A 72089-nucleotide genomic window follows, 5' to 3' on the forward strand; every position below is an offset into this window, starting at 1 on the left:
AGCTCTTGTGATTCGAATCCTATCGTAAGATGTAGACCCACGTCTCATATAGCCTCTGTGAGGAACGGAACGCTAAAGTATAAATCATTCAATTAACAGAAACTAATTGTACGGTAATTAACATTACTTGCGGTATTACAGATAGAAAGTACTAGTAATAGTGTAGTAGTACTAATAGTAGCAGTAGAAGTAAAACTAGTAATATCATAGCACTAGCCGTCTCCTACCTGGTCTAGTGGCTAGCATGTATACCTTTCCTGAATGAGGTCCCGGTTGGGAGAGACTTGAAATTTAAACCCATTACAATAGCTTGGACTCCAGGTTCACTTCTCATATAGCTTCGGTGCTGAAAGGAACACTAAATCCCAATGCAACCAACCTTAGCACTAGCCTTCTCCCACCTGGTCTAGTGGCTAGCATGTATACCTTTCCTGAATGAGGTCCCGGTTGGGAGAGACTTGAAATTTAAACCCATTACAATAGCTTGGACTCCAGGTTCACTTCTCATATAGCTTCGGTGCTGAAAGGAACACTAAATCTCAATGCAACTAACCTTACCACTAGCTTTAACACTAGTAGTATTGGTATTACTAACTAATAAAACCTACTGCTACTTTCTTATGACTGTCTGACTTGTTCTAGAGATAGAATTAGGTAAAACTCTTTGTTTCCCGTAACGTTTTGAATTTTCAGGCGCACATTGAGATATCGAAGCTTAACCGTGAATGACAATTTATTCCTTCCTAAGCATTAAGTTTATGACTTTATTTTTTTTATATAAAGTAACATTGATGACAAAAACTCTCAAAACTAATTACAATTTGTCAAAAAGCAACGCAATGGCTAACCTTTTCCATTCTGTGAATTTGTCAAATCATTTTCGATTGCAGGAAATTATTATTATTGCTGAAGTCTCTCTCTCTCTTTTCACTCGTACAGTGGTGGTTGCTGCCACCAAGCTAAACGAATTACATTTTGACAGGAAAATATATAGCCACGTTGTCGACACAAAACCACTCTCCACTCATTTGGCATGTACACAAGGGTCGTAGATATTATACGTCCTCAGTGGTGCCATATCAGGGTTGAAATATTGCTAAATATATATGTATGGAATTCTTTGTAAATTTGTATTGAAGCAAAAGAAAAGTATATTCCTAATGTACTGCTCATAGAAGTGTGATGTGACATGAGAATGAATTTATTTGACATGTCGTGTGGTTAAAACTACACATTCCTTTTCAGTATGAAGATTATGTAGATTACATACATTCTGTATAACTGAAGATGTGATCCGAATACCAGGGCCAATCAAACATTATCCTCACTTTTCGTTCTATTATTTATCTATCCAAAGGTAAGGGTTTAATTGTCTAGGACTTTTCTACATAGTCACCTCCCTTGCTAATGGATTTGGTTTCGTTTTGTTTCCAAGACACTGCTGCACCTTCTTCCTGCATGTCTAGGTCCTTGAGCAGAACTATGATTGATATTCAAATAAGATGCTACCTGATCGATGTTAGCTCGTCTCTTCGCCAGAGCCATCCCTCAAATTTGATTAAGCTTATCGTCCATGGAGGATGATTGACGGGCGTTCTATTCCCTCTGCGTGTGTCACACTAGTTACTAAAAATTCATTAGGTGAAATCTTTTCACAACAAGTAATAAAATTGTTCTATTTCTAGGTTTATAAAGAACGTAGCAAATTAACAGGTCACATCAAGTGAATTTTTCTTTTGTCTCAATTCATAGACTAAAATTAAACGGATAATCGTGAGTTTGTTAGTAGTTAACGTTTCTCAGTTTCAGAAGGTAAGTGGTTAGATCCTGGCTGCCTTGCCGTTGAGTAGCTTTTTACCTTCGTAGAGTTTCTCTGTCCTGGTTTTCGCCCGTAATGATTTTGTGCTCGTGCTGCTTCACTAAAACCATGTCAGAATCTAAAGGTGACGAACTCTTTAGCTTTATCTGAATTGATAAAACAACAAAACTAAACAAGATGAAAACTATCTAACATATTATTTGAGATTAGGAAATAATAATTTTCATTGCTCCTGTCTGTTACAAGTAGTTTACCTCGTGTTTATATGGCATTCTTAGCTGCTTTGTTAATTGAGGAATTTGATGTAATAAGGGCGTAAGCGAGTTTACGCCCTTTTGCATCAAGCGCATTTGTGGCTTTTGCCATGCTTGTTTAGCCTCCTGGTAACATTTCAATTCAATATCGGAATAAAATTCATATTACATTGTTTTATGTAAGAATAAGAAACACTACTTAAATTTTCAACATCGTTTTTCTCCAACTGCATGTTGCAGACTTACATCGTTATTGCATCAAACTTCTTAATTGCTTCTAAATGTGAGCATTATTTGCGATTTGCTTCCAAATATGTCAAATGATAAGTTAAAGGAAATATACCTGTGTTATGTCAAAGGAAATATAAAAACTTGTGTGGAGTATAAATTGATATACCTTTTTGTTTGCTCTTTACTTTTCTGTTTGTGTTGCTTTATTTTCCGTGCGTGTAGTTTTCTTATTGTGATGATTGTTTGCACTGCTCATGAATTATAAATTTTCTGTTGGTGTTATATGTAATTTTAATTCATGTAAGATTTGTTCACATTTTGACATAACAATTTCCTAATTTGCTCCTATTCATGCACAATTGTGACCGAAATGAGTGATTTTGTACCAAATCGTTCACACTGGCAAGTTGCTCCCGCAATATAATTTTAAACTAACTTCGTGCCTCTGTTAACAGTAAATGAAGTGCCGTTCACCCTCTAAATGTTCTCCGCAATGAGTTCTTGATTTAGTCTCCATTAAATGAACTAAGATAAACAATGCAATACAAATGAATATTTTTGTAGTAAATCACAGCGTAGGTTTGTTTAATATTCCATGGCTCCCGTCCTTTACAACTGATTAGTTTGCCAATTCCTCAATACCCTCTGGATTCTCAGTTTGGAATCAACATTTTCAAAGAAGTCTTCAGCTTTCAATTTATTTTACGTTACTGCTTCAAACTGATTTGATAGTTAATACAGTTGAACCCGGATAACTTGAATTTTTTCACATTCCTTTGAACTCTTCATAACACTCAATGTTAAAATAGCCTCTGTAAGTCGAATGTTTAAAAATTAGAACCTTGATAAGTCGAATTTTAAGGGTTTCATAATCATGGTTAAAAGTTTGGTAACTCGAACTTTCGTATCTGCGAACCTCTACGAGTCGAAGTTTACCTACGTGGAATTTCTCTTGATGTGACCTCGATAACTCGAAGCCACAGCTGTATGCTTTTACGTAATTGTCATCGTTGGTAATATGTACTGTAATAGTGTTTTACTAAATCTAGTATTTTCCTTTTACTAATCTCTTATTTAATTAAAGGAACTTTTATAACCTCGAGTTATAGAAATTGAATGAATAATATTTCGAGTTATAGAGGTTCCTTACATAGCCACTTTTTATGAGAAACGCGGAACCTTTAATCTTTAATTTTTTTTGTGGCCAGCTTGATAACTCTTATCTCCATCACTCAAAAAATCCGACAACTCGATTTTTTTTATCTAATTCTTTCAGCTTCGAGTTATCGATGTTCCACTGTATTTGGAATTTAGCATCCGTATTGAACACCGAGACTTAGATAAGACGGGACCTACTCTTCAAGTGGTATCCAAACCAGTACATGAGATTTTTGCGCCCTCACTAGGAATCTAAGGCGCAAGCACACGCATAGAAAAATACACGCAGACCACTTAGCCACGAAAGAGACACTGAAACAAAAGCCTACCGATCAAGAATATAAATTTTAACAAGTAAGTTTCGTTACACGTTCTGAGATTTTAGTAGATTTCTACGCTATAAGAATCCAATGTAGAAACAGGAAATGCACTTCTATTTTCAATACAGAATAAGAACGAAGAAAAGACGTACTCTTGAAACGTTAAAATCATGTCAAAAAGACGTTTCTTCACAATCTTTTGCCATCATTGATCTATGAGTTTACGAAATTGTGAAATCAAAAAAGACATTTGAAAAAAAACTACACTAATTATTAATCACTATCAGAGATCGTACATGTAAACTAATTTCAGCATACTGGTAGATTTGGTCAGTTACACTATCAATATGAAATAGTTCTATTCTAAAATGTAAAGAGAATTATTATTAGAGTTGTTTTCGAGTATATTGAATTTTTATTTTCAGTTTACAGTATACGAGTATTATGATAGGAGAACAATAGAAAGAAATGCAGAGATCTTATTAAACGCTTGCAGGGACATGGTTTTAGAAGTAAATGCAGAGAAAACTAAATACATGGAAGTGCGTCGGGATCGTAATACGGCAAATTGTGGATGCGTTAAAATATTAAATAATACTTTTGATAAAGTGGATACTTTCAAATATTTAGGATCAATATTAACAGATGAAAATCATATTCACGAAGAAATTAAATGTTCACTAAAAGCAGGGAATTCGTGTTACTATTCGGTTCAAAATCTCTTGTCGTCGCGAATTCTGTCGAGGAAACTGAAGCTTAAAATATATAAAACGATAGTCATGCCTGTTGTTCTGTATGGTTGCGAAACATGGTCGCTTACTCTGAGGGAAGAACATAAACTGAAAGTATTTGAGAACAAGATCCTGAGACGAATATTCGGACCCAAGAGGAACGGAAATGGGGAATGGCGGAAACTTCACAACGAGGAACTACATAATTTGTACAGTTTACCCAACACTGTTAGGGTCGTCAAGTCTAGGAGGCTTAAGTGGGTGGGTCATGTAGCTAGAATGGAAGAAAGTAGAAACGCTTTCAAAGTCTTGACTGGAAGACCAATCGGAAAACGACCATTAGGAAGACCCAGGCGCAGATGGGAGGACAATATTAAGATGGATCTCGCAGAGATAGGAATACAAAGTAGAAACTGGATCCAATTGGCTAAGGATAGAAGTCAGTGGAGAGCTTTTGTGAACGCGGCATTCAACCTCCGGGTTCCATAGGCCATAGAGTTAGTTAGTTAATTAGTATACGAGTATTAGCTTTACTTTTGGAGAAGCTGAAAATCAAATAAATAAATAAATAAATAATAAAATTCCGTGTAGAATCTCAAGAAAGTCTTAAAATTTGGCATCTGGTATACATCTATTCCCACGGACTAACGGAAAAATAGACGACTGACGAACCGACAGATAGACATACAAAGTAACTTTTTCCACTATGTAAGGACAATTAAACATGTTGATCGTTTGAAATATTGCATTTGATTCTGTTCACTGTAATCTCTCCTGCTTTCGTTCAGAAGAAACAAGACAGAAATTTGCAATATTCTGATTGTTACGTAACAAGTCTTGCTAGTTACATCAGAGACGATGAAAAGATCGTTCCAGACGGAGTGCTTTTCTGCTTTTCAGGACAAAGCAAGTTTGTAGTCACTTTTTTATGTATGTACTTGTGAGATGTTTACATTTGCTTTACCATTAGTAATGTGATTGTTGTAAAAGCGAGGAATAGTTCTTTCCTTATTATTCCCACTATTCTTTACCAGTCCACTATATTTCATAGAAGTCAAAGTATTTTTACGAATATTTCAAGGAACACATTTTTCTTGTTAGGAAGATGAATAATTCACTCCCTTATTATTGACTGACTTTAACTTCAATCAGAAAGCCTCATGAAATGTACAGGTACACACCCCTATTATATGAAAATGTATAATTTATACGGAAGCTACCGAGGAACATATTTCTTAGATCACGAGGAGAGTGGAGGTTAAATTTACGTCCATGTCTTAAGCAGCGGACAGTGGGAGCACGTGAAGTCCGTGATTCGATTCCCGACCAAGTAAGCTTGTGGTGGACAACGCCTCGTGTCCGTGCATTTTCTGGGAATACTTCCGTTTCCTCTCAGCAAACTCCTCCTCCTAGGATTTTGACAATAGAAAACACGGTTACCAATTAATACGTAAAAAATTACGAACAAAATCGCAGCAGATATTTTCGAAGAAAAAAATCAAGTGAATAAAACAAGTATATTAGCCTTTCCGACCTTTTCTTACACGGGGACGTCCCACAAGTTGTCGCTAAAATCTGATTGCCACATAGCATATCTGATAGAGCATCATGAGAAATGAAAATGAGCAAAGTTATATCATTGAATGAGCTATGGATCAGAAGGATAGGAGCTACGGGGTTTCAAAATTTGAATATCCAAAAAATTATATCATGGAATTATGTACGTTTAGAGTAAATATCTTGAAAATCGTTAAGCAATCAAAACGAAAGTTGCACCGTATAATGAGAACAAAATACCGTAACGAAAACCACAAACAATATTGCCATAAGTGAAGCAGTGTTGCCAACTCAGCATAAATGTGTTTTATTTGAAATGGCACCATATAAAATGCACCATTATAACTATAACAGTGAAGTGCGCTGAAAACGTTCAGTGGAGAAGTCTGACATGTGGCGACAGATGGCAATAAAGGAATACATTAGAAAAGAGTGAGGGTTTTGCATTATACTTTGAATAGCCACGGTGAATGCATTTGCATTTGCATAGCCACGGTAAATAAGCAGACAACTCGCGAAAACAAAATGATACACGCGAAGAAAGAAACACGTGTTTTCTAATTCTGTAAACTGGTTCTCCAGATAATCTTATCAATATTTGGAAGATTATTTTCTTGGTTTATGTCTGTCGTGTTAAGTGTCATATTCTTTTACTTCCTCTCCTCCTTACTATATGATTATGTTTGTATATTATAATATTACTATATTCACATTGGAAATATAATTATTTTATTACTGCCTCATTTCGTTTTTAGTCGGCCCGGATAGCTGTGTGGTCTAGAAGGCTAGACAACCGACATTAGGAATCGCGTGTTCCAATGCCGCCTCGGACATGTTTTTGTTGTACTTTTCACCTTTCATTTCATTGTTATCTTTCTCTCTCATAGTGGTTCTGATTCCACTTTATGCTATGGGTCCTGTCCTATATAGCTTCGGAGATGACACGAGATATAAAAATGGCATCACTCAATTTCGTTTTTCAAATGCATCAATATTTTATGATACTGCTGACATTTTGCTCTGTTATAGTATCGGTGTTATGCATTTGAACTAAATTCATAGTATGAGACCCAGAGTCCTTTATTACCATCTGTTGCCACATATCAGACTTCTCCATTGTACATCTTCAGCATACGTAGCTCCAACAGTGTGCAACACTGTACCACTATACTTCTCTGTTATGTTTAGTGATAATAATGTATTTTAAATCTGTGTACACAATTGTATATGGTGCTATTTCAAACAAAATGTTTTATGCTGAGTTGGCAATACTGTGGTTTTACGATAGGGCATTTTGTTCTCATTATATTGTGCAACTTTTGTCTTGATTGCTTTAACGGTTTTCAAGATATTTACTTTAAACATACATAATTCCATGATGTAATTTTTTGGATATTGAAATTTTAAAGCCCCGCAGCTGCTATCCTTCTGGTCCATAGCACCTTAAATTTTGCTCGTTTTCATTTCTCATGATGCTCTATCAGATGTGCTATGTGGCAATCAGATTTGAGCGACAACTTGTAGGACCTTCCCGTGTTAGAAAACTAGACTGTAGTATATATTACAGATATTATACTTAAGCTATTAACAAAATATGTATTTTTGAAAGATGACTACACCCTAAATACTGGTTTAACCCTTTGGGGATCCTATGGTACAATTTGTACCATATGCACTTTTCATGGTACATTGCGTTATTTCTCTTCTATGTGAGCTTTTTCGTCCGGTTTTTTTTGTTTTCCAAGTCCAGAGGCCTTGTAGAAGACATTACGTATGGTTTCAGACCGTCCTGCGTCCAGACATAGGAGGTGATGACGTCATAAGTCAAAAATTTATTTTCTCATTTTCTAAGCCTATGTTCAATATTTTTTGGCGGGCTTATTTTTCTACGTAGAAGATTGAAATTTTGCACAAACATTCAGTCCACCGAGTAGTATTTACCAGATTTTTTGTTCTGATGTCAGTGCCAAAACAGGGGGGAACCAGAGGGGAAAAGGGGTAAAAATAGGGATTTTTTACCCCCAAAATCCCGTTTCTCGTCATTTTCCCGCCTCACATACAAGATAGGACCACGTGAGTCATACCGTCTGAAAGGCCGTTCTATTCTGAAGAGAATGATGGTCGAATTATTATTCTAGGGTAATTAGGGACGTCTCAGGGATTTTTTGAAAAATTTACTTCTATATAGGGAAATAATGGGCATTGTCAGTATATATATTTTTGGCGGGCTTATTTTTGAACGTAGAAGATTGAAATTTTGCACAAACATTCAGTCCACCGAGTACTATTTACCAGATTTTTTGTTCCGATGTCAGTGCTAAAACAGGGGGGAACCAGAGGGGAAAAGGGGTAAAAATAGGGATTTTTTACCCCAAAAATCCCGTTTTTCGTCATTTTCCCGCCAAAAAAACGCGATAAGACCACGTGAGTCATACCGTCTGAAAGGCCGTTCCATTCTGAAGAGAACGACGGTCGAATTATTATTCTAGGGTAATTAGGACCGTCTCAGTGAATTTTTATCCAAATATACTTCTGTATAGGGTAAAAGTGGGGCAAAGTAGGAAAATTTTCTCTGGCAGGCCTATTTTTTCACGTAGAAGATTGAAATTTTGCACAAACATTCAGTCCACCGAGTAGTATTTACCAGAAGTTTTTTTTCGGATTTCTGCGTAAAAAGAGGGGGGGTCCAGAGGGGCAAAAGTTGAAAAAAGGGAAATTTTGCCCACAAAATCCCTTTTGTCAGGAATTTCCCGCCTTAGATACACGATGGAGACATATGAATGGTACCGCCTGAAAGACAGTTCTATTCTGAAGAGAATGATTGGCGGATTATAGTCCTAGGGTAATTAGGGATGTCTCAGGATTTTTTTTCCCTGAGATCATAGTGTTTTATGGTACTTTGGGGCACTGTGGGAATTTTTGATAAAAATTCTCCCGCCCTTACTATTCAAGATAGAAACTTGAAATTTGGCCCACACATTCAGTATACTAAGTACTATTTCTCAGATTTTTTTTAGATGGCTACGATCACACAGGGGGGGTCCAGGGGGGGGCAAATTTCGAGAAAAAAATTTTTCCCTCCGAAATTTTCACTTTGACATTTTTTTCCCGCTTCTGGTATATGGTATGAGCACGCAAGTGGTATCATTTGAAAGCCAGCTCTATTCTGAAGAGAATGAGGTATGAACCATGATCCTAGAATAAATAGTGACGATACAGTAGCTGCTTGACTGAAAGTCTAAAAAATAGCCCAAAAAGCCAGGATCCCCAAAGGGTTAAACAAGACCCACTTCGATTATTGAACTGCCCTTTCTGAATTTTATTAAACAGAAATAAATTCCCTTGTGTGATGGCCCACTGGTGGGTAATGTATTAAAAAAAAAAAAACGCTATAGTTGCTTCCGAATCATCCGAAAAATACAATCCGAATACACACACACACACACCAATAAACTATTCTTTCTAAAATTTCTTGAATATGTGAATTATTCTGTGCTACTGTAAATGTTGATCGCAGCGATGGAAGAATTTTTCCGCATTGTTATATGCGTCTAGTTTTGTAAGCGGTAATTTTATATAACATTATTCTAATATAATTCTTTCTCTTTCGATTTGTAACCAATTTGATTTACCGAAACTCCTTTTTATATATTTACACTCTCTGTCTGTATATCCCTGCGTCTGGGAGGCAAAACACGGCATCAATCGAGTTGGTTAACCCCTTTCTGCATTTTTTTTTTTCCTTTTAGCGAAAAAAAAAATCAGTTTTGGAAATCCTCATATGGGAACTTGAAAACTGAATTAAAAATTGAATTTTAGATTTTTCACTTAATTCCGATGAGAAATAAGTAAGTGCCATATATGACACACTTACAACTCACAAGGAACATGCCAGATGACACCAAAATCTCTTATTTAGACACGTCAATATCTCCCACAGCAGGCAAAACAGTCATTTGCTGCCTTTGATAAATCACACAAAAACTAAAGTGAAAAAAAGGGTATGTGCCATATATGGCAATGGCATGCGGTAAGGGGTTAATGGAGGTGATATTCAAACCGGAAGTGGTAAAACCAATAAACGATTTCCTATTTTAACGTTGATTACTATATAGCAAATACGGTAATAGGTAGTGAGAAGAGGTTACCTTTAATCGATTAAGTGGCCCCAAGAATACATTTCATCTCCATTTCTAACTCTCAATGAAAACTGAAAGCGATAGAAATCTGCAACAGTTGATATAAAGTTCAAAATATAGGTATCACCTTCTCTTCTAACACTGAATTTAAATTGGAAATGGGGTAAATTAACCGGAGTGGTGAATTATAACGTTGACCGGTATATTTATTTATTTATTTGCCATCAACACAACAGGCATAAGCCCAATTATAGTGTTGGTGTATTACATAATACATTTACAATAGTTTTCTTAAACATAGAGTTCATATTGCAGATGTCAATTTCTTTGTGTTTGATACATATTTTGTTGTAAGTAGAACACATTCTCCAAATTGGTGATTTCAATAATACGTTGGTCCTTGCTTTTTTGCAATAAAACAGACCAGAGTTATTAGCACGAGTTTTAAGTGTCGGGACATGAAAATTTAATGTTGATATGAGATCCGTACAATTAAATTCGTTATGTACTATTTTATGGAGAAAAATCAAATCTGTCACATTTCGCCTTTGCTCAAGTGTAGGGATACAGAAGTTGTCTATTAATGTTAGATAATTTTCATAATATGGATAGATTCCAGTTGTCTTGTACATCAAGTATTTGATAAATTTAGATTGGACCTTTTCCACTTGGTGTCTGTATTGCTGTTGTGATGGGTTCCAAATCACAGCAGCATATTCCAGTTTTGATAGGACATAGGCATAATACATTTTTGTTAGTGTAGTACTATTGTTAAATTCCTTTCCAGTTCTAATTATGAACCCTAACATCTTGAGAGATTCGTTAACTATGTTCTCTACATGGTTATTAAATGTCAGTTTCGTATCAAATATAACTCCAAGATCTTTGACTGAATTTAATCTATTTAGTAAGATCTGATTCATTGAGTAATCAAACTCTGTTTGACTTTTGTTTCTGATAAACGATAAAATGTTACATTTGTTTATGTTTACATTAAGTTTGTTAAGAGAACACCAATGTCACGTTGTAAATCGAGACAGTCATGGATGGTCTTTATCCTGCTGTATATTTTGAGGTCATTAGCAAAAAGCAATTTGTTACTTAATAATATATGATCAGGGAGATCGTTAATGAATAAAAGGAATAATAACAGACCTAGATTAGAGCCCTGGGGAATTCCAGAATATGCAATATAATCAGCAAACATCGAGAAGCTATTTTCTGCAATCAATTAAGCGTCATGAGAATACTGTACACTCCATCTCCACTCTAATCTCTTTTCTAAAACAGGAAGAAATTGAAACATACTACAGCTTCCGATTTTCAATATTAATCGGGACAATACCACAATATACAAACTTATCTTCTCGGAGCAAGGTGGCTCATTGTTAGAGCGATTACCTTTGGTGTGTGAGGTCCCTGGTTCGATCCCCCGCTAAGTAAGTTTGTGGTTGAGAATATTGTGTCAGAGAGTTTTCTCGAGATACTCCCGTTTCCTCCCACATTTCATTCCACCAATTCTTCCATCATCATTCACTTGTCTCAATCATCGTCTCCCTTAGCCTAAAGGACATAATCGTGGGATGTTAAACTGAAAGATTTCAATTTTCATTTTACTTCATTGACGAGGCGCATCCAGAAAGTAAGTTTCCCACGCGTCCCATAGCTAGGAAACTGTATGTTGCGCGAAGCGACTACGTGTACGTGAGAGACTAAGGTCCTAGCATGGCACATACACTAGCGGAATTTCCCTAGTGCTCTCAGTAGCGTCGTGGCAGTGGTTGAAGATGGACATTCCTATTCCAGTTCCCGCCGCGTTTGAAGTGCGAGCAGTGATAAAGTTTTTAAATGCAAAGGGCATAGCATCGATTGAAATCCATTGTCAGCTGTATCGTTGCAAAAATGTCAATGCTGACCCTGTGCGTCTTGATTTGTGCTCTAGAGTCAGTTGCTTCAACACAAAACTTCTTGATCAACAGACCTCTGTGACAGTAGTGTGCAATAAGGAGCGGAAAATATACAGGAACTGCTTGCTCATGCCGTTAGGCCCATGGACCTGGCACAGCTAACGATGGATTTCGATTGGTGCTATGCCCTGTGCATTCAAAAACTTTATCGCTGCTCGCACTTCACACGCGGCGGGAGCTGGAATAGGAACGTCCATCTTCAACCACTGCCACGACGCTACTGAGAGGACTAGGGAAATTCCGCTAGTGCATGTGCCATGCTAGGACCTTACTCTCTCACGTAAACGTAGTCGCTTCGCGCAACATACAGTTTCCTAGCTATGGGACGCGTGGGGAAACTTACTTTTTGGATGCGCCTCGTACAAACTAAATTTCTTCACGAGTGTATACACAAGATTGACACTTCTTCTTTTCTCATGCAGCGACAAGATACTATTTTTTTCTTTTACAATGATTCAATCTCTTTGCTATCCTTTGTCTCAGTGCACACTTATAGTATTCTATTAGTAACTTTCTTGAAATATGTGCCAATGATGAAGTCTTTAAGTCATTGTCTTTAGATCCTAATATGTTAAAAGAAAACTATTTGAAACAGGGGTGCAAATAAGCAACACAATTTTACTCGCCCAAGAAAAAAGCTACTAGTCCACATCCCAGAATAGAAATGATTTACTTACCTTCGGTATGATATCAAATACTCGCCCGCACCGATGAACCACTCCCCCGGGCGAGTGCTTATTTGCATCCCTGATTTAAAACATACGTATATTCTATTTGTTTAAAATACAACGAAGTTAGCTACACTGCCGGACATTTTATGTAGGAACAGTTGTTTGCTGGAACTGATACATGTCCATAAATAAAGTACTATCTCTTTCATTATATATATTTGTGTGTGAATGCATGCATGCATGTATGTGTGAATTTGTATGTATGTTGGTGATTTGCTAATGCTCCCGGAAACAAGTATAGACCGAATTGTTTTGATGTTAGTCACCAATACATGTACAGAGTACAAAACCCCCAAAACGAAAGCCTCATAACAATTTGTCTGCAACCATTTGAAATAAACTTTCCAACTTCCTGCTTTGCCCCTCTCTCCCTTGAACATACACACACACATATATATGGTATCGCTTGATGTTACATTTAATACTGGAGACCCATATTAAACATATTCTATATGTGAACAATGAATAAATGTCTACATACCGTCTCGTTTGGACATTTACATTGTAGTAAATATTGCTGAGGAATGTAGTTTTGTGAAAATGGAAAAGCCGCGACTTCCATAAATAGTATAACTAATGATATTTTATTATGTTTTTCACAAGCTCTAATAATATCCTAATGAAACTAAACATGACATTGTTGTGGAACTTTTGTTGGTTTGAATTAACGTGAAACCATTACACTGTATGTAACATTATATGTTTATTTTCTTTATTTTAGCAGTCCAGCCGTTGTTTATTTTTATCTTGTATTATTTGTCATCTTGTCCCATATTGAAGTAATCTTGGTTAATTTTGGTTGTTAATTTTTGTTATAAATATTTCAACTCAAAAGTATTCTCGGTAAGTTACTATTCTTTTTAAAATTAACTATCAATGATCATCATAAATGATGTGTCAATTAGTAGCATCCGAAATTTATTTAATAATTCTAGTTATCCTAGCAATCTGTGATTTTACATCTCAATGTGGGTTTCCACTATTTTCTGTATTTATTTTAAAGAACAGTGGGTGCAGTAAATAAATATATATTTCTTTCTTTTTATCAACGAAGTAAAAGAACTTTGAAAAGTCCTTTAAGCTCTGTCCACTGAAAACGATCCGTACAGTTTCTGAGGAAATGACGTAAGTGGTGCGTAAGAGTGTATCAGAAGCCTATTTGGTTTATCTGGTTATAGAGCAAATAGGAGGGTTTTTTCTCTAACTTTAGGACATATTGTAAAAGTGCACTATAATAATTTGCTTTCTACCATCTCATTAAAGCAAACTCATTCTTGCCGTAAAAAGTTTAATTACAGCATCCATGACTGAAGTGGTTTAGTTCGATAGAGCTTCGCACATATCTGTATTGTGGAAAGGCAGACGTTGACTCCAGGGACACATATGACGTGTACCAATAAAATCGCTTTTTTTTTTTTTTTTTTTTAGTGAATTAGGACGGTATTTCTTTCCTTGATATTTCTAATATAAGTATTTAAAGAAACATTTTTTGAATCAGTGGTTTACATCTACTTTTGAATTTAAATATTAAATTTGAATTATAATTAAAATCCCCATTGTAATAAACTAATTAGAATACTTTTCATTTAACTCATCTATACTTGATGCATGGGATGTACCAACTTTACACTACTCTGGCATAAGTAAATAGGCACTCGTCGGGTTACATGTTTTCCTGGAAATACCGTTAGCATGCAAACGGCCTCTGATTACGATGTGTTTTGTAGTATGAATATGTAATAACGTTAGAATAAAATGCACCATGGCTTGGGAACATGGCTGTGAGAGCTGTCGGAGTTTAGACAGCAATTTGAAGTTTGGTAGAAGTCATTTCACCATGAGAGCTATGTTATGTTACCGTTATCTAATGTTAACAGGATTATAGTGCAGTTCGAATGGACATGGAACTATATCCGTAGACCTAAGATTGAATCGAACGAGGCCAATGCCAGTCCTGAAACATGCGGTCGTCCAGCGTGCAAGGGCTAGCCATCCAAATCTGGTAATGGCAGTTGTCGAGTGCTATTTGTATTATGCGAAAATGTACTGGTGCGTCTCCATAAAGAATCTTATACTTATAAAACCACAAATGACATGGAGACTGTAACGAACCTTGTGCCGAGGATTGCTTGACACCTACCTTAATTCTATTTAACACAAATAAGCAGTGATTAAGTTTAGCCAAACTATCATTTGACACGGTTCTGATATCTGGCATAATAAAAAAAAAGAATCCCCCAAGTAATGCAGGCTTCAAATCTCCCAAACGAAAATGCAAGGTTATCAAGATTACAAATATTAAATATTATTTTAAATAAAAGAAAATATTCAATTGGCTTTTTATTACAAATAATCAAATATCAAGGAAATGAATACAAATTAACAACAACAATTTTAATTCTGTGAATGAGCTTCTTAATATGAAGAGTGAAAAAGTAATCTAATTGCAACTGAATAATAGGTGAAAGTTACTTGAAAAATAGTTAAATATACTTTGATAAAATGAATAATTCCAAACAAGAACAATTCTAACGCTATTAACAATTTCAAAAGTTAATAAAATTTACTCGGAATAGAAAGTGTCGAAACTTAGTCAAAAGCGACCGCGACTCGATCAAACAATTTTAATAAAAATATATATAACGCGAAAACTATTAAACTCTCAAAGCAAGAAACAAGAAAAATTTAATTCGACGTCGAAATCAATCTCTCAAATAGAAATATCAAAAGATTAATGGGACGCTAAATGCAATATTCCTTTAGATATCAAATTACGAATTATTTTCATACCAAGTTAAAAATCTAATAATTAATAGTCTAATAGCTACTTCTACTGTTAGCAGGAAAAAGTATTAGTCAAATTGTTAGTTAATTAATCAAACCAAGGTTATCTGGGGTTTAGGTTCTAGAAACTACAGCTAGGTTTGTACTTACCAATTTTCAAACTGCTCTAATCGGTCACTGGGATCGTCTGTTCTCAATCACCTCTACTCGATTCTACTGTTCCCAATTATGCAGTTAATAGAAGAAAACTTGGTAGGAAATCTGAAGATTTTAGAAAACGCCAAACCGAATTTAATAATAACTTCGTATTATTCCGACTCGTTAATTCAAACGAAGAAAAATTCAACTTCAAACTTTCTATTCCTCCGTCCTCCGTTAACATTCGACCAAATACAACAGTCAGGTACTTCCAGAAGGACAATCCAGATGGACATTCCAGATGGACATTCCAGATGGGCATTCAGCGCAGCAACTAACCTGGCTCACGGCTTTCGCTCACGAGCGAGGCAGCTGTCTACGCGCAAACGACCAGACACTACGTCACGCGATTCAACCTTGAGTTTGTTGCAAACAAACTCGCTTCTACAACCTTCGCTCTTATTCTCTTTACATACACTTTTTACTTTTTTTCTTTTTTAAAAAAAATCGTAAACACAATAGATTCTCTTAATCGAGGAAATACAAAAATAGGAGTGACTTATACAATCAGATATAATATATTTTTCTTTCTTTCTTTCATATTCTTGTCATAGTCCATATTTTCGTTTCACTTCCAGAGACCAGCATATACAGAGTGTTCCAAAAATACAGGCAGCTCCAACTCAATGTAGCTGAGCATGCTACATTTCTCCCCCTCCAAAGAAAAAAAAAATCTGAGAAGGATTTTTTTTGTATGGCTACCAGGAATCATCCACCTTAATGTCTCAGCTGGAAAACTCACAAAAAAAATTTCGTAACAAAATAGGCATTAATATAATGAAACACTCTCTCCTTTAATTACATTTAAAACAATTCACAAATCACAATTTAAATTTCACTCCAAATAAAAACCATTCTCAAAGTTACTAGAAATTTCAAATTATTATTTTAATTATTTAATATCGCAAATTTTAAAAGTTTTCTTTCCAAAATATTTAACTTTAAATGTCTCAGTAAATTTAAAAAAAAACATTAAGATCATGATCTTTTTAACAATTTTAAAATTTTATTAACACATTAAAAATTTATATACAATTTCATACAAAATATATCAAATTACAACAAATTAAAATATAATCTGATCAAAGACATCTTACTCCCTTTACATCTTAATCTTACCATTACTGTAATTCCTTTTTCCAGAAAGCGACGAGAAAAATCATTTGATTGAATTTTCAGAGATTGTAATTAAACATTTCTTCTAGGGAAAAACTTCTTAACATCCGACACATGAACTCGCTTATATGAGTCTCGAGAATCATCAGCATCAGATATCAATAATGTATTAGGGGTCAAAAACCTCCGAATAATAAAGGGTCCATCCCACTTAAAACTCAATGATTTTGCTACTTTATCAGCAAGAGAGGATTTAATATGAGACTTTACCAATACTTGGTCATTGACAGAAACTACAACTGGACCTCTAATTTTGGATAATAAAGATTTCCTCTTTAACCATGCCTTTTCCATATTCTCAAGAGCATTGTGCCATAAATCAGCATTCTTATGCTTGAACAATTCTTGGTCACAAATCTTCCATTTTAATTCTAATGGGGTGTTCAAGGGACGTCCAAAATATAATTCGTATGGAATCGATTTGAGACCAGAATGCTCGCATATATTTAGCGTATATTGTAACACAGGTACAAAATTAGACCACTGTTGTTGTTTTTCTGCACAATAAGCTCTTAATGACGCCTTCAAAATTTTTATAAATCTTTCCGCCAAGTTAGCCTCAGCATGGTATGGACTAATCCTAATATGTTCTATTCCTAGCCCAAATAGAAAGGATCTAAAATGGGCAGATATAAAGACTGATGCATTATCAGTAGACAAGGATTCCGGAATTCCCAGCCTACTAAAAACATCCATTAACCTGTTACAAATAACAGTAGAATTCAATGTTCTTAATTTTTCGAGAAAAACAAATCTCGAAGCATTATCCACCCCAATTAATATGAATTTAAAGGAATTAGAGGTCGGCAAAGGTCCTATTATATCGACCATTACATTCTGTCCAACTCTTGTTGAAAATTTTGATATTAATGGACCCATTTTCTTTTTGTTGTTTTCTTTGACTAATTGACAGGTTTTACAAGTTCTGACATAGTCCTTAACGTCATTTACTACCGAGTCCCACGTGTAGCGTCGCATTATTTTCTTTAAAGTACGAAAAGTCCCGGTATGACCACCTGTCAATTCGTGATCGTGAAAGAACTCGATCACTAATTTCTGCAAATTCTTCGGAATTACTATTTTAAAAGGAAGGTTTAAGGCTTTACTCTTTTTCATTAATATGCCATTATTTAAAACATAATTTCGAATGTTCTCACCATATTCCAACCTTTCTATAATATTTCTCAACTCAGGATCTTCTTTTTGTAACTCCGATAAGGGCTCTTTCACCATAGGCAATTGCCAAGAATTTGCAATTTTAAAATTCCTTTTCATTATAGCCATACCCACAGGTCCGTCCACTTGCACAAATTCAAATGGATCATACATCCGTGTCAGGAAATCTGCAACTACGTTATTTTGGGACCTAACATGTTGGATAGTAAATGAGAATTGACACAAAGTCTCGACTAAAGGACCATATTTTAACAATCTCTTAGAATTACCCAAAATCCAGGATAACGCCTTATTGTCGGTAAAGACCACAAACTCATTAATCAAATAGTGGCGAAACCTATAAATTGCTTTAACGAGACTGATGAACTCGATCTCATAAATGCTCCTGTGTCGGTCAGCTTCCGTCAACTTTTTACTAAAGTACGATACAGGAATAAGATTATTATTCTCATCCATTTGACTTAAACAAGCTCCAATCGCTTTTCCTCCCCCGTCAACATGGATGAAAAACTTCTTGGACAGATCAGGAGTCCTTAATATAACATTATCTAATAATTCCTGCTTTAATTTATTCAAAGTTTTCTGATGCTCGATGGTCCATTCGAATTTCCTTTTTGTTGATTTTAACTCGCTTAATGGACCCATCAACTCCTGAAGACCACTACAAAATCGAGCATAATAAGAAAACAATCCACAAATTTTTTGTACTCCGCGCCTATTTCTAGGTGGAGGGATTTTCTTAATAGCTTCGACCCTTGATGGATCAATTTCGATAGTATCCCCATCAGTTACAAATCCTAAGTATTTTATCTTTTTATAAAAGAAAGCACTCTTATCTGGGGAAACAGTAATTCCATATTTTCTCAATCTTTCGAGGACCATTTTCAAAACTTTTTTATGTGATTCTACATCAGATGTACATATTAAAATATCATCAAAATAAGTTTTTACGCCTAGATCCTTCAAATCACCAAGAATTTTATCAATTACCCTCGCTAAAATACAACTTCCAGTCTTTATACCGACTGGTACCCTCGTATATTGAAAGCTGCCACGTGGGGTAACAATAGTGGTTATTTCGCGTGATCCCTTTTCCAGTTGCAACTGGAAATATGCTTTGGTAAGATCTAGGCTCGTAAAGAATTTCTTACCCGCTAAACTCGTTAAACACTCTTCTAAATTAGGCGCAGGATACACGTCATCCTTAATCAAGGAATTCGCCTTACAGAAGTTACCTACAATGCGATGTGAACCATTCTTATTTCGTACTAAGAAGCAACTACTTCCATAATCTGAATGATCTACTTCAGTCAAAATACCCTGAGACACAAGGTCATCGATACAATCATAAAAAAATTTTTCTTTGTTTTTAGGAATCGGAAATGGATGCTCCTTAAATGGTTTTTGTTCTTTTAAATAAAGTTTAGCTTCAAAGCCTTGACAACATCCTATTTTTTCCGTAATAACATCAGAAAATTCAGTACGAAGACCATCAATGAATTCTAAAATATCTTTATCTTTATATTGAAAATCCGAACCCGAATCTCTCAATATATCATTAGAAGTGTCTTTTGAAAACGACTCCGTTTGCAAATTATCCTCAGGATCTATTAATTGTTTTTTATTTTTTTTTACTAATTCATAGAATTTATTGGATTGCTCTAAATCCATATCTGAAGCTGCCGAATCACTATCACAGAAGTTCATATGAACCGCTGCAACACAGTCTTCCTTTCCTCCCACACATCGTTCCACTGATTTCTGTCTAAGTTCAGAAGAGGTAGCATTATTATTCAAAACTCGTCGACTCTTCATTTTCCTCTTCTTTCTCTTCTTTTTCTTCTTCACATCAATCTCCATTTTATCACCATTTCCATTATTGGGTGCAGATCCAAACTTCTTATCCAACTCTCCTTGATGCAAAGATGTGGAAGGAAACGATCTCAGATTCGCATCTCCAACAGATTCTTTCCCCAAAAACTGAAGATAATCGGGTTTACTTTGGCTATTTCTCAAATCATGTGAAGAACCATTATTCTGAACTGATCCAGTTAAATTCACATAATTGGAATCTACAGAGTGTCCAATTAAAGTCTCTTTTTGATCGGGTTGTTTCAATCCAAAAACACGATGAATTTCTTCAAGTTGTGCTAAAGTAGGTGTTTCCAATAGTTGCCGCTCAATGGTTGATAATTCTATATCACATTGGACCCCAACATCCAATGATCTTCTGCCATGATGAACTGTCTGACTCCTTTCCAAATTCCCATATGATCTTGATTGGCCATCCGAGTACCCCGATCTAAGTCCGTTTCTTAGTGACGAATCATTTCGAAAAAACAACGAAGTCGATTTCTTAGATTTAAGTTCATTCCAACCTACACTTCCACCTTGATGGTCAACACGATCAACTGACTTAAATCCTGAAGTCGAATTCTGAATGGATAACGTATCGTCTCTAAAATGCAGGATAACTGATTTGCGATTATTACGCAAATTCAATCTTCCACGAACAAAGTCCACACTCGAAGAGGTACTTTTCAAAAATGGAGTTCCCAGAAGGCAATCGCACGGCAAATCATTCACTACCAGAAAACTAACTCGCTCGAACCAACCGGAAAAATTTAGAGTGAGCTTAATCTTACTTGATTCATAAAATGATCCCAAAGGTGCACGAATTACAATCGGAGTGGTTTCCTCAAGATAATGCACGACCCCACAACGTTCAACTACCGATAACGTAAGTAAATTATAAGACGACCCGCTATCTAAACAAGCACGAAATAACTCATTATTAACGCGAACATTTACAAAGGTAGCTACTGTTCCGTCTAATTGCGAAGGTACAATATTCTGTTTTTCCGAACCCGCATTAGAATTCATTGATCGTCGCAAATTTTTTGAATTACTTTTACCAAAATCACATGATTCAACTTTCTGTCTATTTACATTCAATTCTTTAGAATGGTACTCTCTATCATTTTTCTTTACCAAAGCAACTGAAGTTCCCGATGACTTATTTCCGATTCTTTTATTATATTCAACCTGATCTCGAAAGATTTTAGAAAACTCTAAAGAAATTCTTCTAAGTTCTTCTAAATTTCTTGGAATAGAAAGACCAAACATTTTAAATCTCACCGCGGGATTCATGCCATCAAGCATGATACGAATCAATTGTTCTTCATCACCATAACAATCCAAGATCAAAGCAGCATAATATATATCATTAATATACTGATCAACAGATTCAGTTAACCTTTGCTTCCTAAATAACCTTTCTGATATTAACGCATGCTTAACTGAATTAGTGATAAATTTCTCAAAAATTAACTTCTTGAATCGCGGCCAAGAAATATTAAAATAAATAGCTCGCTGAATTTCATCCAGAAATTCTCCTTCACTTTTAGATAACAAGGTACTATAAATAGCATTCAAAGGAAAACTAGTACTTTCAATGATTTGCTCTAAGTTGACCAACAAATCAAAAATAATGTAACTATTTTTTCCATCAATCTTCCTAAAATTCTTAAATTTCTGATCCAACAATTCAGCAATTTTTTGAAAAATAAATTGATCGCAATAATTACCAGAAAACAACATAGGAGGCGGTTTAGGATTTAATTCCCCTAAATGCTCTTTTCTTTTTGAACTACCCTCACACATCTGTTGATTACTTTTATTTATTAATATAGGATTTCCTCTACTATACAGACTAACTGGAGTAGAATTTTTTATTGCTGAAACTCTCCTGTAATACTGTCCTAAACGTTGATATTTATCACATCCCTTACTCTGGCCCACAGGTTGAGAACTTTCAGATGGTAAGTTAAATCCTACCTGCCTATTAGCTATATTGCTAACACTCGAACAAACTTTTCCCAAAAGATTTAAATTACTAGCATTTCCTAACGGGGCATTATCAAAATACTCATTTGAGGGGGCTTGTCCTACTTCTGGCTCATTCAAAAACAAATTTCCTCCAGAATGAAAACTATTTCTTTCAAAGGATCTATGGACAGTTGAAGGAGGTTGTGGTAAACGACTAAAGTTTCCACTAAAAGGATTCTCTAAACTGGAACTATTTGCCCTACCAAACAAATTCCGCTGACTTCTATCTCCTTCTACATTTTCACTCGGGCTATTCAGCATTTCTCTATTTTCTCTTGAATTAACATATAACAATGAATCTCTAAGCGGTGGAGTTAAACTCATTGTCGATCTATCAAAAATACTATCGTCAAATCCAGTTTGATCAATTGTATTCCAATCGAAACTCGAATCTACCTCGGACATGTTTATGCTAACGTACTCCTCCGACATTTTCATTCCATATAAATTACAAAGTATAACTAGCAAAATACTAAAAACAGCAAAATTATTAAACATATACTATTAACAAAGCAAACTACCACTAAATCTAAGCAAGATACGAGATACTACAGAAACTATCCCCAGGGTTCTAAATATACACAATTCAATCGTATTTTGTTTCCTCGCTCTCTGGAATTTTTCACGCTTTAGCATATATAGCATTAATATACCAAAACAGTAGTAGTCGTTACCCTTATTTTAAATAACAATTCAAAAAATGAAAAAAATTAAATGCCTTACAAATTTCAGGGAAAGATGCCTCATCAAACAAGAGGTGAGTTGCTGCGCTGAACTTGTAACGAACCTTGTGCCGAGGATTGCTTGACACCTACCTTAATTCTATTTAACACAAATAAGCAGTGATTAAGTTTAGCCAAACTATCATTTGACACGGTTCTGATATCTGGCATAATAAAAAAAAAGAATCCCCCAAGTAATGCAGGCTTCAAATCTCCCAAACGAAAATGCAAGGTTATCAAGATTACAAATATTAAATATTATTTTAAATAAAAGAAAATATTCAATTGGCTTTTTATTACAAATAATCAAATATCAAGGAAATGAATACAAATTAACAACAACAATTTTAATTCTGTGAATGAGCTTCTTAATATGAAGAGTGAAAAAGTAATCTAATTGCAACTGAATAATAGGTGAAAGTTACTTGAAAAATAGTTAAATATACTTTGATAAAATGAATAATTCCAAACAAGAACAATTCTAACGCTATTAACAATTTCAAAAGTTAATAAAATTTACTCGGAATAGAAAGTGTCGAAACTTAGTCAAAAGCGACCGCGACTCGATCAAACAATTTTAATAAAAATATATATAACGCGAAAACTATTAAACTCTCAAAGCAAGAAACAAGAAAAATTTAATTCGACGTCGAAATCAATCTCTCAAATAGAAATATCAAAAGATTAATGGGACGCTAAATGCAATATTCCTTTAGATATCAAATTACGAATTATTTTCATACCAAGTTAAAAATCTAATAATTAATAGTCTAATAGCTACTTCTACTGTTAGCAGGAAAAAGTATTAGTCAAATTGTTAGTTAATTAATCAAACCAAGGTTATCTGGGGTTTAGGTTCTAGAAACTACAGCTAGGTTTGTACTTACCAATTTTCAAACTGCTCTAATCGGTCACTGGGATCGTCTGTCCTCAATCACCTCTACTCGATTCTACTGTTCCCAATTATGCAGTTAATAGAAGAAAACTTGGTAGGAAATCTGAAGATTTTAGAAAACGCCAAACCGAATTTAATAATAACTTCGTATTATTCCGACTCGTTAATTCAAACGAAGAAAAATTCAACTTCAAACTTTCTATTCCTCCGTCCTCCGTTAACATTCGACCAAATACAACAGTCAGGTACTTCCAGAAGGACAATCCAGATGGACATTCCAGATGGACATTCCAGATGGGCATTCAGCGCAGCAACTAACCTGGCTCACGGCTTTCGCTCACGAGCGAGGCAGCTGTCTACGCGCAAACGACCAGACACTACGTCACGCGATTCAACCTTGAGTTTGTTGCAAACAAACTCGCTTCTACAACCTTCGCTCTTATTCTCTTTACATACACTTTTTACTTTTTTTCTTTTTTAAAAAAAATCGTAAACACAATAGATTCTCTTAATCGAGGAAATACAAAAATAGGAGTGACTTATACAATCAGATATAATATATTTTTCTTTCTTTCTTTCATATTCTTGTCATAGTCCATATTTTCGTTTCACTTCCAGAGACCAGCATATACAGAGTGTTCCAAAAATACAGGCAGCTCCAACTCAATGTAGCTGAGCATGCTACAAGACACAATTGAACCGCTGCCATGTACACCACAATAATCTTGGAGCCTTATTTTATTTTCCGACAAAAGCTCAGCTCCTTCGTGGCTATATGGTTAGCATACTCGCTTTTGTGGCGAGATATTTGGGTTCATTTCGGTGGTAGGTCATGTTGTTTGGATCCCACGTCAACCTGTAGATCCATATCTCGTACAGTCTCGATGCTGAACAGGAAGCTGAACTATAAATCGACCAACCAACTAATGAAAGCTGAGTTTGCGGATTAGTCGACAAGGAATGTGGAAGAGATCGACAGACTACGATTCACCATAAATCTACTATCCTACGGTGAAATTCAATGGCACATCATGATGTAGAGTGCAATTTGAGAAAGTTGTCGTAGTAACCTCGTTTTGTCATGGGCACACCAATGCTACGAAATACATCAAGATATTGCCAAACGGAGTGCTACCCTTCTTTAAAAACAGACGACCTGTTGAGGTACGCTACTCAATTTATGAATGACGGAGCACCATGTCATAGAGCAAAGCTGACAAGCTTATGAAAATAGCAAATTGGTGTTGAAAATATGCCGTGGCTCGGGCAATTCCTGTACGTAAATCTTACAGAAAATGTTTGGCATCTCCCACAACTAAAATATAAAGGTAATCAAGGAAGTTCTGTCACTTTTTCACCTACCACTTTCGAACATCGATATATCACCTACGACGTATCTGGAAGATCCAAAATCCCCCCGTCCTCACCAACATCGACGACTTCTGCCAACGTTCTGAAAGGCCATGGATTCCATCGCGGTAGAGATTAGTGTGCCGTGAAACGAAGAAGGTATCAAGTGCATTTTGCACCTCTACTAGGAATTTGAACTGGCGTCCTCTAAGGTGATTGATCAAGGAATGGAACAGGTGATAATCGGACGTGCAATGTCCAGGAAGTATGGCGGGTGCAATAGTATTTCTCATCCGAGGTGTAGAATGATGTCCCGGTCATCCTAGCCACGTGGGGCTTAGCGTTATCCTGTAACAGGAGGACCCCTTTGCGATTCAGAATTGCTGGCTCCAGAGTTTTGAGTTTTTCTTGAACACAGCTCAACTACTGACAGTGCACAGTTACATTGATGCTCTGACCGTGGCAGCAGTTCCCGATGCACGATGCCGCGAGCAGTCCATTAAACACACAGAGGACCTCCTTCTGGTACAATTCTGGTTTCATCTGTAATGTCAAAACCTTGTCCAGAAATGGCTCCTTCATCAGATGAGAAAGCAAAGAAACACAGGTGTCTGCTCGCGTTGCCTTCTGGTCGGAGTCAAATCATATGAGACCCATCGACCCAACCTGTAGTGCTTCAATAGTTGATGGAGGTGCTGCCGAATGGTTTCTTCACTCACACTGAATTGTAGTCCCAGTTCCTCACATGTCTGGCCAATGTTCACCTCAATTGCTGCCTGAAGATCTTCATTTTGTACTTCCGGCTGGTGGTGCGTCTTCGAATATTTCGCTACCGTTTTTAAACTTGTTAAACCACCGCCGCACTGTCCGTATAATCACGACACCCTCACCAAAGGCATGTGATATCTTCCGCCGCGCTGCAGTGGCGTTTGACCCCAATTTGAACTCGTACAGCATACACACTCTTATGGAGGTCCCACGGTGTAACTGAACTGCCACAACAAGGTAGTATGTTGGATATACCCACACCAACAACTGACCTTCGCCTTATCTCCATTTGCATTCAACTCACGGTGTGAAGGCCAATTGAACACAGACCTCCACAAAAGAGCGACAAAACTTTCTTGATTACCTTTATAGCACAAACAACCAGTTGCCTGAGTTACTCCATAATGAGTAGTATCGTCTATTACATGACATCATCGACTTACTGGCTACTATGCACGCAAGGTTGAAAAGTTACGTGTTGCCAAAAGAGCCCTCAAAAAGTACTTACTCCAGTATTAGAAATGTTTACTGGTACGTAGCAATGGCCACAATTTCATTTTCGAATGTTTACTTATTTATGTCAGAATGTTGTGTGAAAGAAATGAAAAATAACATGCATTTTCTATTTGCAATCTTACCAAAAATGACATAACTAATACTAATGATCATTCCAGCTGATTAGACTAATACTTTGAAACACCTTTCTCTCAAATGATCCAGTGAGAAAAAGAATTGAATTCAAATACTGGCATCAGTCCTATAAATAAGCATTCTGTTAATCCATTTGCAAATGATACTACCCCAGAAACTCATATGTCGGTAACAAAAGTGCACATTGTGCTTTTGTGTGGCATAAAGCAGATACGTATGACATCTCAAAAAATACTTGATGAATATTTAGACAAGTTAAAGCTTCTCACATGTTGGTTTGATGTAGCTAATACTGGCTTCTGATCAGATTATTATTATTTATTTATTTGTACATATTGCTGGGTATTACCGACAACTATGAACTTATGCTCGTCACGTTTTTGGAATGGCGTCCCTCAGCGAACACACTACCTGGGTAAATGGACTGGAACAGTCTTGGACCTGTATCTTAGGATCTATCCTAGCATTTGCCTGTCCTAAATGAGGAAAATACAGGAAAACTTCTCTCAGTGTGGCCAGTGACGTAACTAGGGGAAGCGAATGGGGCTTGTGCCCCGGATGCCGGATTGGAAGGGCACAAAATTGAGCAAATATTTGGAGGAGCGTGTTGGTTTGGTTGGTCAGGGGACGCTAAATCGAGTTCTTGCTCCGGGCGACAACTAGCCTCTTTACTTCGCTGAGGATGGCTAGCCTAATAAAGCTGCTACACCTTTTCGATCTAGTGTCCCCACTGGGAATCAAACCCATGACAGCTCGCACGAAAGATATATAATCAGAAGAGTTGATTTGAATTCAGTAAAGTGTCTCTTTCAGCAGCGAGGTTATACGACACAAAGGACCTATAGCTTAACATGGAATCTGAACCACATGAACTCCTATCGAGGATCGAACCCAGGTCTCCCTCGCCAAAGGCGTGTACACTAACCGCTTAGCTATGAAGGAACTCAGAAGAGACGACGAGGTTGTACATAGACTCATCAAAGCAAAATAATACGTTTTATCGTAGATTTATAAGTATCTGTGAGAAGTGGAAAAAAAGGAAGTTCAAAATGCAAAGCATATTATATACTTGTAGTGAAAACACATTAATTGTCAACCACCTAAATACTTCAAGAGACAACTATTAAAGAGCAGGATGATTTTTTCATGCATATTTTAGAGGTTGCATTACTTGATTATATTCAACAAAGAAGCACAGTTATTGGACTCAACTCTCTATAATTAGCAGAAAAGAAAATTCAAATACTAGCACAGAAATGCAACATGAAAAGTTAACCAACTGAATTCTTATGCTCCCTGTACACATGTCTTAAGTTTGAGTGATTGTAATAGTAATTGTATATTATTCACGACTAAGCATGATTATAAGTATAACTACGCAATGATTATGTATAATATAACGTACCGTACGTGAAAACAAATTTAGGTAGTGATTCCAAAATGATTGATATTGTGAGATATACAGTATTCCTTGCATGCAAGGAGATGTACATACTGAAAAACCCTCTCAAATTAATTTCTGCCACCACTTTCAGATTATCCTGTACAACAAAGTATTCCCCGCTTGAATACATTTCTAATTACAGTGTTACCATTGGCATAAGTGGGACTTCAAAGATTCTAACTGTCGTCATGGAGTTAGCTTTAAAATAGTTTCTATAGATCCAGTTTCCTCAAATTAGCATAAAAAGCACAATTAGAAATGTACCCAAGCGTGGGTACTTTTTATTAGTGCCATGATCGCATATTCGTTAGTTTTTTTCTGACCTTCAAATAAAACTGTGCTATCTATCTATCTATATATATAAAAATGAAAGTCAATGAAAGTCACTGTGTTTGTGACTTCGTACCGCTTAATTTTCAACATAGATGAGGTTCGGGCCTGGGATGGTTTTTACCATTTCACTTTGACGGTGCAACTTAGGGGAGGAGGAGGAGAGATACAAAAATGATCAAAAATGACCAATATTAGTGTTGAATCCATAGTTTTCGGTGGTCGCTGAGAGGAACAGTGACACCATATTGCTTAAAACCAAATTCAGCCCCGCAACTTGAGGAGGAGGAGGAGAGATATATAAAAAGGATCGAAAATTACCGATATTAGTGTCGAGTCCATAGTTTTTGGGGTCGCTGAGACGAACAGTGACACTTCCGATACCGTTTGAATCCAAATAAAGTCCTTTATTTGCAAAATGAAATGTATTTTCCTCGTGCAAAGAACAGATATTCTGCTAGTTTTAACTAAATGACATACTGAATTTGTTGGTGAAAACTAAAATGTTTCAGCTCGTCTTGGTTTTGCTGGATGGACCACTATACACTATATGTAATTTACATATTTACATATATTTACCAATGTAGGCTAGCAAGGCATATGATAATTTAGTAATATTTAATTTTGTAGAAATACGCTTTAAAATATTTTCTTTGGTCATTTACGCTAGTAGACTTCTTAAGAATTTTCCCTGAACATAGACCAGCAATTGTCAGCAAACTTTCATTTCATGTCCTGACGAGATTGTTCATCGTGTTCATTACTTACTGCACCGAAGTTTCGAGAGTGGAAGTCCAAATGTGAGAGCAAAAGTTTAATTTTAGTGACATGTTGGATTCAATAAATTGAAAACTTTGAAACATGTTACTAGCAATGGTTTCATATTTTCTTTTTATTTCACCTTCAAAGAAAAACTAAAGATATCAGTTAAGATAACAGTCAACCTTATTTCTCAATTTTGTAGTGTTTAGTTTCAAAGGATTCATCCTGCATAACTACTTTAAACTATGACCCTACAAACACACCTCCTTTAAGTTCGGGGATTTCTGTTTGAAGCATGTGTAAGCTATATTTTATCTCTCTACTGTTTTAAACTTCTTCAAAGCAACCCCTTTTGTAAGGGTGGCAAAAAGACATCTTGAGCATTCACAGTTTGATTACGAGGTATGTTCTTGGTACCAGGAATGAAATATTTCCTTCGAAGCCAATTTTTAGAGACATAGTGGGTTGCTTTCTCACGCCTATCCTACTCACAGTATTTGGTGTGTTCTTGTTGTATTCTTGTGAGAATACCAGTAACTTTCGAGTCCTCATATGTGTCATTTGAATTTGTTGTATTGAATATCATGCCAACTTTACACGCATTTTTAGATGGGTGAACATCTATAATAATAATAAAATAGTGTCTGTGTTATCATCTTTTCACATAGAAAGGAGTGGCCCTGACTCAGAGCTATCAGTTTGGTACACAGATACATATTTAACAGATCTAGTCGTGTACGAAGCCTTTTTTATTTTTAGCTCGGAGGAAATTACGAAAAGTCAAAATGTATGCATAAAACAAGAGGATACATATCCAGAACAACGGGTAATAGTGTGATCGGGATCGCTGACATGAATAGTAATACTCCAAACGTCGTTAAAATCTAAATTTAGACCCTTCGTCGTGAAGAAGAGATGAAAAATAACATGTCCAAAATGACCGATATTGGTGTCGAATCCATAGTTTTCGGGGTCATTAAGCTGATTGGTGACAGTTCTGATTAGTGTTGAGAAGGCCAAAAAAACGGAAATTTTGGGTAAAAAATTTTTTTTTACCTTTTTTCCCAAGATTGAAAAAAAATGAAAAATTTGGGAAAAATTGAAATTTTCGAATATTTTACTACATTATGCTTTTAAAATGAAAAATATTTTATATTTACTAGTTTACAGTTAAGATCATTGAGTGCTATGTTTCTGGTATTAGAATAGGGAATATTTGTAGAAACAAATATATGTGCACCACTCCTTTAAAGTTAGCACCATGATAGAATGGAATTATGGCTACAAAAGATACTAAAATATACTCCTAGTAAGATTAATTAATATGGACGCACTTAACTTATCTTAAGCAATCTCAGAAGTTTCCGCTTTGTGGTAGGTTAAGTGATAAAATAACGGGCCCAGAATCATTTTAGTTAATACCCATATGTTAAAAACAACACATATATATATTCTGGAAATTTTGAATCCAGAAGAAGAAAAAAACTTTTGTTCAGAAATATTGGCAAAAACGGGAAAACATAATTTAAAAACTATTTCTTCGCCTGATGGTAAAGTTATTTACTGTAATGTATCTGCAGCATATATTCAATAGCAGGAAAAATATTTAAGGCAACAAGGTTTAATTTTACTTCTTAGTCTTCTGACTTCTGGTTAAAATCCCTCTTTATTATTTGTATATTTTTCGAATAACTCAAAAATGAGATAATCTTATTTACACATACACTATATACCGCACATGTGGGTAAATTTGAACAGTGAAAAATATATTAAAGAATTTTATGAAACTTCCATTCGTTATTATTAAAGACAAGCAGAATGCCCGTTCTTCGCATGGGAAGAATACGTTTTATTTTGTACATAAAGGGCACCAAAACTGTCACCAGTGAACTTAGGGACCCAAAATCTATGCATTCGACACTAGTATCGGTCATTTTCAATTATTTTTACAAGTCACCCTCCCCCTCAGCGACCCCACACACTGTGGATACGACACTAATATCAGTCATTTTCGATCATTTTTATATATCTCCCCCTGCTCCAAGTAACGGAGATAAATTTGGATTTAAACGACATCGAAAGTGTTACTGTTCATCTCAGTTACCCTAAAAACAATGGATTCCACACTAATATCGGTCATTTTCGACAATTCTCCTCTCCCCACCCCAAGCTACGGCACTAAATTTGAATTATAATGGCATCGGAAGTGCTACTGGTCATCTCTACGACCCCAAAAACTATGGATTTGACACTAATATCGGTCATTTTCGTTCAGTTTATATATCTCCCCCCTCACCTTCTCCCAAGTTGCAGTGCTGAATTTCGATTTAAGCGGCATCGGAAGTGTCACTGTTCACCTCAGCAACCCCGAAAACTATGGATTCGACATATCGGTCATTTTCAATATATATCCTCACTTCCGTCCTCCAAGTTGCACTTTCAAACCGGAATGATAAAAACCATCCCAGATCCGAATCTAATCTATGTTGAAAATTTTATCGTCCGGTGGTTCAAGAGTTGTTAAATTACAAATACAGTCACTTTCATTTTTATATATTTAGATAATTTGTCGCACTATAAAACATGTACTTGTTTACATTCAAAATTTTGTACATAGAGTTTATAAATAAAAGTATATTTATTTATAAATAAAAGTCTACAACAGCAACTGCTACTACTACCACTACCACTACTACTACTACTACTACTACTACTACTACTACTAATAATAATAATAATAATAATAATAATAATAATAATAATAATAATAATAATAATAATAATAATACTAATAATAATAATAATAATAATAAGTGTAGTAATAACGACTTCACAGTCGCTAACGTTGTAGCCATAGGTATTTTTTCTTTCGAAAAAGAACTTTTGTGTTTCCTAGGCTTACTTCAGCATCAAATATAATCCCTAAAAGTATTTCTCTCTCTTTCTCTTTCTATCTCTTGAGGACTGCAATAATACTTGTACACAAACAAAGATTTGTCTCGTTTCCACTCTTCTTAAAGAAGGTACAAACACGTAAGAGTCCTTTTCTTTTTCTCCTTTTTTTTTCAGAATTAGTGGACTCTGATTGCGAACTCAGAAATAAGTAAACACTTCAGTTGCGAAATCAGAGTGGACCAAAATTACTTCAAGTGGATGGATATTCCTTTTCTTGTTCTTTTATTTTTCTCACATCCTCTCTAATTCTTCAGTTTCTTTTCTTTCTTTTTCTTTTACCCTAACAACCTCTTTTACTTTTGTATTTTGTTTTGTCCTTTTCACTCCTAATTTTTATGCTTGATTTCTTTTCTTTTCTTTTTTTTTTTTTTTTTTTTTTTTACCTTACAGCAGTACCGCTCATTTCCTCTATTTTGTTAAAATGACAGGAGCAACAGGAAATCGATGGGAGTTAGTGTAAACACTGTGATGAGTGACTTCATGTATTCTGTGCTTGTCTTTCATTCACAGAATACAGCGTTCCCGTTTAATTAACAGCTGATTTTTGTGTTTTCACACAAAGAACTTCTTTTAAGACACAAGATGCTTCCCATTTTGCTTTCAGAATTAGTTGATCTTTCATTAAAAAGGCAAAAATAACAACTTATTTGTTTAACGAAATTGTCCTGCCCTACAAAAAAAAAAAAAAAAAAAAAAAAATGAAGGAAAAGAAACGGAAATTTATTAAACTATGAAGGAATTTTCTTGTCAGAAGAGTTTATTCAAGTTTTAATTTCAATGTAAATACTACGCCTAGTAATTCAAGTGAATAATTTATATAATTAGACGTAAACTCTATGTACGTAATATATCAGATTTAGGAACAAATTAGCAGAGTTAAAGTTGAACGTAAATCTTGAGCTTTCGTTCTTAAAACATAAAATCTCAATGCTGCATTATACTGTAAACTTATACATTGTATTTGCTATATTTTACTATAAAACTTGCCCCCCCCCCCAAGGTTTTATTAGAAATACTTGTAGCACCTACACTAATGAAGCACTAGTTAGAGGTTAGTGCACTAGAAAGCACTAACGAATGATACTACTTTTTTCGTTAGTGCTTGAAGTGGAGGATAGCGTTAACTTGACCACCTAAATTTTTTTTTTTTTTTTTTTTACCTGTACCAGTTACACCAGGGTTTCTCAATATGAGGGTCACAAGTAGGGATGGCCATATCCGGATAATTTTTTATTCGGATATCGGATAGAAACTTATCCGGATTTGCAATATCCGGATGACGGATAACAAAACGGATGACGGATAACGGATAATATCCGGATAGCGGATACCGGATAATATCCGAATAACGGATAATATCCGGATGACGGATAATATCCGGATAACGGATAAGATCCGGATGACGGATAATATCCGGATAACGGATGACGGATAATATCCGGATAACGGATTTTATCCGGATAACGGATGACGGATAATATCCGGATAACGGATAATATCCGGATAACGGATGACGGATAATATCCGGATAACGGATAATATCCGGATAACGGATGACGGATAATATCCGGATAACGGATAATATCCGGATAACGGATGACGGATAATATCCGGATAACGGATAATATCCGGATAACGGATAATATCCGGATAACGGATGACGGATAATATCCGGATAACGGATATATCCGGATGACGGATAATATCCGAATAACGGATATATCCGGACGACGGATAATATCCGGATATCGATATATCCGGATGACGGATAATATCCGGATATCGATATATCCGGATGGCGGATAATAACCGGATAATGAATTTATCCGGATGATGGATAAAATTCAGATAACGGATAATATCCGGGTAGTAGAACATTCGGATAGCGGATAATATACGGATGAAGGATAAAGGATAATATCCGGATAACGTATATGGTTTTAAAAAGATGATATAGGAGAAAGACATATCAGTCTATTCTGCTAATGGAGGTATTAAAAGATGATCATCGGGCAGTGATTTTTACCTTTGAAAGGCATTGCTTCTTAAAATGTTTCCTAGTAACTTCTAATTTTGTTATGTTGTTGTTGTGTGGCACGGTGGCTCAGTGGTAGAGCGCTTCCTCTAGTGCGTGGGGTCCTCATTGTTTCGATCCCCGGCCAAGTAAGTTTGTGGTGGATAAGATCGTGTCCGTGGGTTTTCTGAGGGTATTCCCGTTTTGTCCCACTTTTCATTCCACGAGTTCTTCTATTATCATTCACTTGCTCTAATCATCTCCTCCCTTAGCCTAACGAGCATATTTGTGCGACGTTAAACTCAAAGATTTTATTTATTTTTTTCTTATGTTGTTCTGAGATTTTGACAAAGAAGATGGGGAAGTATCCCGCATCTGGTATGTTCCGCACGAGTAGACTATATATAGTTTTATTTTAAGTAAACTTTTAAAAGTTCCAACTCAATCAACATTTGTGTGGCCGTTTAACCCCGTAAACCTTATCCAAGTGTTACGAAATTTCGTATCTTTTTTCAACTTTCCGTAACAACCCCATTTTAGGGTCTCCCCAGTCATAAGAATTTTAAAATCAGTAAAGTCAATTCCACTCCAGAATAAAATATGTAAAAATTATTCGATTTTGATCAAAGATTGTATCACGTATTTTAGGGCGTCAACATAATTCCGATCAGTTTATTGCAAAGACAAGTGGATAAAATCCAAAGTACGTAATATCCCCTCAAATTTGGAAGCTTCCTCATTTAAATTATATGATAAAAATTTCTAATAATTCTCACCAAATTCTTCTAATTATGACAAATGACAAAGGATTCTGTTCTGATGCAGCATGCCGCATATTTTCTTTAATGCTTATCAGTTATCCCACTATTTGAGGTTAAAGTCTCTCAAAAATATAAGAGTAAACTCCCAAATTAAATTAAAATATGTTTCACGATAATTTTCATTTTAAAAAAATACAATTTCACTTTGAAGAAATATGGCACATATAGGCGCTACTATTTCCTTTAAGGTTGTTTAATGATTTCCATTGCATGAAGGCAAAGTTAATAACGAATAACAGGATATCTTATACTTAAACATGTTCCACGAGAACTTTCGTAAAATATTTGATTTTGATGGACTACAGGTTATGTTTCTGGGGCTTTAAATTCATCCTGAATGAATGTTTTTATAAAAATCAGTGAAGAATAATAGAGTACTTCTTCTTCCCGCGATCTATACCTATGTATTATTATATAAAATAGTAGAAGTTTCTAACTTCTCTATTCAGGGCTCGAAACTTACCGAACAGCAGGCTAAGTAGAAATGCGAGTATAGTGGATATCTTCTATTTAACATTTCTATTTCTAATTTTACCTCCCAGTAGTTTTTTTTTTTTTTAATTTTTTACGGGGTAATAACAAAGAACAGTTTGAGGCCATAAATGGAAAGAGGCAGCTTAATGATTTAATGCTTATTAACATAAATGGTACATTATAAAAGGATTTAGTCTAACCTCATCAAAATGCGGCTCTGAAGTTCACCCAACACCCAAGCCTCTTTAAATTCAGTAGCTATGGTCAAATGTTCCCACTTTGACTTAACTTCATTCATCCTTAAACTCATGCCATCAATCGGATTCACACTGACTCAACTTCACTCTCACATCTTCCTTTCGGCATCACCCTCACTCAACCTCACGTTTACATGCCAATCTGTTCTCATGCTTACTGGACCTCACATTCACAGCATCACTTCGAAAATCACATAATGCTCACTCGCCTTTAAGTCGACAATTGATATCTCAGTCTGACATCATATTTGCTCATCTTCACTTCATAAAAATCCGACATCACGCTGACTTCATTTCAAGGATACTTATACTTAACCTAGTACTCATATAATTATTAGGTTGCGATTGAAATAAGAGAAGGATTAACGAGTAGAAAGAGAGTTAATTTCCCCAATTTCGTTTTTCTTTATTTAAGTAATATAAAAAGAAAAAATGGAATGAAATATTTCAGTTTAACGTCCCACAATTATGCCCTTTAGGCTTCGTTAACTTTTTTTTTTTTTTTTTTTTTTTTTTTAACTGGACTCTACGCATTACAGGACCAAGCTCTAATACTGAATCCCGCAGCCCAGAGAAGAGAATCAATTCATCCAGTTTTATGAAAGCATTTTAACGAGAACGTTTCTTAAAAAATACCCGGTTTTCAGAAAATATCGCATATGATTTCCTTTACGCTTCTCAATTGAGATTTTCTGCTCATGGTTGATATCACTCAAGGGAAAGGGTACAAAGTCACTCCAACAATAAATTCATAGTAATTCACATCAATACTACAAATAATAATAATAATAAATATATTATTATTATTATTATTATTATTATTATTATTATTATTATTATTATTATTATTATTATTATTATTATTATTATTATTATTATTTGGAAGGTAAAGAATTACTGGTATTTGTTGGATTCGCAGCTGGTAGATCTTGCATTTCCGTCTCATATAGAATCGGTGCAAAAGTAGGATGGTAACTTCAATCAACAAACCAGCTAACATTTTAAAAAATCCTATCTGGTTCATCACTTTTTTAAATTTACGTGATAAAGGTTAAATTTTCCATAAAATTAAAATAATCAAAGTAAAATATATTCACTATCGAGGACAATGTGATACCAATATCAATAATATAAAAATTATATTTTATTTATATAGCAGGGATTTCTTTTTCTCTGCTTTCGCATTTCCGCGTGCATTTATTGTCCGCCGTTTTAAGTGTAACGAGAATTAGGGAAAAGAGGGATCCCTATTTACCCTAAAATGGCGGACACAAATCTTATCATTTATGTGTCATGACTGGATGAGATATTGAGTGGGGAAAAAGATTAAGCTAAATAATGCAATACGCAATTGATGAAAGGTAAGACAATGAAAATGTCAAAAATCCGCTCGCTTGTACCTTCTTTATTTTGTATTTACCAAACCTATATATTTAAAAAAAAAAAAAAAAATTGAATTGATTTGAAGATGGAAACAAGAATATATTACAAACATTGAAATACGTAATACGATCAGTAAATGACAGTATCCTTAATTCCTCCCACTTGTTTAAATTTTATCCTCGCAACCAATCAGAATGAGAACTACATTTTTATGATGATTACCGGCACCTTTCATTGCGTCAATAAAAGCACTGCCTAGGATTATCCTCAGCCACTGATATGAATTTCTATACCGGAAAAATATATAAATAAACAAACAAATATTCAGCTTTGTATATAGACATAAGATATGAAGATGGCAGAATATAATAAGCCACGTTTTGTCCATTTTCTGCTTCTCGCTCCGGTGGTTGGTAATATGAAGGTCTATGTGGTGGAAAAAGTTTATAAAGTCTTACCGTTATTTTTTTTTAAAAAAAATGCTTATTTAGCTGTGTAGATAGACTTATTTTTCGTTTTCACTGGTGTACTGAAAGTATTTTAAATTTAATGCATAAGGTTGAAATTCGCTTGCCTGTTCAACTACACATCTTGTGTATGCCATCCTTTATAGAACTTATTTGTTTCATACTCTCATTCTTAATTTTAATTTCTAAATCTTAAAATTTCTACTTTTATACGCAGGAACGCCTGCAGGGCTTTTTTCCAAGGGGTCGCAAAGGATCGATTCCAAGTGAAGGGGCAAAGACTGACACCCAAGCACAGTCACGAATGCACACACATACTTTGATATATGCGTTCACATAATACATTATACAACATAACATTTATTAAGCATTATCCTCATTAACTACAGTAAACAAACTATAATACAGTAGTATTAAATATAAAATATATTAAATATTATATAGTATGCGAGAAAAGATTATTATTATTTGACATGTATTTACAAGAACTAACACCCTTCGAAATTCCCGGGGGGAAGGGGCAACTGTATATTTGATCCTCTTTGCCGGGAGCTACACCTATGTGTCTATTATGGATCTGTAGAAATAACCAATTATCTTTATGACAATTTTTATAACTGTAAGATTTTGTTCTCGCCACTTTAATGTGTTTTGCATACATTATGCTAATTTTCCTGCATACTACCGATTTTGGTCAGAAAACACCATTACATTTAATTTTTGAGAAGATCCCCTCATTAGGATTATAATATACTGATAGGGTTTCACACCTGCTAGAAAGCTGCGTGGTTTCACGGCATGTGAGTTTGAGATAGCGCACTTTTGATACACGGAATCTGGGGTTCAATATCAGGTGGAAAGTGTTGAAATTGGAAGCATTATGACGGTTCGGATTCAACCTTAAAATGTAAGTCCATGTCTCACATAGCCCAAGTCCGCGGTGGCTCAGTGGTATTCACCTTTGGTGCATGGGCTCCTTGGTTCGATTCCCCTTCGCGCCAAGTGAACTTTGTGGTGGACAAACACCGTGTGCGTGGGTTTTCTCGGGGTTCTCCTGTTTCCTCCCACTTTCTTTATTCCACTATTTACTTCATTTTCATCATCGCTGTCTCCTTTAACCTCACCGGCATAACCGTGGGACGTAAAACAAAGATTTCATTTCATTTCATATAGCCTTGATGATGAAACGAGCTTTAAACTCAAATTCAACCAACCATAAACAAACTTGTCTCAATTTTAGATTTGCAAGTCTTACTTTTGAAAGGGAAGTGAATAGGAAGAAGTCTTTTTTGAAGATAGAAGGCTAAAAATTAGTAGAAAGAAAACAGAATTCTCGTTAAAGGAGAAGGAAATTTGGAAGTAAAGGTTACCAGAAGAACAATTTAATGAAGTTTTTTTTTTTAAAAAAAAAAAAATAGGTTCAACTGTTTCCAAGAATTTTGATTGAGACTTGGCAATAACGCACAGAATGCAAAGGGATGTCGAAATAGGAAGAAAGTATAAGTCGTTTCGTATGACTGCAGAATCACATTAAAGAACAAAGTAATGGTTTATAAAACAGTGGTTATGCCAGCAATGATATACGGAGCAAAAACTTGATTAATAAAGAAGGCACAGGAAAACAAATAGAATGTTACCGAAATAAAAATGTTGCGGTGAACATGTGATGGAATAAGAAGAGACAGACTGATGAATGATAGAGTAAGAGGAGCAACCAAATTTATATACATATCTAAGAAGATACAGGAAAACAGATTGCATTAGAATGGATAACTAATGAAAAGAACAAACGACTATGTAGTTAGAGGAGCGATGGCAATGGAAGTGGATGGAAAGAGAGCTAAAGAGACACTAAGAATGAAATGAATGGACATGATTAAGAATTACTTCTGGTGGGAGGATTCCGGGACAGACTTTATAGAGAAAACTTTAGAGAAACGTCGAAAAGATTGAGAGAAAGAATACTAACTTAATTAAAACTTTATAACACGGGCTTCTCGCAAGTTTACGATTTCTATGGACTAATAGCTACAACATTTATTTTTGCAATATAGTCTAAGATTAGACTCTCATTAGAACAAGATCCAAACTCCGATCTATCGAGTACTTCGAATCGGATCCCATAATAAAGATTTAGCTGGAATCAATGGCACACGCAAGGAAGGTTCGAGGTTTAATTCCTCTTGAGTAAGATGTAATGGAGGAATTTACATTATTAGCGTTTAACGAAAAAAAAAATGTCGAAAGATGAGAAGTCTACTAATCGACAGATCTCATTAAACGAAACAAAATGATATGGGTGAGTGTAAATCCTCATGCGTAGTTCCCGATAAAGCCGAGAAAACTAATTTATTTGTAAACCTACAAATGCATGTTGTATAGAAACAGTAATCTATTAAGAAGTTCAGCTCTAGGTTACGATGTATTTGAAAGCGTATGTGTGAAAATATTAACTGTACCTATATCAACGGCTCGGCTACCACTGAGAGATCTTACAGCAGAACAACACCACTCAGAAAACGACTTGGAGTCTCATCATCGGACTACAATGCATGAGGATTTGTGTTGAAGGAGAAAATGATTGTAAGTAAAGGATTTTTAAATTCAGTTTCTTGAACAATATGCACCTAAAAGGTAGAGACGGATCAGTAAGGTTAAAATAAGGACAGCCTTTGCTACAATTATTGTATAATTTTTTTATAAGCAAAACGGTGCTACATTTAATAATCTGGTACAGACGTAAATCGTCTGGTATTAAATCTAATATGATCAGGCATTTGCAATAAAATGTAGATAATCATATAACTTCTAGATATAATAAGTTTTAAATAGTTTCATGACTCATTACTCTAATTCGAAAAAATGAAATGAAATCTTTGAGTTTTACGTCCCACAGTTATGCCGGTTAGGCAAAATGAGACGGTGATGATGAGTAATAAATGGAATGAAGAAAGTGGGAGGAAACGGAAGGACCCCGAGAAAACGCACATACACGGTGTTTGTCCACCACGAAGTTCACTTGGCGGGGACTGGGATCGAACCCGAGACCCCTAGCACCAGAGGTGAATGCTCTACCACTGTACTCTAATTCGAATTAATGTAAATAAGCTTTAGGTCTTGTAAAGCTTTAGGTATTAGGCTTAGTACAAACTAAAATTTCTTTTATCTTTGCTATTCATTTAAAAAAAATCGAGGAAATAATAATAATAATAATAATAATAATAATAATAATAATAATAATAATAATAATAATAATAAAATAAGTTATAATATCATTGAAAATATAGACGTGGCTTAGATATGTTTGCATTATGATAAGACTCTTCATTTTAGTGCAATGTTCTAATGCAACTTTCTTCGTTCTTTTTAAAAGTAAGGAGAAACAAAAACAGTAAAAAGTGTTAAAAAATAATCTTGTATTATTTTATAAAGTAACCACACAATAAAATTCCTGTGAATTTCGTTATTTTAAAATAGTAACGCTAGTGTTCAATATTTTTTTCGGAAACAGGGAGCTAAATCCAAATTAGCAATAAATGTGATTTTATGACAACAATAGTATTACATATCGAATGAAAAAAATGTTTGGGTTAAATTTCCTGGAGGGATGTGGGTGGTCTTAAGCCATACGGGCCTCTGTAAATACGTCTCTGAGAGTAATTCCCATCATTTCCCTTACGGATCCGAAATACCCCCAGAAAGATTTTTCTGGAAGAAACTCTGGCACATACAACTTTTAAACATTGACTACATTGAGATAAATGAACAAAAATCTCGCTTGACCTGAAAGGAAATGAGATTGAGTGCATTAACGCCTCTCCTTGATCAAACGCTGAGAACGTCACTCACTGGAATCATTATACAGCACATATCATTCGTTCTCACTGAACTTTAGCTGTATGAGTAAACAGAGAACAAAAGTCTAGATGGATTCTGATGTCTGTAGCTTTAGATTCATACTAGCCTTTGGTTAGCTGGCGGCTCCGCCCCCAGAGCCCAGACCCCGCGTTTGCTCGGTCTATGGCCTCGAATTTCTTGTGTATCAACCTTTGCATCAAGAGTGAATTTCATGTATTTGCTCTTTAATTACATTTCCTGAATTTGATCCACCTGAGGACTTCGCCCACTGACTCGGCCTACAGCCTCGCACCTGTTAAACCCATAATTCTATCAAATTCAAGTTTCTTTTCATATTTTAACTATCTAAAAGTTAAAATTTTGTATCCCAAGAAAATGTCCATTTAAATAATATGGGAATTTCTTCGTCCCTATTTAGTCCCCTTACAAACTAAAAATATTCAATTTTGGCATTTTCCTGTGGGTTATTCTCGGAAGGCTACAATCATGCCAAATTTCATCATTGTAATCCTGCTGGAAGTGTCTAAATATTTTGGGGGTGTAGAAGATGTCCCATAGAAATAACATTGAGAATATTTTTTAGTTCCCCATAAAACAACTCTACAGTTGGAAATTTGTATTTTTGACGCTTTATTTAGTTAACGCTAAGGAAAATGTACAAGCATATCAATTTTCAAGTATTTATTCCAAGTACCTAAAACATGAGATTATAGGTCCCAAAAAGGGCTCATTTACATAACATGGGAGATTTCTTCATTCCCTTTTAGATCCCCTAAAATTTAAAAATATTCGTTTTTGGCAATTTTCCTGTGAGTTAGTCCCGAAAAGCTACAATCATGAAAAATTTCAACTTTCCACGTCAACTGGAAGTACCCCTCTATTTTATGTCAGTACATTAGTTTTGTTTATAGTTAGAATTAGGATAGGATCTTTTGTAAAAGGCGGATACAAAACTAAATAACTTTGTTCCGACTTTAATTAGGTCATTTCTACCTCAAGAAACTGAAATAAATCTTTTCAGTTTTACGTCCCATTCATATACCGTGTATATATGATGAGAATGAATACAATGGTGGAATGAAGAAAGTGGGAGGGAACGGGCAACCCAGGGAACACTCAAAAACACGATGTTTGTCCACCATAAAGCCTATTTGGCGCGAGATGGGATCAAACCAGAGTCCTCATGCACCAAAGATTTTATTTTATTCTATCTATACAAATTTCTGGGCATTACTCGTATCTATGGCTGTAAGCCCATAACATATTAGAGATCACATCTTTCGGCGAGCATAGTATCCGGGAAAGGAGGGAAGCGACCTGGGACCTGTACGTTAGGTATCATCCCGGCATTTGCCTGGGGTGAATAGGAAAACCCCACTCAGGATGGCTGGCTCGGAAAAGTTGTTACGTCTTTTCGATCGAGTGTCCCCACTGGAATCGAACCTCGGATCACTGAACCAAAGATCAGGATTTTATCACTTTCTAAAAGTTAACTGATTAATCGAACATTCCTAAGTAACTTTATTTCTGTAATTACCTCTATTGTACCTAATTTCACGCGACAGGGACACGAATACACGAATGTCGAAGACAGTTAAAATTTTACATATGCTTTCCCATCTGGAATCGAACCCAAGACTATGTGAACCATCACGCACTAGACTATCAACTCGGGGTTTCATTTTCTCCACAAAAGTGTTCCATAGTCATAAATATGCTCACTTATGAAAAGAAAGTTTACGAACGAAAGGAATTTATTCCAGATAAAATCTGCGACTTCCATCCAACTACCAGATGACATCAAAGTGTCCCAATTCAATACAAAAGCTGTGAACTAAGCACCACCCATAACATTTCTTTCATTTGCGAAGATTTTGTTTGGCGATAAGATGACACAAATCCACCACCCGCTGGAATTACTCGCTCTCCCCTCGCTCTCGCTATAGTGGTTGAAGGGACCGGGCGGTATGATCAGTTACATAAACTCTTGTTCTGCATTTGTAGTTTTACAACCCCTCATAGAGCTGGAAATGATTCATAAGGTCAAACAGGTTTCAAATGTTTCTTCGGATGTAGCAACAGCGGATGTATGGAGAACGAACACGGTTCGTCGCAACAGAGCTCAGTTCAATTCCCGGTAGGGACTCATGTAATTCGGAATGCACGTAATAAACTAATAGGGTCTACTACTACTACTACTACTACTACTACTACTACTACTACTACTACTACTACTACTAATAATAATAATAATAATAATAATAATAATAATTTGGTTTTACTATATACCTGTATTCCTAATTCTAATTCCCAATCTATCCAACACCTATTGGAGACCGCGTTGGCTCAGTGGTAGAAAGCTCACCTGTGTTGCATGGGGTCTCTGACTCGATCCCAGATCTCATCAAGTGAGCTTTGTGTTCGACAAGCACTATGTGCGTGGACTGTCTAGGAATTATGTTTGCTCCTACTTCCTGCATTCCAGTATTTCTTTTGTTATCATTCCCATCTGCCTTTTCTTTGCATAGGAGCATGAAGGTGGAACGTTAAACTCGAAGTGAATATTTGTACTTCAGGTTTTTTTTTTTTTTTTTTTTTAAAGATACATGTGGGAAAAGAACTGACCAATATATCAACGCTCTGTGGCCCTTCCCTCTTTCCTAGTCGTTAGAAAGTGCGCCTCGTGTGAAGAATAAAATTTCCTGTGAAAAAATAACTGGAACGCAAATTACGGTGGTTCATATCGTATCTGAAATTTTAGGTCCAAATGTAATACTGTATAATCTCTGTACACGATACTGAAAAGAGACGCTAAAGTTCAACTAGCAACAATCTCTCATCTACGGTGATAGTGACTCCACCAAACGACTTTAAGAGAGCCCACCTTAGAGCAACCTAGAGGCGGATCTAAAAGGCAAAAACTGGGGAGGGGAGGCAGCGAGAACGCAGCTTATGACATGTATATCATGAGCTTATTATAAACTTTCAAAAATATATAAACAATAAACAATAGCTTGATAATTTTTGCTTGATTATTTTTTTTACAAACTGAGACTAGGCCCCCGGCCCCGGGATAGATCCGCCACTGGAGCAACATACTCAGACAGGAAATATTATCTATCTTTACTAAAAAAATGTGTTTAAAAATTTGCTCTGAATATCCAACCCAATAGGATAAAACACCCTCTATAGCCTAAATACACATAAAAGTCAAACTCTACAGGTTGTTCTGTTCAGATGGATATTAAATATTTGCCATCACGTTCAATGCTTACATCACGCTCACAATTTACAACAAAGTGCGAGAAATGTTTTGTTTCGATTCTCGTCTCGAGAAGGTTAATACCTATTTTTTAAGTTCGAGACGAGATGAGAAACATAATTAATCTCGAGGGGAACTCGAATTCACCCACGTCCTACATCTCAAATACTACTTTATTGTTACATGATTCATAGCATAAAACTAAAAATTGGTAAAGTGATTGCACGAACACCATGAAGATCATTTATCAATGTTTAAAGATGCACAAGTCTTATATAACTAACTAACTATAAGAACAGGAGAGTATTGAGATTATTTCAGGTTAGATGAAGTGGGACACATGTCTGCAATCAGGGACAGCGCTCTACTGTTTCTCTGGGTGGGCCAGATGTAGGCCATAGAACAGTAGTGATAACCTATGGCCTATGGAACCCGGAGGTTCAATGCCGCGTTCACAAAAGCTCTCCATTGACTTTTATCCTTAGCCAATTGGATCCAATTTCTACTTTGTATTCCTGTCTCTGCGAAATCCATCTTAATATTGTCCTCCCATCTGCGCCTAGGTATTCCTAATGGTCGTTTTTCGATTGGTCTTTCAGACAAGACTTTGAAAGCGTTTCTACTTTCTTCCATCCTAGCTACATGTCCCGCCCACCTAAGCCTCCTAGACTTGACGACCCTAACAATGCTGGGTAAACCGTATAAATTATGTAGTTCCTCGTTCTGAAGTTTTCGCCATTCCCGTTCCTCTTGGCTCCGAATATTCGTCTCAGGATCTTGTTCTCAAATACTTTCAGTCTATGTTCTTCCCTCAGAGTAAGCGACCATGTTTCGCAACCATACAGAACAACGGGCATGATTTTCGTTTTATATATTTTAACCTTCAAATTCCTCGACAGAATTCGCGACGACAAGAGATTTTGAACTGAATAGTAACACGAATTCCCTGATGCTTTTAGTCGACATTTAATTTCTTCGTGAATATCATTTTTGTCTGTTAATATTGATCCTAGATATTTGAAAGTATCCACTTTATCAAAAAGTATTATTTAATATTTTAACGTATTCATAATTTGCTGTACATAAACATTCATAAGTCATATAATATGCTTTAATAATAAATATGGCTTAAATGTTGTTACCTAGATACATGTACTCTTCCTGAACGTGAACCTCTCTGACACGGAAAGATTCTGATAACTTCTAGATGAAATTAAGAAACAAAATCAGGCCATAGAATTTAGTTGAGTTTGAGTTTAACGTCGCTTTCACCAGCGAGGGTATACGAGATGGAACCTACTGATTAACGTGGAATCCGAACCACATGAACTCCCGCTGGGAATCTAACCCTGATTTCTCACGCCAAAGACGCGTACGCTAACCGTTAGTCACGAATGAGCTTGATAAAGTTTATGTATAAGTTTACGAGAACGAGAAAAGTTTATCTAGAATCGAGACTAGACGAGAAAAAATCTTTGAGAGTCGAGACAATACGACACTTTCACCAGACAAGACGAGAAAATCGTGCCAATACTACTAATTTTATACTTACCTAATTAATCCGCCATTACACTTAGTCGACCTCACACGCATTGTCATAATATCATTTCGACATTACGCTTACTCAGCATCATGATTACAATATAACTAGAAAATCACACTCAGAACACCCTTTCGAGCGACTTTACACTCACACTCATCCTTACACTCACATCACTTCGACAATCGACATCACGCTTACAACACCTTTTCTACCACACGATCACTTAACTTCATACTCACAACATTAACATCTATCACATTCGACCTCACACTTAGAACATCCTTTCGACATTACTCACACGACTTTATACTTACATCATGATCTTGACATCACGCTCAATAAACTCACGATCAGTTCGTGAGGTTGAGGTCACGTGCGCTTGGTATCAACGCTATTTGTATTATTAGATGACATATTTACGAATAGACAATATGTTTGTCAATTGATGCTCATAAATGAGACGAGACAGAAAATAATATTTTCTCGTCTTCTCTTCTCGTCTCGAGACCCATTATAGAACTGTTGTCTAGTCTTGATTTTCGGAATTTTTTCTCGTCTGGTGTCGATTTTTCTTGTCTCGTTTTGTAATTTATGTAGAAAATGTATGCTCTGTTGGTTTCTTAATTTAATAAAGAATTGATCAATAGCCTTTCGCTGCGCAAGAACTCCTCACACTGTAAAAACTGTATAGTTGGAATAACCCAGAATTCTGGGTTGAAAAAGTGACAACCACGCCGTATTGTCTTAGAAATCAGAAAATATGGTTATAATAACAATACGAGAAATCAAAACTAGTAAAAAATAAAAACCTCTGACATGACCTGGATTCGAACTCACACCGCGCGGCTGTTAAGCGCGTGCGTTATCCACCAGACCAACCGGAATCTTAGTTTAGGCTGTGTGATAACAAGAATTACAGCATACTTTGGAAGCAATTTTTTAGTCACTGAATTTAAAACAAGTCAATTAAAAAAACTAAACCAAACCAAACATCACCCGGAATATTGAATCAATGCCATTAAATGCTAGTTTAGTACAGCAGCTATTTATCAATGTTAACGTATGTTTTGAGAGAAATTGTCTTCACTCTTGGCGAAGTGTACTGAGTGAACTGCAGTGCACTTCGCCAAGAGTGAAGAAAATTTCTCTCAATACATACGTTAACATTGATAAATAGCTGCTGTACTAAACTAGCATTTAATGGCATTGATTCAATATTCCGGGCGATGTTTGGTTTGGTTTAGTTTTTTTAATTGACTTGTTTTAAATTCAGTGACTAAAAAATTGCTTCCAAAGTATGCTGTAATTCTTGTTATCACACAGCCTAAACTAAGATTCCGGTTGGTCTGGTGGATAACGCACGCGCTTAACAGCCGCGCGGTGTGAGTTCGAATCCAGGTCATGCCAGAGGTTTTTATTTTTTACTAGTTTTGACTTCTCGTATTGTTATTATAACCATATTTTCTGATTTCTAAGACAATACGGCGTGGTTGTCACTTTTTCAACCCAGAATTCTGGGTTATTCCAACTATACAGTTTTTACAGTGCAAGAGTAAAATGTAACAACATTTAAATATGTTTATTATTACAGTATATTGTATACTGACTTGCATATCTTCAAACATTTATTAATGCTCTTCATTTTGTTCGTATAATCACCTCATAAACTTACAGTTTCTATATTACGAATCATGTAACAATAAACATTGTTTGAGACCTAAAACTTGGACGAACTATTATAGCCCACGAAACTACAGAAAATTTACGACTCGTCTCAAATTTGAAAATCTATTCCACTAAGTCACTTCATAATCATTCACTTTCATTAATAATGTTTTACGGTACAGGCTACACGACATAACAGTGAGCTGTAAACAGATATACTTCATTTTTCACTTACAATTGATTAAATACATGTTTTGTTTCCTTTTTCCCTACAACTTTTAAGCTAGGGATGGGCACGAGCGAGTTCGAGCGAGTTTTCTTTGAAACTCGACTCGACTCGAAACAGACATCTTTTAGCTCGACTCGAGAACTCGGCTCGAAAAATTTCCTTCAACTCGACTCGAATTTTGCTCGAGTTTCGGGTCGAGTCGAGCCAAAACGAGCCAAATCCTGTATGTAGTTTCAAGTACTCTCTTGAATTATTCCACATAGACAATATAATTATTATCAATGTTACTACTTCTACTACAATTATTATTATTATTATTATTATTATTTAACACCATGTATAAACATGAAAGATAGGCAGTTTGTATCTGAGTACGAAGAACTAGTTGACTGCGACCTAGGTAGTCGTGAAATCTAGGAGGCAAGAACGTTGTTCATGAGGTTGGAATTTGAATCCCGGGGGAGCAAGTATTCGGGCTCGAGCCAAAATTTGTAAAAAGTTATAGGGCGCCGGCCAAACATGTTCAAAACTACTCGGCTCGGGTTTTTCAACGGCTCGAGCGGCTAGGCTCATAGCTCATTCGCTATGGAGCCGAACCGAGAAGTAGGGATGCGCACGAGTCGAGACACGTCTCGAATTTCGACTCTGTTTCGAGTCGAGACAAACTTCTCTCTCTACTCGAATTTCTCAGTCGAGACACGAGTCGAGTCGAGACTACTCGTAAAAATCTTGATTCGACTCGAATGTCTCGAAAATCTTTGCTTATTTTTAAAATTATTTCGAAGTAACTAATCACACAGAAACGTATTTTCCTTGAAACCAATACCGTACCAGCATTTATTACTTCAAAAAGGGGTATTTTTAAAGTTAATAGTTAACCTTTCGCCAGCGGGCTTTAATTTTCTTCTCATTTCAGTTAATTAAAACTAATAATTATATGTCATGATATCTGATAGACTTTAAATATGCTAACAACACTTAAGTAACTATCCAGATATCTAATGTGTATAAAACTGTTGCGCTAAAGTGAACTTCGTAAATTGTCTAAATGAGCAATTGGCAGTCTATAATAATTTATTGGATTTAGTAAGCATTTAGTAAAAATGCTATATCTGGAGGATTGGATTAATTCTGATTTAATCTGGAGCATTGGATTAATTCTGATAAATCATTATGATTTAAATCAAGATTTAAAACATTTGATTTTCTAAACAATCAAGTGATTATTAAAATCAAATTCCGAAATAAATTAATTTGAAGTGAAAATAAGTAAAACCCCTTTTCTGTTCTGTTATTTCAATTATGGAGGATAATAATCATAATACGATGAGACTCAAATGTATGTACAGCACAGTACGAATATGAGTGTTATGCAGAGAATGATTAGGGAAAATTCCATTTTGAACGGGTAACAAGGCAATCCTGCTTTCTTTTCTTCGTAACATAGGGTTTGTAAATCATAAACTATTCCAACGAGGAAATCACCATTCGAATTTAAGAAGAAAATTCTTTTATGTGCATGTCTGTTTGTTCCATATATATATATATATATATATATATATATATATTTAGATTTTATAACTTTAAGCGAAATTCATAGATTTTATATGTATTTCGTGCCGCAAGCTAGTTCTGATTTTTTTTAAAATATGCCCTACCAAATATTAGTAACGTTTGGGAAAAAATGCAATGTTGATAAAATGCAGTTGTTGTACTTTTTCCGTAATGCTTAAGAAACTTTGTTTGGGGTTGAAATAGGTTAACGATTGGGGATTAATTGAAAATTCAACCCCGGTACTTTCACTTAAATTGTATAATTAATATTTAATACTAATTCCTAATGTTTTTTCTTCAGTTCGCGATTTGTAGTATAAGAGGAGAAAGATTTGGTTTAAATGAAAAAACTATTTAAATAAAAAAAAATTAACAAAATGTTTTTTTCCACCCTGCATAATTTACACGCATTTAGCATCTAGCATCTTGATTCTCACTTCTAGAGAACAGAAAAAAAAAATAGTTCGACCGTCGAGAATTGTTCTTTTTAGTTGAATCGATAGTAGGAGTAATAAAACCAGTCAGTATTTACGCTGTTGTATTGTCGAATTCACAGAAATATTCAAAAATAAGCAAAACGTGATTCTACAAAAGACTGTTTACTACCTACCCATAGTTTTATTACTGTCAACTGAAATCTGAGTATGTGGTTATCTGGAATGTTTCTGTCCCTTTTCAATTTACAACTTGAGAAGGTAGGGGGTATGAACGTCAGGGGACAGCCAGTTAAAGAAATGCTTCAGGGCTATGTCGGAAGCGGCATGTTTTGTATATACTTCTTAAAATGTTATCCATTCATAAAATATAAATTCGCCCTTCACTCTTTCCAATACAGAGAACCGACTCTTTCCTGAAGAAAGATATTCAGAGAAAAATGAAACACTCGTTTCAAGCACGAAGTTCTTTATCGTACACAATGAACGTAATTCTTTTAGTTTCTGAGTATGTTCAGCTTACAGATTGTGACAAGTTTGAACCCTCCACGAAAATGCTAAAACCAATGACAAGTGCAAATATGTATGACAAATCTGTGGGTGAATCAAATAATGCAGACAAATGGGAAGATGATTGAGCTCCTTCGTGGTTAAGCGGTTAGCGTACGTGCCCTTGGTGTAGGAGACCCGGATTCGATTCCCGGCGGGAGATCATATGGTTCGGATTTCAAGTTAATAAGTAGGTTCATGTCTCATATAATCTCGCTGCTGAACGGAATGTTAAACTCAAAATCAGCTCAGCTCAGAAAATGGGAAAATAAGTTGAGTTGATTTTGAGTTTAACGTCCCGTTCAGCAGCGAGACTATATGAGACGTTAATGGGAAAACGAAGAAGTTTTGTTTGAAGATAACACTGCTTGATGCAGCGCAGTCTACCACTTGCAAAATAGTCTTGAAGTGTTGATATTTGGTATGCGTGTGTGTGTGTGTGTGTATACACTTGTTTCTGAATATTTATATACATTCGTGTCTTATAATTGTTATATTAATATCCATTGGATTAGGTGAAAATATAAAACGGATTTGATGGCAGTCAAATTCACGTCATCTTGGTAAGCCATTAAAAAAATAGTAATATTAAATTAGATTATAGTTTAGTGTCCCTTTCAGGAGCAAAGCTGTATGAGATGTGAACCTACAGCTTAACGTGAAATTTGAACCACATGAGCTCCTACCGTGAATCAAACCGCGGACTCCCACGCCGAAGAAGCGTACGCTAACCACATAGCTACGGGGAGGCTCAATATTTAGTAATATCTATTAAATTGTAAAATTGCATTTGCATAATTTTCACTAATATAATCTTCACAATGTAAAGTCTCAGCTAGGCACATTATCTTGTTTAAAATCAGAAAGTCAATCTCTTGTGGTTCACTCTTGGGTTGGACTGTGGGATTATATAAATCCGAATTAGATACTTTTATTCTATTTTGTACAGTACATCCGTTCCTTCATAATCTCCGTGTTTAATAAGCAGGGACGTAAATAAGGGCCCCGCAGACCCCACATTGCGGGGGGGCTCAAGCTATCAGGGGCCCCAAATCATGAAGTTGGACGTAGAGAAGGGGCCCCACTCCACGCTGTTTACGGGGAGGCCCTCAAGCCTTTAGTTACGCCACTGTTAGTAAGAATAGTTACGAATATAAATTTAAGTCACATTCAAATGTATCAAACAGTTCGATTAACCTGGGGATGGTTAAGAAATTAAGTGCGTCTGGAGGTAGACTATTTCGCAATTCAGTGGATGTATTGTGAATGTATTAAAAGTCTACTGTTGCACCCATCAAATTTAAATTTTGAAAAAAATATTCTCTGTGAATACTAAACAGGATATTTTTTTTAAATCAATTGTTAATTTAAGCTGCTAATAAGGCAGATTTTGTGAGAAAGGAATTCTCCAGGGAATAATTCCTGAGTTCGTTATATATATGGTGCTATTTATTAATTTATTTTATTATCTTTATGACACAGCGTCATATTACCTTTGTACATGAATACTATACTTGCAAGATTTCTCCTTGCGAGACGCCACAAAGCTAACTGAAAAAACATCCTGACCAAATGGGCTCTCTCTTTGTGTGTGTATGTTTGAAGAAAGAACAGCCAATGCGTTGTTTTTCTGACCCTAATTGTTCAATTTGTCTCTGTGGTAAAACTCTTATTTCGCTAAACTTGACCAATAATATAATAAAATATAAATATAATAAAAGCAGTAAATTCTAAGGAACCTGTAGCATCTACCCGAAATTAAATACATAGATCTAGACTATTATTTCCAATTAGAAGTCACTTTCGCTTCTAGGTTACTAGTGACTGAATTATTATTCTTTGTATCTTTGTAGTCGAGAAAATAATAATAATAATAATAATAATAATAATAATAATAATAATAATAATAATAATAATAATAATAATAATAATAATAATAATAATAAATTCATAGAAGAAATCCAATAAATACGAAAGTAATTCATAATTTCCTTCATAATGAATGCAATTGTCAAGTACTTGCGTATTTATTGGACTTCCCGTATGAATATATAATTTGTTGAGTTGATTTTAGTTTTAGCGTCCCTTTCAGCAGCGAGGCTATATGAGACGTGGACCTACTGATTAACGTGGATTTCGAACCACATGAGCTCCCGCCGGGAATCGAACCCGGGTCTCCCACGCCAAATTCGCGTATGCTAACTGCTTAGCCACGAGGGAGCTCCAATATATAATTTGTATCGCAATTTGCTACGTAATATGTAAATTATTTAAAAAAAAGCTTATATGTACGGCATGTAAAGGTTTTAAATATATTTATAATATAATATAATATAAAACCTTGAACAGCGTTTTCTCGAGACGAGTCGAAACAGTTTTAAATCTCGACTCGTCTCGTGCGCATCCCTACAGACAAGTGAGCCGAGACAACAGCTCATCCCAATTAAGCCGGCTCGATCCGATGGCTCATCCCAATCGAGTCGGCTTGAGCCGGTGGCTCACCTGAGCGGAACCTAACCGAGTTGATGGCTTACCCTAACCGAGCACACTGGAGCCATTGGCTCAGTTCAACCGAGTCGACCCGAGTCGATGGACTCATTTCAACCGAACCCAACGAACTGAAGGCTCACCTGAGCAGAGTCAAACAGAGTCAATGGCTCATCTCAACCGAGCCGGCTTCAGCTACCTGCTTACTTGAGTCAAGTCGATGGCTCATCGCAACGAACCAGCTCTAGCCGTCCGTTTAAGTTAAGCCGAGCCGTTGTCTTATCCCAACCGAGCCGGCTCAAGCTATTCACTCAGTTGAACCGAGTTGAGCCGGTTAACATCACTTCCCGGAGTGGGCTTCTGCTTGGTCTTAAAACTTAGACCGTGCAGGTCTGAGCCTTGATGGTAAGAACTACAGTATATACTTATATTGATGCTTACCGTATTTGAAGCTGTCTCGTTATAAAAATCTATTGTCGTATCGTTATCGAGACGAAACGAGATACGAGCAGTGTCCCATCTTGTGAGCAACACTAAAAATATTCCACATTACTGCTTACAAATCTCATGGCTTTGCTTTATAGTCTAATGAGGTAATGATTTCTAAACGAGCTAAAACGAACTGAACGAGCGAGCCATTTATCAAACTCGACTCGACTCGAAATTCTATCTCAAAACAGCGACTCGGCTGGGAACTCGACTAGAGAAAATTACCTTTGGCTCGACTCGTGCCCATCCCTACTTTAAGCGTTTAAAATGCAAACACGCACAATATATATATATATATATATATATATATATATATATATATATATATATATATATATAATATTCTGAAACTTATTATCCTATATTTTTTGTAATAAAAAATTGAATTTATTAACCAATTGTAAAAACCCGAACAAGGCAATCTCACAATTTTTTTATAGTCAGCAATAATTAATTTCCAGATATTCAATAATTGTCTTCTTATTCTTCACGCAAATATTCTCCGTTATCCGTAAGTTAGATATCATTCATTATCGGTACATAATTCGTTATTTGACATCCGAATATTATCCGTTATCCGAATATTATATATCATCTGGACATTATCCTTTATCCGGATATTATTCTTTATCCATTATCCGAATATTATCTGTCATCCGAATATTATCCGTAATTCGGATATTATCCGTTATCCTTCATCCGGATATTATCCGTCATTCGGATATTATCCGTTATCCATCATCCGGATATTATCCGTTATCCGTCATCCGGATATTATCCGTCATCCGGATATTATCCGTTATCCGTTATCCGGATATTATCCGTTATCCGTCATCCGGATATTATCCGTCATCCGGATATTATCCGTTATCCGTCATCCGGATATTATCCGTTATCCGTCATCCGGATATTATCCGTTATCCGGATATTATCCGTCATCCGGATCTTATCCGTCATCCGGATATTATCCGTTATCCGGATATTATCCGTTATCCGTCATCCGGATATTATCCGTCATCCGTCATCCGGATATTATCCGTTATCCGGATATTATCCGGTATCCGTCATCCGGATATTATCCGTCATCCGGATATTATCCGTTATCCGGATATTATCCGTCATCCGGATATTATCCGTTATCCGGATATTATCCGTTATCCGGATTATCCGTTTCCTCAAAAACGGATACCGGATAATTTCTTATCCGGATATCCGTTATCCGGATATTTTGGCCATCCCTAGTCACAAGCCCTAGCGGGGTCGCAAGAGGGTTTCATGATGTCTCGAACATAAGCGGAAAAGATAACTATAATTAAAATCTAATATCGGAAAATATTTTTAAGTATTATTTTGAATTTTGTTCCGACTGGTATACTTTTACTTATATATACTATTAAGAACAAAAAAAAAAAAAAAGAAAAGAAAAGAAAAGAAAAAAAGAAAGAAAGAAAAAGATAGATCTACTAAAATTTTGAACAGGTACAGAGTTGTTTAAAAATCAATTTAAATGAAAGAGGTACATATGAAACTAATGAGAACTGCATATTGAAATAACAGAAAAATACAAATGCAACAAAACCTGCATATTGAAATACAATTAAAATTGAAATCTAATGAGATGCGTATGTTTGTGAGCGAATAGCCTTTTTTCCAGAAAGCTGGCCACAATGAACTAAGATTTTTGGTGTGGGATTTTATTTTATTCTTAAATTTAAAATGTAAACAACTTGTTTTCAACAGATTTGGGTGATACTGAACACATACACAACAATGAATCAAATTTACAACAATATGAGGCTCAAAGTGGAGGCCTCTCGAAAATTAAAATACTCAATAACATCTTTAACAACTGTCCTAGTTTTTTCTAACTAAAATTAGAAAAAAACTTTATTTTTTATTATGTCCCAAAATTAAGGAAGTTATGAAGTTTTAAAATTTTCAAACGGCCTCCATTTTGAAACAACATGACATATCGGATTCGATTTTTGTAATATGAATGAACTGACCAAACTTAGTTTCAACCCATTCGCTTTTAGGGAGGTTACTGTATCCACTATATACAAGAAATGGATTCTACTATTATAGAAATAGATAGATATTGTGAGATCTTCGCAATAAGTATATTAAAAATCTCACACAAGCTTATTACAAATCAGAAATTAAAAGGGGATCGCTGGCAAGAGAATGTGATAAAATGGGAGTCATGATAGGAATTAGGTTGAGAACCACTGACCTATACTAATGAAGCACTAACGTTTGGGGTTGTGCATTAAGAAGCACTAACAATGCACTAACGATTGAGACTAATTTTATCGTTAGTGTGTCATGTGGGGGGGGGGGGACAACTTCACGGAGGTTGATATATATATTTTTTTTAAAGTGTTCTTCCGTATAACCAAGGCTCCAACAATATGCATCAAATCAGAATATCTTAATGCTATTCATTCTAGTTAAACGTAAATAAAAATAATATCTGAACAAGCAAACATTTTAATCTTGGGAATTGCCCTCCTCTGATAATGTGTCTGAAATTATACAAAAATTGTACATAGATTGTTAATAATAAGTGTTTGCTTTGGTCAAACTTGATTTTTATTTAGAACATTATCTACAAACGTTTAATAACATAACTAAAAAAAACTGACAAAATCAATTCTAATCATACACTATTATTAAGATCCTAGTAGCAGAGACAACTTGCAAACCGTTTGCAGTAAGCTTGAATTGCAAGACGATCAAGCTTGCATGCAACTTGATTGGAAAATGTGCAAGCATGCCGCAAGCTGAATTCCAGTAACGAAGTTACAGGGGGGTAACCTAGCTTTCAATGTTCCATTCAAGCTTGACGCGACCGTTTTACAAGTTAAGTCAATAGCCAATACGCCACCAGTAATGCTATGACACTCTAAGAAGGGTCTAAAGCATCGCTTGCAAGTACAACGAAAGGTAGATTGTGTGAAAGCATGCGTTTCAAGTGCAAGCATATAGAAAGCCAGGCAGGCACCAACTGGCCGAAAACTTGCTACTAGGGGAACATGACAAAACACCAGTACTTTTGGAAGAAAACAACCATAAGCTTCATATCCAACATAACATAAAAACCATAAGGCTTCTAAGGGGTATTCATACTGGAGTTAGTGCCGTGATCCTGTAATTCATCTCCCTTGGAGAAGATATTGTATGGTGGGGAACGGTCTATACCTGAAAGTTGCATGATCAGTGTATCTGGCTAACAGTATCGGATTCAAGTCCCGGTCGTGGTGCGAAGAAAAGATTAATAGTAGGTTCCGTCCTTAATAACCTCAGTGTTTCATAGGGGAAAGTATCAAAAATGAAACTAGTATAAACATGTACGAATTAATCAGCAATTTAGTTTCCATTGATGCTTAACAAGAATCTTCACCAAGAGCCACATTCTAAGCTACACTCTAAAAACAGTACCCATAATTTTGCACAAGTACCCATGAAATAGAAGGTACTTCGCTGATGTACCTATGAAAATTCAATGTACCGAAGACTTTAGTGGGTACACATCGCATCCCAGCCTTTTACCCATGAATTAGTGGGTACAGGGAAGATTTATGGGTACAGTAAATTCGTACTGAAGAATGTACCTATGACAATAGTAGAAGGTACATGATACCAACATAAACATACGCCATATTGTGTGTTATCGGTTGATGTGTTGTGTGTACATTATTTCAATGAAGATCGGGAAGATTCGAGTAATCAATCAAACGGTTCATATATAAGAGTAAGTGGAATATTCTGTATTTATAGTTGTATTTGGATATTGTAAATGAATTAACTTGTCTAAAATGTATACTATATTATTTCGTAGTTAAACAGTAATTTAAGCTGATTAACAATTCGATTCTTAAGCCGATTGCGAAATGTAAATTTTAATCTATCTTTTTCTTTTCTTTCTTTCTTTCTTTTTTTAACATGCAGTACATGCTAATTTTCGTGACTTTATCTGAATATTATTGCGACTTTTCCGTGGTTCATTCACGTACGTAGAAAAATCAAGAATCATTTATGGAATACAGAGTGCAAGGGTAAGTATTAGAAATTGGATTTCACACACATGCTTACGTACACCTTGAACTTCATTTGTTTGCATAGATTGTGTATATGGCTTCTGGTGCTTATGTTCAAGGGAACGTTTACTAAATCCCTGTACCTTGTACTTGTGCAAGGACTTCGAGAATTCAACAGAAGGTTGATTGAAGAGCAAATAAGTGAAGGTGTGAGAGGAGTAAGTGTTGTATCGCCGGACCGGGTGAATTGAATCATTTATTTTGGTTTGTGAAGAAGAGTGAGTGAAAGTGAGGCGAGGGGAATAGTTGAAGTTAAGAAAGTGATTCCTGTAGGCTGTGTTTGATGCAAGGCACACTGTATGTGAAGGCGAAAGGGACTATTTGGCAGAGAAGCACACTTATGATTTAGTGTCGGAAAAGGCAGTGTGGAAATAACGTATGTCAAGGTTGTAACATATCGTGTTTGCGTTTAATAGAATTATGCGAAAATAACGAACGTCAGTTGTTGAAATTGTATGAAAGGTACGGTATAATGTTTTTTTAAGTGGAGCTATTGAAACTAAGTGATTACTAATATGAAGTGGTGCTATTGAAACTTGTAACCACCTGTTTTCATTACTCACTCGCATACCCATCATCACTGACACGCCTGCTTCCATCGGATGCACCCCGCACGGGCTCAATACCTTCGCCTTGCCCTGACTCAGTGAGATAGGACTCCTACATTTTAGCAGCTACCTAGCATAGGTTGGTTTGATTTTTGGCACTGTAGTATACATCCGGACGCCGTGTTTATAAGCAAATAGTTATGACATACTGTCACACACAGCATTGATAGTACAGAATTTTTGTTGGGAGGGAACGCACTTTTTACCTCTATTTTTTTAATACTTTTCGGTCGGTATATTTTAGTTATTTGATTATTATTATTCTCCAAATTAGTATTTATTTAAACTATAAATCGGTAGAAATTATATTTTGAGGGAAAATTACTTTTATTTTACATTAGTATATGATAGTTTTAGAAGCAGACGCATTTATTACAAAGAATTATGGGTAGTACCGTTTCACTCCTAGTTGAAATTATATATCCGCCATTGGGTAAAATTTTAATATTTTAAATCCCCTTCCACTTAGTTTGATATACTTTAATTATGTTAAAATTCAGTTATATTTAGAATTTTAGTAAGTATTTATTCGGTTTATTTTCTTAACACCAAGTTCCTTGCTTTGATTGATACAATTTTATTTGGGGATTATGGGTAATGAAGAGGTTGCTTGCGTATTTTGGCATCGGATTCTGTGCTGGTAAGTTAAACTGTTATAGCCCTTCGTCAAACATTAAGTTGACGGTATCTCTAGTATTTTATGTTGTTAGGGTAATTTCAGTGATTATGTTTGAGTAAATTTAGATAGGGGCTCCCGCTCAGATTTCTAGAATGAATACCGTTTCCCACCAAAAAATGGGTTGAATTACCAGTTTTTGGGAGACTTCCTTCAGAAAGGGGATCTCCAAATCATCTTCTGTTTTGTTTTGGTAAAGATGTAGTAATTATAAGTAGGGCTACCAGGTTCTAGGTCAGTTTATTCTTTGAATTCAGAGCCGGTTTAGTGATGATTTATTTGTGGTTTTGGTGTGCATTTAATTTTGAGTAGTATGTGTCGAGTTATATGTAGGCCTATTAGTAGGTGTAATTGTGTAGTGATGTTAATGGTAGTTAATTGTAGTATGTTGATGAGTATGGGATGTGAGTGTGCAGGACTGGACAGTGTGTTGTTCATTACCAAATTTTCCATTATAGTTCGTGGATATGAATGTCAAAGCATTTCAGTAATTTTAGCAGCGAATTAATAGACTGAGTACAAGGAGAATTCACATGGGAGTACAGCGCCGTTGTGACCAAATTTCGTACTTCATTAGTGAAATAGGTTCGTCGACATGCGTGGTAAATTAGTTATTATTTAAAATTCTATACCGTTCCTGGCTTAGATAAACCATTTGGTGGCTATATTGATCCTTGATACAACATTACTGAAGATCTTGACGTTCTATCTAATCAAACAACTGAAACATTAACGTTAATAAACTTCACTTATTTCCTTAAATAGTATTTCAGCCATATAAACTCGTGTTTCAAGTCAGACCATAACATTAATTTTATTTTGATTCGTAACCGCAGAATGAAAATTCATTGTTGTAGTTTAAGCAAATTGCATTAAATAAAGAATCAGTTTTGATAATTTCTCTCTCTTAACTGTGTAAACATGTAATTTTCCTGGCTGTGAGGGGAAATGTATTAGGTATTGAAGTTAAATAGTCTTGAGTTCATACATGGTTTCCGTGTGTTAATCAATACTACGATTTTATTGAATTTTAGTTGAATATAAGTATATTAAATGAATGTGACTGCCTCGAACAGTCAGTAATATGAAGTATAGGGTGCCTATTAGTAAATCGACGACATATTAGTTATGAGTACATATGAATATGAATGATAAATATGATTATTGATTATAGTGAAGTAAATATTTACGAATAAGAAGACACTTCGAGAAATATATGTGATGTAATGTGGGATTATTAGTATTCTTATGATTATTTCGGGTATTGATTTTCACACCCGAGTCCTGTATGAAGAGGTTTGTGCAAATACAGAAGGCTATCTTTCTACTTCATAGTTTGGGGGAAGATTTGTTTACATTGACATACAACATTGAAAATTTGGTCTGACATTGTAAATAGTATTATATGGTTGAATTACAAAACATTTTTAGAATATTCATGGAATTTATTGACCAGCTAAAAACATAGTTTGATGAACTCCCTGCATTTTGGTTCAGTGTAACTCTGTAATTTAGATTTTTTTTTTCGCGTCACTCAACAAGCCTATTTTACTATTGTTTATATTGCTCAAAGCGGAAATAATTTGGGTGGTAACAAGAAATTAGATGAAAATAGACAGTAGACTTTCGATATACCGTACCCAGGTGTCAATTTTCCCCCGCCACACATTTTCATTATCTTTTAAGACTGTCTCAGACGGGACTGAAGTAAGGCTGCGATTCACGATCTAAAATTCACGACCTTACTTAACGATCCTGTGAGAGCTAACTTCCCCTAGTTCAGGTTGAAATTTTCTGCTGTCCTTATTTGGATCCTAACTTGGAAGAAATACAAACAGTTTCTATTTCCATCTGGACTTGCATACAACTACCAATCAGAAAAGAGTAGCACCTGACGACATTCAGCTTTGTTTATCGCTGTAATTTCAAAACAATGCTGCCTGGACAAGGGAAACATTAGAATCATACGAAAAATATGATCTTTTGTAGCACGATTTATATTATTTATAAAAATATTTATAAAAGACCTTAGACGAGGTATGCAGTGAAGGTATCCGCTCGAACGCTGCTGGTGTGAACAAATGTAATTACACCCTTTAAAAGAATAAAAATAGGTGATTTAAGTATACTGTGTAATTTGTATTCTAAAAAATGTAACATGTTAAAAAAAAGCGTGCAGGTTTACTTTTGGCGCACCACTCAAATAATTGTTCAAAAATTAGAATCCTTTCACTAATTACCTTCTTATTGTTTTCTAAATGATTTAAGCTAAGCGACATAAAAATATCCACATGGCATAGTTAAAATTCAAGGTGGTATCATAAGCAATTGTAAAATTATAATTCTTTTACGATTTGCGTATAAATACAGCGTCCGGATGCATGCATAAAAACTACAGCCCAAAAAAACACAAAACAACCTGCGCTAGGTCGCCACTAAAAAGCACGAATGCTATCTAACCGAGTCGTAGCAGAGCAAAGCTGTGAGGGGGTGCGTCTGAAGGGAACAGGCGCGTCAGCAAAGGTGGGTATCCGCATATGCGAGGGTAGTGAAAACGAGTGGGTTTTAACAATGATACGAGTTTCAATAGCATTTGTCATGGTTTTATACTAGTAGCGTTCCACTTGTAAACAAAATACAACTTCTGTAAACTGTGCAGAAATTCACCGCCGGTGGAAAATAGTTTCTATACAGGCATCTTTCATATCAACTCGCTTATTTTATCCGTCGTAAAGCACTTGTAATAAGTTTAGAGTAGTAATCCTACACTTTTAAACATAAAATTCAGATGTGATGCGCCAAAAGTAAACCAGCGCCAAAAACAGAAACAATGAGCGTTAATTGTCATCACTGTTATGTGGCTTTCTTGAAATTTTAGGGAACAGTTTCACAATGCTGGCACAATACTAGAATTCCGGGTGTAGTGCATGAGATAGGTTCCCGGCGCGGTATAAGTTTACTTTAGGGGCTATGTGTGCATTTTTTGTGGGTACTGAGCTGAGCGGATGCACTCAGTACCTATACTAGAAAATTGCTTTTTCTTCTTTATTTGAGCTTTTCGCGTCTGATAACTTCCCTCATTTACATATTTGGACAAGTCATTTGATTTTCAGTTCTACAATCTGGTGGATCCAAGGATCTACAGACCATTTTTCAGCTGATACAAACTCCCCCATGTTCGTATCTGCTGATGCTGATGAATTTTCGGAGTTACTAATATCAATAGCGTATGGAATTCTGAATAATCCATTCTGTATTTTTTTTTTTTTTTTTTTTTTTTTTTTTGTAGGAACGAGGATCTGCTCTAAGTAGTTATTTATTCACCATTGAAAATACGGTGCTTTCCTGTGCATTATTGCGGCGAAGAATTCACTCCCTGGTCCACCAGCCCCTCTTTACAATTTCTCTCTCTCACGTTTCTTTTGGGGGGAGGGGAGGGCGGATTTTGTGTCAGCTGCAGATATCGCTGCTATGGCTATTTCATTCTCATCGGATGAACTCATATCGTGAAATAGAAAAACAATAATATTTACGATTAGGACAATTGATTTCTTTGTGTGTAACGCGTTTTTCGTCTGTTTTAATGAAGCGACCACGAGAGGCTCTGCTGATAAAACCTATCTAGTTTTAAGGATCGTCTGAGACCCCTACAACACCTCAGGATAAAAGAAATTGCATAGAAGTTTGAGTTAGGCAACACTGTTAAGTTGTAGCCTGGGTTGAGGTCTTAGTTCAGTTCCGTGTGAGACGGGCTTTAGTTTTAAATTAAGTTTTAAACCACATTGATACGACATACTAAAATAAACGCCGATCTCAACAAATGTCCAGAATTTTATCTATAAAAGAAAAGACAGTTATTAAATTAAATAAATATTGATATATATATTTTTTCCTGAATAGCTCAAATGTGCTGGCTATCTCCACTGTGATCAACAAATGCTAAATATTAGTTGGATTTTTGGCATTACAAAATAATTAACAACTAATTTAATTAAATTTTCTCATCACCGGGGCTGGGTCCGGATATCTCTCTCTTGTGTATTTACCTGGATCCAGGTCTGGGTTGTATGTGGGAACGTGTGTCTAGTCTAAATCACTTCAAATAGGATTCTCTGTCAGTAGTTCATTAAATTTGGTTATTCTTCAACAATTAATATAACCTTTTATCGTTTTTTCCGTAATCATTCCGTATTTCTCTCTTTTCATTTTCCTTCCCTATTTCTTTTCTTCTTTTCCTCTTCTCCTCTTTCATTTTCCCTTTCTTCTTTCTTCTTCCTTTATTTTAAAAACTGAAGGCGTGATATTTTATTTATTCTTCGGAAGTCCGATATAAAAAATAAAATTACGGTCAATGAAAAATCAAGTACAGTAAACTAGCGCTCATAGTTTACGCCATGTTTCAGTTTTAAAAGGGCGAACTATGAGAGGACGGATCGCCATGATTTCGGTACAAGTTATCACGCCCAACATAGTAATTTTCTATGCTAAATTGTAAAAGTTTGCATGCCTCTGTTTTGAAGGTAACTGAACATAACCTAGCCTAGCCTAAGGTAACGTAATGTAATCTAACCAAGAAGTAGTACACTTTGGTACTTTTTCGATTTCGTGTGGTCCTCGATACAGCACAAATGCTCCCTTCTTCCTCAGACACCAATCATAACGTTGCGCCCCTCTCTCTACCTTTTACGGATCTCTCGAAGTCCGTATACAAGTACATGGCAAAGAGAACATTCCCAATGTGAACACAGAAAAGGCCTACTTTTATGAAAATGCGCCAATAACACTCGCAATATAATGGGGGAGGGGCTCTCCCTCCATCATACCTCACCACATATTCTTACATCACGAAAAGTAACGACGAAAACTAAAAGGACTTACACCTAACTTATAACCTGGCCCTAACTGATATTCCACAAGAGTTCGTACAAAGTTTAAAAAAAAAAATAACGTAAAAACCATCGAGAGAAAGATTTAGGAACCGGACCTACAACAGCTCTCTTTTCTTTTCGTGAACGGTGCTAGCCTAAAATTGGTATATATATATATGTAAAATATACGGCAGCTTCGAAATTTCAGTATTCCTTGCTCAGTATCGCAAACTCAAATAGAAAATACAATATCTCAAACTAAACAAACAAACAGGCAAATATCACTTCATTAAACTTTCCTGATCCGTTCAACATTTTGTCTGTAAGTACTGTGATTCTACCCGTGTGTAATTTATGTTTATAGGAACCCCAAAATAACTTACGCTAATAACATTTAATATTACCCGATACAACTGGTGGAAAATATTTTGTTGGGTACCAGTGTCTGTCTGCTACACAGGGTTGGTAAGAAGGTTTTTCTTCCTTTTTTTTAAAAAAAAATATTTTTTTTTTGGTTTAAACCAGTTTTTTTATTTGAACCGACTTTTTGTTTAAATAAATTTATTTATTTATTTAAATTACATATGGATATAAATAATTTTATTTGGCCTTAACGTCCTTATGCAACGCAGTGATAAGAAAATATACCTTTTTTCGAAAGTAGACATCCATTACAGGGAAAATGTGTAGCTGTCTGATGCAATAAAAATAAATAGCGCGAGTATAATACAAATGTGTTACTTCAACTTTAAGGCACAATAACTTTTATTTTGATTTATAATCATGAACTAGCTTATTATTGGTAAAATAAAAGTAACAATTCTCTCCTCTGCTTCTTCGAAGGATATTTTCGTAAGATTAGCACAGCGAAGAAAAAGGCAAAAACTGAAATCAAAAGAGAAACAACAAACCTGTGTCGTACCAAATGAACCCTTGGCCGGTTCCTAATGAGAGCTTAAACTCTGCAAATTCAACAGAAAATGTATCTGACTATTTATTCGAGTTAGAAGTAATTATATTAAAGTATTGTTTTATATTACCGAGTAACCGTAGCTCAGTTAGTAGAGCGTTGGCTTCGTATTGGGAAGGTACTGGATTGCGCTCAGCAACCGCTATCCTGACTGAAATCTTTCCCTGGTTTCTCTCAGTCATACTAGGCAAATGCTCTAATGGTGCCTTGAATAAGGCCAGAGTCGACTTTTTTAAAATTCGTTTAACATAGGTAATGTACGACACTTTAACGATTTTTTCTTATTTTTATCTTTTGCAAATTAAAAAAATGAAATGAAATCTTTTAGTTTTACGTCCCACGATTATTCCGACTAGGCTAAAGAATACGGTGAAGATGAGAAATGAATGAAATGCTGAAATGAAGATAGTGGGAGGAAACAGGAGAGCCCCGAGAAAACCCACGCACACGGTGTTTGTCCACCACAAAGTTCACTTGCCGGGAGCAGGGTTTGAACCCGATACCCCATGCACCAGAGGTGAACGCTGTACCACTGAGCCACCGCGGCCCCGCAAATTTTATTATTTCGAAAATACATTTATTAGAAATCGGAACATCAATGTTTCGGATGTTTCTAAGATCATCATCAGTAATTATAGTAAATTGAGGAAGGAATTTTTAATAACCTGTTTATGCAATATTCGTGTATTTTAGTAAAATCTGGTTATATGGCAGTAGGGCACAGAAGGGAATTCTTTATTTTTCGTTGGAATAAAAGGACTTGGGACAACGCAATTTGATTAATTTCCTTTCTTCGCTTTTGCATTGTGATTTCAATAAGTAATCCCATACTTTATGATCCATAGATAGTAGCAAAATGCCCTGTTTTAATAAATATTCGCTTTGATATTTGAAGATGAAGTAAATGTTCTCTTACCATTAAAATGAGAAAATGTTGCTATCTTTAAATAGCAGTAATAATTAAAGGTATGTGTATACATTTATTACATTTAGCAAACTTCCAATTAGTTAATTACTGTATCAATACCCTTAATCACATAACCCCAATCACCCTCAATACCCCCAATCACTCAACACCTTTGAAGAACTTGCTCTAATTACTATGTCAGTAAATGCTCAACATACAATTTATTGTATTTTGATTGAAATTCTAAATTTAACACATTAAACCATACGTTTCTAAAGTTGCATAGATCTTTTCGCGATCTGCCGCGCTTTACTACGGAATTGCTGCAGTTTTAATAATATATATATTTAGTTTATTGTATATTTTTTATTTTTCTTCTGACATCCTTCTCCCACCAACAGATTACATCTGTTGCAGATGAAAATTTAAAAGTACTTTGAAACCATTTTTGCAGTTCCGAAAGAAGTTTTGTATCGCAGTAAGACCGCAGTAGCCGTACACTTTGAAGCGTCAGGCGCCGACTTCAATGTTCCAGGTTCGACTTCTGACTGGGGCATGTTTTTTGTGGATTTTAGAAACTTAACAGCTAAGAGTACAGTGCCCGGCCAAAGTCAAGAGCTACTAAAATCAGGGCCCAAAATTCAGGGTTCGAAAAAAACCAATCCACCTGGGCTCATATGCGTTTTCACGGATTTAGTTTTTTTTTTCAAAATACCGAAATGTCTGTGGGGTAAAAGTGTTAAATTGTGATTCATATTTCAAGATTGTCATTGTCACAATTTGCAACAATTTTCTACTTACTGCTACATAAAGATCTCTTCAAGATTTTTTATTTTTGTTTTCTAGATACTGAATTTCGTGCTTCTCTCACGCTCAGAATAGGAACAGTGACGACGCAGAGGAGAGGGGGAGGCAATGGAACCCCCTTTCCTAATACACCCAATCAACTTAAGCCGAACTTGCAGTAATGGTTTCAGGAGGCGACTCGGAAAAAAAACCCTGGGGTCATAAATCCGCTCGTACTCAATGTGTTACCAATATTTTCGCAATATTTCTTTTCACCTCTCGTGTTTTTAAAGTGTCTCGGGCGAAATATTCTGATACCACCATTGTGAACTTGTAATCTAATCCAATATTATTTAGGCCTATATTGAAATAAGTATTATGAAGCTAATAGTACATACTGTTCGTAGTTTTGGTCCCAACGATGAAAGATGTTTTCTTGAATATGCTGCAATAAGAAGCTAAAGGCCCCGTCATCTCCTTAATATTACTATTCTTTATCTATCTGTTAACTTTGAAATCTATCTGTTAACATTAAATTTGGTTGGTTGGTTATTGAAGTTTAGTGTCCCTATTCAGCAGCGGGCCTGTATGGGACGTAGACCTACAGTTTAAGGTGAAATCTGAACCACCAGAATCGTTCTAATTTTTCCAGAATTCCCGCCGCGAATTGAACCCGGAACCCGCTACACCGAAAGTGCCCATGCTAGCCACTAGACCAGCGGGGTGTTCAACTTTAACTTTGATGCTACCTGGTAACCAAAATGAATTAAGCATTCAATAAAGTACCAAATCCTGGAAATTGTATCCAATCGCTTAACATTTAGAAGATGTTATTTTATAAACTCCCAATTTCTCAATAAAAAGTACAATCTAAAAAAAAAAAAAAAAAAAAAGATTGAGGGGGTAAGTGTACTGGAGTATCTAATAATATTAATACGAAATATATTAATTTATACAATATGAATTATATCTTTGTTTTGTCTTAAATGAAATTAAATATCTTCCAATGTAAAAAAAATAATTTTATTGTTGAAGTATTCACTTCCGATGCTTTGTACATTCAATTACGGGAAATTCCCGAGCACTTATTTCAAGACGGTTCATTTCCGATAATGCAACTTTATTTAAGTTAGGTTAGGATTTAGAGTTCTTGGCTGTGGGCATCTATGAACATGAGGGACGACGTTTCTCGGGATCACACTATCCAAGGAAAGGAAAGGAAGGAAGCGGTCTGTGACCTGTATGTCAAGTACCATCCCGGGATTTGCCTGGTGTGAATGAGAAAAACCCAGGAAACCTCACTCAAGATGGCTGGCCTGGAAAAGCTTTTACACTTTTTCGATCAAGTGTCCCCCACCGGGAATTGAGCCCGGGACCAGTCGCAACTTTTAATATAAAATTGCATATTTTACTTCAAATAGGGCCGCGGTTGCTCAGTGGTAGAACGTTCACCTCTGGTGCGTGAGGTTCCTAATTCGATCCCAGCTCTCTCCAAGTGGGCTTTGTGGAGGACAAATACTGTGTGCATGGGTTTCCTCGGGGTTGTCCCGTTTCGTTTCACTCTCTTCATTCCATTATTTCATTCGTTTCTCATCACCACCTAATTTAGCCCACAAACTATAACCCTGGGACGTAAAACTCAAAGACTTCATTTCATTTATTCCAAATATAAGTATAATTTATACATTAATTTGGATAATTATCTCAATTAATTATATAATTATCTCAAGCTGAGTTTTTTTAATTCATTCAGTACATTCAGTACTTTACAAAGGTCCTAGAAAAGAGTTAATTAGTATATATTGAATGTTGTAGTATGCCTAAATGTCTAAATTTCGTTAAAAAAAAAAAAAAGCTTTCAATGTGATCAGCTTAGTTGTATGACTAATACACTCACCAGAAGCTTAAAACCCAGATGGGGTTTTGCAGGTGAGTAAAACCCGAAAAAAACCACCAGTTTTTTTTTGGCTGGGCTGCGCCCACTTGGGCAAACCCTGCCGAAAATACAGAGTTTTAACAAGAACAAACGTATCCCAAATAAAATTATCAGTTTTTGTAGCATGTTATCACTATAAAGCGTACCAAAGTATAACATATTTATAAAAAATATATTTCGTTTTTTTTAATTGTTCTAGCATTATAAGGAGTACCTCTATTTGTTTGTCGTCTTTATAGAGAATTAACGTGTCGTCTACATAATGATAGTATGTAAACAACTTTTCAATTTTGATGTAGCTACACTTGATAAGATAATTATTGTATATTTTACATAGCACTGTTATTTCGTGATTTTATTTCTTTATGTAAATACTGTATTCCTTATATTTTATTAAATATATCTGAACTCATTCCTTTTCGATATATATATTACAGGAATCGTTTCAAGAAACTTTGAAACCTCAAGGACCAACCCTGTTCTATACTGCCGAGTCCAAACTTCTGTGGACAGGAAATGGAGAAACAGCTGAGATACCGAAGAGACCTGCTTGCTGCTCTTATGTATTTATTACGTTAAAAATTTAATATACCCAACTTGGTTTGGATTGTTCCTGTATTTTGACACGTGACAACGAAACATCAAACGCAGCGTACTGTAGACACCATATAAAATACTATAAATTATAACGAAAACAATTGTAAGAATAGCAATTAAACAATAGCAATAAACTTAACTTTGTTTCACTCGAATTATGTTGCTATCACGTATTTTAGCACTTCATTTTAAAATAATGATGTTTATTTATTATTTAATAAGATTATATAATGTAGCAGAGAAAAATTGTGAACAATAATCTGTTAAAACATCAAATTTGCATTATCAGCGCCCCCCCCCCCCCCAACAAACCTGTTTGGTCCGAGGTTGTTCTTGAAATTTTTCGCTTAGCTTCAAGATTTGCTTTATTCAATTTGTTATACTTTATTCGGTGTGAGTCCTCACGCGCAAACTGAAGTATTTTTCTTCATTCCCATTGCACAGCTTGAAGAAGAATATGTGACATTTTGCCTCACGTAAACTAAAATAATAGCTGAGCAAAGAAAACTTATTATTAAAAACTAAAAGCTTAGATTTTAATGAAAGGTATTTGCATTGCTCAGCTATTATGTTGTTTTATTCGGGTTCATAAAAGCAAAGCTTTGATATGGAAAATATCAACGATGGTATTTTTATGTATTTTCATTATTTTAATAAGAAAACTTGTAACTTAAAGATCCTTCAGGGGAGGCTGAATGTCCGAAAGGTCCTACAATATTTGCCCACAGTTAAGAGGACTTCGCATATTTTTGGCAGCATAGAAAGCATCACTAAGAAGAAAGGAAGACTAAGTTCTGTATGGCATCCAATCTTAACAACAACAACAACAACAAAAAAAAAAAAAAACGTTCCGATTGTTCGTTGACTAAAGGTGAGATGCTTTCCAAAGGTAATGTTTCATGGATAAGATCATACCCATATTCACTCTTATGGGAGGTCCACATTCTTCTGGAAGGACAAATTCTCTATTTTTTTAATGAGGAGGCGCGTCCTTCAAGTAGGACGAATGGCCGTACTTTTATAATTAATATAAAATGTATTCAAGTATTTCAAATCAAATAAATATCTGTGTTTAAAATAAGGAGAAATATAGGGTTGATGTATTTGAAAGTTTTTTTTTTTTTTTTTTTGTTGTCCTTTTGTACACTATTGGGCGAAGCATGGCTTCCAATCTCTGTGTTTAATTATGGTGTAGGTATTATTTAAAATATTATTACACAGTACATTGATGTCGGAATGAGTGTAGCCCTTAACATCAATTATTATCATTAGAGGTATGACAATTATCGTTACTAATGTTCAAAGTACAAGGCATATTTATATATGATACGGTGCTAGGTAAGTCAAAGTTAGAGCCACCCTGATTACTGTATACTCTGAAGTAAAAGAGGTAGAATTGTAAATGGGTTTACTTGGATGCGGGAAATTTCTAGAAATTTCTAGTGTTCTGTAAGCTATTTTGGAGGCAGCCATGTTAGATTTGTCTAAAACTAATCTTAGATGGAAAAAGGAGCCCATCTCATTTTGTTCTAGTATTTCGTGCGAAGTTCATTGGAAAAGTGAGTGATTCATTATTACTGTTTATGTAACCAATTGCATGTTGTTCTTAATTTTAGTATCATTTATAAAGTCATTGCTGAAAAGTAACAGGGTAAAAATGCTGAGAAACTGACTTCGCCTTTGGATTTATATTGAAATCTCGTCTTAAGAAGATGCGTCAGATGACCCCTGTTTCCATTTAAGAGTTTTTTTTTTTAAATAGATTAAACCAATATTTCTACTTGTGTAATTGACAACACGTTATCTCACCAGAAAGTTTTCCCGAGCCCACCTAAGTTTTATACAGAACCGCTATCCTGACTGAAGTCTTTCCCTGGTTTCTCTCAGTCATACTAGGCAAATTCTCTAATGGTGCCTTGAATAAGGCCAGTGTCGACTTTTTAAAACTCGTTTAACATAGGTAATGTACGACACTTTAACCATTTATTCTTATTTTTATCTTTTGCAAATACAAAAATTAAATGAAATCTTTTAGTTTTACGTCCCACGATTATGCCGGCTAGGCTAAAGGATACGGTGAAGATGAGAAATGAATGAAATTGTGGAATAAAGAAAGTGGGAGGAAACGGGAAATCCCCGAGGAAACCCATGCACACGGTGTTTGTCCACCACAAAGTTCACTTGGCAAGAGCTAGGGTCGAACCAGGGACCCCATGCACCAGAGATGAACGCTCTACCACTGAGTCACCGCGGCTTCATATGATAGGTATAGTCAGAAACAATATTAAGTATAGGTTGGAGGTATATGAAATGATAGCTCCAACCTATACTTAATATTGTTTCTGACTGTACATGTACCCATGAAATTAGGTTTTGTACCCATGAAATTATTTGTACCTAAGAAATCACAGGTACATTGTACCTGCTAACTCTTAGGTACAATGTACCTGCTAAATTAGTGGGTACAAAACGGCCGTTTTGTACCTCTGAAATAGTGGGTACTGTATTTAGAGTGTATGACTGTTTTTCCCTATCATCAACAGCATCTCTTAATGGCACTGCCATCCAATATATCTTAACAGTAGAGTTTTTGAAATAACCACAAACATATGTTTATAGAGTCCTTGAAAAGTTACTTCCTATAAACTTGTACTTACTAACGAAGAAATTATCATCATTTAGAAATGGCCTTAGCATAACATTGATTCCATTTTCAGTCTAGAGCCCCTTTCAACAGCGAGGCTATTTGAAACGTGGACCTACAGCTTAACGTGGATTTCAAACCACATGAGCTCTCGCCGGGAATTGAACCCGGATCTCCCACGCCAACGGCGCGTACGCTAACCAGTTAGCCACTAGGAAGCTCCTAAGCTTAACTATGTGAGAGTACCAGCAATAGTTACATTCAACTTGTACACCTTCTTCCTAAACAAACTCTGTACTTTTTTTTTTATAATCTGTAATTTGACAAGCAAACAAAATAAATAAGGGCGGTTCAACAAAGATATACTGATGTTAGAAGTACCTCTGTATATTCAACGTATATTCAACATCAAGTGACATTTTACTTGGACACTTTGTTTTATAAGGAGAAAAAACAAGGATAAATTAACGGTGAAATGAGTCATGACATAGTGAACATGTGTGGG

This window comes from Thermobia domestica, chromosome 8 (genome assembly GCF_964235325.1).
Source record: "Thermobia domestica chromosome 8, izTheDome1.hap1.1, whole genome shotgun sequence".
NCBI lineage: Eukaryota > Metazoa > Arthropoda > Insecta > Zygentoma > Lepismatidae > Thermobia > Thermobia domestica.